The sequence below is a fragment of the Prionailurus bengalensis genome, chromosome B2 (assembly GCF_016509475.1).
Source record: "Prionailurus bengalensis isolate Pbe53 chromosome B2, Fcat_Pben_1.1_paternal_pri, whole genome shotgun sequence".
Taxonomy (NCBI): Eukaryota; Metazoa; Chordata; class Mammalia; order Carnivora; family Felidae; genus Prionailurus; species Prionailurus bengalensis.
The window spans coordinates 31,329,114-31,398,107 of NC_057349.1; the positions used below are offsets into that span (position 1 = coordinate 31,329,114).

General features: G+C 44.0%; 5 protein-coding genes across 8 annotated transcripts; 1 reads left to right on the forward strand and 4 right to left on the reverse strand.

Annotated features, from left to right (window-relative positions):
- Positions 1-10,021: 10,021 nt before the first annotated feature.
- LOC122489374 (HLA class II histocompatibility antigen, DO beta chain-like) lies at positions 10,022-15,941 on the reverse strand. Of its 2 annotated transcripts, none has more exons than XM_043591094.1 (6): positions 15,782-15,941; positions 12,299-12,568; positions 11,547-11,750; positions 10,963-11,073; positions 10,678-10,709; positions 10,022-10,503 (listed from the first exon to the last, which is right to left on the reverse strand). In XM_043591094.1, exons 1-6 carry the CDS (start codon positions 15,906-15,908, stop codon positions 10,477-10,479), a joined length of 771 nt encoding a protein of 256 aa, XP_043447029.1. In that variant the 5' UTR covers positions 15,909-15,941; the 3' UTR covers positions 10,022-10,476. The 2 variants fall into 2 exon arrangements, with proteins under 2 accessions (XP_043447029.1, XP_043447028.1); XM_043591093.1 differs by having other exon boundaries at positions 11,547-11,828.
- Positions 15,942-30,000: 14,059 nt separating this feature from the next.
- TAP2 (transporter 2, ATP binding cassette subfamily B member) lies at positions 30,001-40,948 on the reverse strand. 2 transcript variants are annotated; one of them, XM_043591091.1, is made up of 12 exons: positions 40,773-40,948; positions 39,622-40,119; positions 39,418-39,532; positions 37,817-37,947; positions 37,314-37,519; positions 34,351-34,548; positions 33,742-33,870; positions 32,205-32,393; positions 31,881-32,054; positions 31,305-31,464; positions 30,811-30,947; positions 30,001-30,464 (listed from the first exon to the last, which is right to left on the reverse strand). In XM_043591091.1, the coding sequence occupies exons 2-12, from the start codon at positions 40,109-40,111 to the stop codon at positions 30,285-30,287; spliced, it is 2,109 nt and encodes a 702-aa protein (XP_043447026.1). In that variant the 5' UTR covers positions 40,112-40,119; positions 40,773-40,948; the 3' UTR covers positions 30,001-30,284. The 2 variants fall into 2 exon arrangements, with proteins under 2 accessions (XP_043447026.1, XP_043447027.1); XM_043591092.1 differs by lacking the exon at positions 40,773-40,948 and adding an exon at positions 40,613-40,734.
- Positions 40,949-42,483: 1,535 nt separating this feature from the next.
- Positions 42,484-46,440, reverse strand: PSMB8 (proteasome 20S subunit beta 8). The gene is made up of 7 exons (XM_043591095.1): positions 46,384-46,440; positions 45,602-45,754; positions 44,679-44,826; positions 44,409-44,520; positions 43,615-43,744; positions 43,053-43,257; positions 42,484-42,805 (listed from the first exon to the last, which is right to left on the reverse strand). Exons 2-7 carry the CDS (start codon positions 45,746-45,748, stop codon positions 42,717-42,719), a joined length of 831 nt encoding a protein of 276 aa, XP_043447030.1. The 5' UTR covers positions 45,749-45,754; positions 46,384-46,440; the 3' UTR covers positions 42,484-42,716.
- Positions 46,441-46,910: 470 nt separating this feature from the next.
- On the reverse strand, positions 46,911-54,479 carry TAP1 (transporter 1, ATP binding cassette subfamily B member). The gene is made up of 11 exons (XM_043591090.1): positions 53,882-54,479; positions 53,282-53,396; positions 52,997-53,127; positions 51,775-51,980; positions 51,140-51,337; positions 50,236-50,364; positions 49,892-50,080; positions 49,138-49,311; positions 48,720-48,882; positions 48,285-48,421; positions 46,911-47,515 (listed from the first exon to the last, which is right to left on the reverse strand). The coding sequence occupies exons 1-11, from the start codon at positions 54,477-54,479 to the stop codon at positions 47,303-47,305; spliced, it is 2,253 nt and encodes a 750-aa protein (XP_043447025.1). The 3' UTR covers positions 46,911-47,302.
- A 458-nt stretch (positions 54,480-54,937) lies between these two features.
- On the forward strand, positions 54,938-60,239 carry PSMB9 (proteasome 20S subunit beta 9). Of its 2 annotated transcripts, none has more exons than XM_043591096.1 (6): positions 54,938-55,154; positions 56,988-57,055; positions 58,067-58,201; positions 58,862-58,991; positions 59,235-59,376; positions 59,932-60,239. In XM_043591096.1, the coding sequence occupies exons 1-6, from the start codon at positions 55,125-55,127 to the stop codon at positions 60,057-60,059; spliced, it is 633 nt and encodes a 210-aa protein (XP_043447031.1). In that variant the 5' UTR covers positions 54,938-55,124; the 3' UTR covers positions 60,060-60,239. The 2 variants fall into 2 exon arrangements, with proteins under 2 accessions (XP_043447031.1, XP_043447032.1); XM_043591097.1 differs by having other exon boundaries at positions 58,070-58,201.
- Positions 60,240-68,994: the final 8,755 nt, after the last annotated feature.

The window sequence follows — 68,994 nt, forward strand, 5'->3', positions numbered from 1 at the left end:
CCCCACATTGGGGGGGGGCCCTCTCCAATGGAGAACCACCCCGTTTAGACACCACCGAGACTTCCGTGCTGCTGCTTACCACCCAAATCAGAACATTAAGGACACTGAAGACTTCTGTAACCAAACTGATGTAACGGGGACCCAGGGGTGCAAGAGCGCCTGGCTCCAGGGGTCCCAAACAGGGCTGCTGACAAAATCCAAAGGCAGAGAGAGGAGTGGTGGTGAAACAAGAAAGGAATTTATTTCGGTGAGGCCAACACAAGAAGACAGCGGGCTAGCATCTCAAAGACGGCCTCCAGAGTGGAGAAAATACACCCAAATTTGTATGAGGAAAAGGTGGGTGGGTATGTGCAGGTGGGCAGTGAAGATCAGGTGGATCATGGTCTTGGGGGCAGTCGCGTGGGGCCTTGCTGGCTCAGGGCAGCCCATATTGTGGTGGGGGGTAGTTCTGGTTCCCATCACAGAATGCTTTGTCCTCAGGGTCTTTTGCCTGAATTAAGAGATACGCTGGAAAGAACTTAATCAGAAAGTTTGAGGTCAAAATGGAGGTGGTTGAAGCCCTCTTCCACTAACATGACTTTGCTCCCTTGTGAGTTACAGGTACAGACTACACCAGGTGAAGCTCTCACGCAAAGGAAGCTTTATTTGCAGCAAACCAGGAGGTCATGGGGAGTAATTTCCAAAGCTAAGACTTTGCCAGCAAGGGTGAGCAGGTTCTTTTTAACTAGGGTTTAGGATGAATCTTCAGAAAAAGGAGCTTTCCGTCAATGTAAAAGAAGGCAGAAAATTGCACAGGCAGGCAGACTTAGAAAATGTGTCCATACAGGCATCCTATGTTATGTTAATGAAGCTTGTGTTCCTCCCTCAGAGGAGACTTTGCACTATAATGAAGCAGAGGTACCTGTCAGAGGAGGGAGGTGGGTCAAGTCAAAGGAGATGTGAGGACAGACCAGAAGTCTGGGTGAAGTGTTGCTTCAGGGGGCACCTAGGGAAGAAATCAAAGTGGCCTCTAGATGCTGGAAAAGGCAAGAAAGATTCTCCTCTAGAGCCTCCAAAAGGAACACAGACCTGTTGACACCTTGATTATTCCCATATGACCTATTTCATGCTTATATCCTCCAGGACTGCCAGATAATCAATTTGTGTTGTTTTAAGTCACTAAATTTGTGATTGTTACAGCAGAAATAAGAATGATGGGGATTGGGGTGATGATAGGGTTCAGAGCCAACGGCCAAGAAAGAATTCTTGAAGATGCCTTTGCTACAAAAAGGTGACTTTATTAAAGCATGGGGATAGGACCTGTGGGCAGAAAGAGCTGCACTGGGGTTGTGAAGAGTGACTAATTATATACTTTCAAGTTGGGAGGGGGTTAGGGACAGCGTAAGTCTCTAAGGAATTTTGGAAGCAAGGTTTCCAGAACCTTAAGGAGATAGCTGTTATTAGAAAAACATCATTTATTACTGTTTAGTAAAACCTCAGTCATCAGCCCCTTCAGATGTATATCAGGGCCATATGCTTGGAGTATAATTGCCAACATATACTTGGGGGTTAAAGATAAAGGAGGTTTGCAAAGGAATTTTTATGTGTTTAAGGAGACACAGGATCCTGGTGGGGCAGGGGGCGGTCAGGATAATGTTAAGCCAAGATTCCCTTTTGCCCCTATTGAAATGTCATCATCAAGGCAGCTGTGCTCCTAGAGAAAGGTCACTCTGCCTGTTTCAACTTGTCAATGGGCTGTAGGCAGTAAGGGAATTTAATTTTTCATTTGCCTTTGTTCTTGGGCACCCAGGAGTGTCCTAGGAATATCACACATATCCCACCTGGAGGGAGGGGATGCTGTTAGCCCGTACTTTGTACTCAGCTTGCCTTATGCTCCCCCATCAGGAAAGTGATCTTGTAATTGAGAAGCAATATAGCTCAGATATCAAGTTCTGGGGTCAAACAGATTTGAGTTACCATAGCTACATCACTTCCGACCCATATGAACTTGGGTGTTCATGAACCTCTTTAAGCCTCTATTTTCTCACTTGTAAAATGGTACTACCTAACAAAGTCTGTGTCTGGAAAGGGAAAATGGGGAGGCAGTGAGGTCTGCTGTTGTTCATTACAAGCCTTATACAAATACATGACATTTTAAACCATGTCTATTTATAACTTTCTTTAAAAGGTTAAATGAGTCTACAGGCACCTGGGTGGGCACCTAAGTGGCCCACTCGGCTCAGGTCATGATCTTGTGGTCCATGGGTTCTAGCCCTGCATCAGGCTGTATGCTGACAGCTCAGAGCCTGGAGCCTGCTTCAGATTCTGTGTCTCCCTCTCTCTCTTTCTCTGCCCCACCCTGCCTCACACTCTGTCTCTCTCTCTCTCTTTCTCTCTCTCAAAATAATAAATAAATAAACATTAAAAAAAATGTTTAAGGCTTTAAAAAGGTTAAATGAGTCTAAAATACTAAAATACTGAAGGAAATGAAAAGAAGGGAAAAATTCATTTCTACTTTCCAAGGTGAAAACTCTATTACTTTTCATTTTTAATCCTCTTCAAAAAATAGGGGCGCCTGGGTGGCGCAGTTGGTTGGGCGTCCGACTTCAGCCAGGTCACGGTCTCGCGGTCCGTGAGTTCGAGCCCCGCGTCAGGCTCTGGGCTGATGGCTCAGAGCCTGGAGCCTGTTTCCGATTCTGTGTCTCCCTCTCTCTCTGCCCCTCCCCGTCCATGCTCTGTCTCTCTCTGTCCCAAAAATAAAAATAAACGTTGAAAAAAAAATTTTTTTTTTTAAATAAATAAATACCATACTGTAAAGATTAATAGTGTTGTATGCAGTTAATATTTAAATATACCAGAATATATATCCTATATGGGAATTTGTTTACCACAAATTTAACGAACTATATTAGGTTAAAATATTAACATTTTCTGCTAATCATTGCAATTGTGTAACTTCAAAAGAGTTTAGAGATTCTCAGCAAGGGAAATAGAACCTGCCTTCTCCCTTTCTGCACAACATGAAGAAGGTGAAATGTACAAGAAGATGAAATATACAAGACTCTCATGGTTCCTGAGTTTGAGCCCCACATTGGGCTCTGTGCTGACAGCTCAGAGCCTGGAGGCTGTTTCAGATTCTGTGTCTCCCTCTCTCTCTGCCCCTCTCCCACTCACCTCTGTCTCTCTCTCTCTCTCTTTCTCAAAAATAAACACTAAAAAAATTTTAATAAAAATAAAAAATAGGGACAATACCAATACCGAAAACAAGGTTGCATAAAAATGGGGTCATTCATCCATTGCTGGTGAAACTAATGTGGGAAATCCACTCTGGAGGACAGTTTGCAGTTAGTTTAAAACTGTGCAACCCAGCAGTTACACTCCTGAGCATGTATCCCAGAGAAGTAAAGATCTGTGTTCACACAAAAACCTGTACATGAATGTTTATAGCAGCTTTATTCACAATAGTCAAAAACTGGAAACAAACTGTGGTACATGCATAGCAAGTAATACTACCCAGCAATAAAAACAAATGAACTAAAGATACACACAACAACCTGGATGAATCTATGGGGAATTATGCTGGGGGAAAAAAAAATCAATCCCAAAAGGTTATATACGGTATGATTCTATTTATATAACATTTTTGGAATGACAAAATTATAGAAATAAAAATGGATTGACGGGTCCAGGAGTGGGAGGGGAAGCAGGTGTGGCTGTTAAAAGGCAAGATGAGGGACAGTGTGATGATGGAAATAGACTGTATCTGCATTAATCAATGTCACTATTCAGACTGTGACAATTTACTATAATTTACAGGAAGTTACCTTTAGGGGAAATTGGATAAAGGATACATGAGATCTCTTATTTCTTGTAAGTACATCTTATACAATTATAACAAAATGGAGTTTAATTTTAAAGAACGCATTAACATTTTCAACAAAACTAGGTGATAAGGTTCATCCATGCACTTCAAAATACAAGTTGGTGGGTGACAATCCACTAATAGTCACAAGATATCCCTGGAATAAGTGTCTGTGGTAGAGAATGTTGGGAGAAGCACCTAGGCACTTGACATGTCTGAGAATATGATAAATCCCAAACAGTCGGCAGATACTCATTGAAAAACACAGCAGACCAGTACAAGAGCAGCAGATGAAACTAGGCAGGACTTTCCCAATCCCACAGCAGCAGTTGAACACAAAGTAAGGTTAGAAGGGGGTGGAGCAGTCTCACCCCTAAGAATTATCTAAACTGACCATCCAGGAACTTTTCCAAGGCAGAGCCTTACACTGAGGAAAACACTGCAAGTAGTGGAATCAAAATTGAGCCAGACAGAAATAAGGAAATGAAGAAAAAGAAGCTCAAAGTGAGGGACGAAAACAGAGTCTGGAACTCTCCTAAGCAAGCTGCCATATTTTTTAGCATTATGCAAAAACAGAAGAAAGAGCTCTGGGGAGTGGATAAACATTCTGAAGTATGCCTCCTTCTAAAACTCAAGGAGATGGGGCACCTGGGTGGTTCAGTTGGTTAAGCGTCTGACTTTGGCTCAGGTCATGATCTCGCAATTTGTGGGTTCGAGCCCCACGTCAGGCTCTGTGCTGACAGCTCAGAACCTGGAGCTTGCTTCAGATTCTCTCTCTCTCTCTCTCTGCCCCTCCCCAGCTCACATTCTGTCTCTCTCTCAAAAATAAATAAATGTTAAAAAAATTAAAAATAAATAACTAAATAAAAATAAAACTCAAGGAGATTAATTCCATATAAAAAGAGCCACAGAAGAGGACAGAAGGTGTGTCTTCTACAAAGTTAGTATAAATATGAAGAGAATAAAATCCTTACAGACAGTGAAAACACACCAGAAAAGTCATGCTACCAAAAATTCTAAGCTGTACTCTATTTCAAAACAAGCTAAATGTCATTAAGAAAGTGTTAAAAAAAATATGAAACAACAACATAAATCAGACTTAGAAAATCTCAATATAGAAACTATTATAAGATGTGCTAAATATTCCTTCAATGGCAATCATAAGTGTATCATATAAGTGTATCAAAATAATATACCATATACCTTAAATTTTCAAAATATAATGTCAAATTTATCAAATAACAAAATAATTTTTTAAAATTTTAGAAATATGGTTACAGTACTCAGGAGATAATATGAAATTAAAAACCACTTCAGAAATGAAGGCTAAACTAGAAAGAACAAAAGAACAAAATAGACACAATGATGAAAGCCTCAAGAGAAAGAAAGAAGGTAAAAAGGAACATTTTTTAAAGAAAAAAAGGAGGGCGCCTGGGTGGCGCAGTCGGTTAAGCATCCGACTTCAGCCAGGTCACGATCTCGCGGTTTGTGAGTTCGAGCCCCGCGTCAGGCTCTGGGCTGATGGCTCAGAGCCTGGAGCCTGTTTCTGATTCTGTGTCTCCCTCTCTCTCTGCCCCTCCCCAGTTCATGCTCTGTCTCTCTCTGTCCCAAAAATAAATAAAAAACGTTGAAAAAAAATTTTTAAAAAAAAGGAAAAAAGGAATGAGAAAGAATTCAAAAGAAAATTACAAATATTGAAGATACGCAAAAATAATCTAATATATAAATGGTAGGAGTTCCTTAAACAGGAAACAAAAGAAAATACTAAAAAATATAACTCAATAAAACATTCCTAAAATTAAAAAAAAAAAAAGATTGAGCCATATATTGAAAGACTATATGGCTTATTTGAGAAACTCACCAAGATGACCAAAACCAAGATATATTCTAATAAAATTTCTGGACATTAAAGAAAAAGAAAATGCTACTTAGGCATCTCAGCAAAAACAATAACTGACTTGATAATTAGGTTATTATCAGACTTTTTGATAGCAATGTTACGTGAAAATGCAGTAACATTATTAAGGTATTCAAGAGCAGAAAACAGGAACGAAGGTTTTTTATATCCAGCAAAACTGACTGGAAGTCTGTTAAATATAAGGACTTCCTTGAGCTCTTCTTAGCAAGTAACTAAAGAAAGAGCTTCAAACAACCACAATGATTACATCAGTAGTTCACAACTTTTGGTATCATGACCCCTTTACATTCTTAAGAATTATTAAGAACTCCAAAGAGCTTTAGTTTATATGGGTTATGTGAAGCAATATTCATCACATTAGAAATTAAAACTGAAAAACTTTTAATATTTGTATAAAGAACAATGATAAACCCATTATATATTAATATAAATAACATATTTATGAAAAGTAGCTATATCTTCTAGCACAAAAATATAGTGAGAGAAAATGAATTATTTTACATTAAAAGAATCTTTTTAATATCTCACTTAGTACTGATTCACTTGGTCATGTATTCTTCTACATTTAGCCTGTAATATGTTGTTTTAGTTAAAATGCATGAAGAAAATGTGGTTGCACTCAGATATGTAATAGGAAAGAGGGGAAGAATTTTAACAGCCTTTCAGCTATTGTGTATGTTCTTCTTTGGTAAGATACTACAATCAACAAATGATAAATCTTTACAAATTAGTTACAATGTGGAATCTGAAATCTTATCAGTGGTCTTTTCATGTTATGTTATGTTAAAATTCATTGGTCTACCTTGTGCTTTGAGTGGGCCTTCTATCCGTGATAATTTTGCAGTATCAAGCATTGATCATTTGGAAGGGGGTCCACAGGATTATGTGGATCTCCAAAATGTTGACACGGGTCACTAAACAATATGAAAAAATCGTATTTGGTAATATCACCATCAATCTCATCCAAAAACCTTTGTTATGGGGAACCTGTGGCAAACACAGGTTTTGCCTGTGGATTTTCTCTGGAAAATCTAATTTTCATTGTCAATATCATTTTCTTTGAAGTGGCATTCTTCTTTTGTTTGTTTTTGAGAAAATGCCTACCAAATATCCAGGGCCAAATAACCATACTGCGTCTGTCAGTCATTCTTTCAAGAAAAATGACAGTCCATTAGAAAAAGAAGAGGTTGGGGCGCCTGGGTGGCGCAGTCGGTTAAGCGTCCGACTTCAGCCAGGTCACGATCTCGCGGTCCGTGAGTTCAAGCCCCGCGTCAGGCTCCGGGCTGATGGCTCGGAGCCTGGAGCCTGTTTCCGATTCTGTGTCTCCCTCTCTCTCTACCCCTCCCCCATTCATGCTCTGTCTCTCTCTGTCCCAAAAATAAATTTAAAAACGTGGAAAAAGAAGAAAAAAAAATTAAAAAGAAAAAAAGAAAAAGAAGAGGTGGCTCGTTTCACCCACAACTCAAGCAATTACACAGCGCTTTTCCACAAAATAAATGCCTTTCCATCACTTTGCAGCAGAAATGCTAGTTTGTCACACTATATATTAAAAAGGTGCCTACTTGAGATTCAAGAGTTAGTAAAAACTAATGATTATTATTGTTTCATCAAGGCTATCTTTAAGTGAAACTGGCACTTTTGAAGGTTTTTCACTGCAAGTGCATGGCAGTCAAGAATGCCACGACTGCTTATAGAATTTGGTGTCACTGCCCTGATTTGTACTAAAGCACCACGTTTTACCCACTGTAAACTTTGCATTATCAGTACAAATACAGTGAAAATGGTAAATAAGATCTTATTATTATTATGAAAATAGTTTTGATCTTTCGGACTTCCCAAAAGGGTCTCAGGGACCTCCAGGAGTCCATAGACCACAACTGGAGCACCACTGCACTTAAAGGACACTGACATAAGGAATAGTAGTCATCATTAAACATGTCATTACTCACAGCACTAAGACTGAAAAGGGAGCAAGTATCTTCTGAAATGGTGTATGATCCATAATATAGATATAGGACAACTATAAAAAGGAAGGATGATGAGGAGAACAGAGGCAAAAGGAATATTAACTGTTTTCAGTAATCATTTTGGTGGTCGTAGCACAAGTATCATCATCCTCAGACTGCTGTGTGTGTTCATTCAGGAAAAACAAATGAGTAAAGGTGGATATTCTAATTGTAGGTCTCCCTGTGTGTTTGAAAACCAGAACTCTTGATGTGGAAGAAAGGAGACACAACTGTAATATAGAAGAGATTAATTTTTTATTTGTATATACATAAACTTTGTGCTTCTATAAATATGAACGTTACATATAAACATTTGTACTTCCACCAAAAAGACCTGATATAGTGATGAACTCCTAACTCCCGCTTACGGTCTTAATGACATTTCCCACTAAAATAATCCAGGGCTTTCTAAAACAATGGCTGATTTCAGGTCTGAGCGGGAAACATACAGAATAAACCTGGAACATTTTGGCATGCAGATAACAAAGAAATGATCAAAAGACTTGTGTCAAAAGGACTCAGGAGCCACTTGAAGAAGTTTCCATGCACCTAGGATGATATGATTGAACTTGTGGCTAAAAACCGCCAGGAGTTAAAATCCATCAAATACATTTAAATCCTTGAGTTTATAACGATACAAGAAATAAAATAAAAAGTAGAACCTAATTGCCCACCTTTGGGTAATAGTAGGAAACAAATTCAGTAACTTGAAAATTAAAAAAGTAGGGGCGCCTGGGTGGTGCAGTCGGTTAAGCATCCGACTTCAGCCAGGTCACGATCTTGCGGTCCGTGAGTTCGAGCCCCGCGTCAGGCTCTGGGCTGATGGCTCAGAGCCTGGAGCCTGTTTCCGATTCTGTGTCTCCCTCTCTCTCTGCCCCTCCCCCGTTCATGCTCTGTCTCTGTCCCAAAAATAAATAAACGTTGAAAAAAAAAATTTTTTTTAAAAAGAAAATTAAAAAAGTAAAAGAACTAAAACACTGATCCTTTCTTTCCACTGTATCACTGGGCAACTCACCAGTAAATGAAGAGAAATGTCTCTTTACAGAAGCAATAAAGCATATAAACAAAGAAGGACTGGTAGAATTCAAGTGAATTCAAGGGCCTAGGCAATGAGCACCAAAGGTGAATGCACCGTAAAAAGAGACACAATTGGACAGTTTGGGCCTCATGGTAAAAAACACACCTCCACCTACAGACTCATCAAAGAAATTAAACCTGTCTATCCAACCTCTGCATCCATTTGCCAACTTGCAAGAAATGCAGAGGACAGAAGGACATGCTAAACTGCACCAGATGCATGCAATTGGTAAAATCCAAACTATGGAAAACTCTGTAGGTTAAATGTCTCAGGCTTTTCAACGTATTAGTCATAAGGAGGGCAAAGGGGATGGAGGAGAAATAGTAAAGTATGAGACAGAAAAGACAACTAAGCTGGGGCACCTGGGTGGCTCAGTCGGTTAAGTGTCTGACTTCATCTCAGGTCATGATCTCCCAGTTCATGGGTTTGAACCCCGTATCAGACTCTGAACTGACAGCTCAGAGCCTGGAGCCTGCTTCAGATTCTGTGTCTACCTCTCAATCTCTCTCTCTCTCTCTCTCTCTCTCTCTCTCTCTCTGCCCCTCCCCTGCTTGTGCTCTCTCTCTCAAAAATAAATAAACATTTTTAAAAAATATTTAAGGAGCACCTAGGTGGCTCAGTCGGTTAAGTGTCTGACTTCAGCTCAGGTCATGATCTCATGGTTCCTGATTCCTGGGTTTGAGCCCTGCATCAGGCTCTGTGCTGACAGCATAGAGCCTGAAGCCTGCTTCAGATTCTGTGTCTCCCTCCCTCTCTGCCCTTTCCCTGCTCACACTATGTTTCTCCCTCTCTCTCAAAAATAAATAAACGTTAAAAAAAAAAATTTTAAGTGATTAACAGAATGCAATTACTTTTTTCTAAAGTTTATTTATTTTGAGAGAGAAAGAGAGCACAAGCAGGGGAGGAACACAGAGAGGGAGAGAGAATCCCAAGCAAGCTCTGCACTGTCAGCACAGAGCCCAATGCAGGGCTCAATCTCATGAACCGTGAGATCATGACCCAAGCCGAAATCAAGAGCCTGACACTTAACTGACTGAGCCACCCAGGCCTCCCAGAATATAATTACTTTTGAGAGGAGGGAGAGGGGATTGATTGGCCTATAGCACAGGGAGACTCCTGCCCTGACTGGTAAAGTTCTATTTCTTGACCTTAAATAATTCATTAAATTCTACATTTTGTATGGTTATCTGTTCCTCAGTTTTATTTTACAATAAAAAAGGTCATAAAAAACGGTGAAAAGGAAACAGTGCCTCTGAGCATTTGTCTTCTGGAGACAGTGGAGAGTGCAGTTGGAAACAGGAAGACATGAGGATAACTCACAAGGTTAGGGCTGGACCATAGGAGGTATGCAGGTTGGGGCTGGTGGGAGTCAGCTTTGGTGGGAATTTCTGCACACTATCCTTGGAAATGGGGACTAATGGCACAGGCAAGGAGGAGGAAGAAGGGCAGACGAATGAGAGATGATCTCAGAAAACAGAACTCTAGAATCAAGTCAGGACTCCTCCAAGGACTCATGGAAGTATCTCCAGAACATGGACCTCATGAGAGTCCTTTACTTAGTCATTTGGACTCAAGTCATTCAGTACTATTTCAGCCTCCAGGGCAAGAAGCTCTGATTGGGACCTTAGTGTGGCTATGGTGAGGGAACTGCTCTTGAGACCTGCAGGAATAGTGATCAAAGTTTCAGGAGGGACTCCACCCTCCCATTCCAGAGACTCAGCACCCAGCACCACCCAGCCAAAACCACCCTCACACCCTATCCCCAAGACCTCTCCCTCTGGCCAAAGCACAGGGACAACAATTGGCCACCCAAAGACAAGGAAGAAGACATTACCTCATCACCAGACAACTGCGTCTCCACATACCCTGGAATGAGAGGAAAGAAATAGAATGCCTCTAGTTAGGACCAAATGTTGTGATTATCCTGACAGATAGGGACGAACTGAAATATCAATACTCCAGCTCTGATGACCCCCTGAAATGTTTCTGGATTCAGAAAAGACTATCATGGTGACCTCTGAGAAGTACAATCAGCTTTGCCTGCCTCACATCTTTGAAGTTAGGGGAAGCGGGAGAAGCCACGGGGCAGGTGACAGGGGAATCCTGAGAGGCTCATTACCTTTCTGAGCCCTGAGGCAGATGACAGTCCCCACCAGAAGGAAGATCAGCCCAAGCAGGAAGGCTGCAATTCCACTTAGCATCTTTCTCCAAGAATATGCAGACTGAGCTCCTATGGGAAACAGGTCTGAAAATTAGTAAAAAGCTCCCAATGTTTGGCGTGCCTTCCTGAAATCTCAGAGTCCATTCTGGACATCAGATCAAATGCTATCTAGAGAAGAAATACATTTAGATATGGTCCTTTGAAGCCAAGGTTTGCACCCATGGAGTTCCTGTTACTGAATCTTGCAGCCCATAAGAATGCCCCCTAAAATACTAAGACAAATTATCAGAGTATACTCGTTCCCAAAGTTGGAAATAAGTGATGAGGTGATTAGACCTCCTTATTTCTTGGCAGATACAAGGATAGATATCTGTCGTGTCTTCTCCCACCCTAACCCAAGGACCCGAATTCCATGACCCCTCAAATCAGGGGAAAGAAGAACGACTATCGGGACCAAGATGAATGCAGAGATAACGCAGGCCGTGTGCTGAGTCAGCATCAACCTGAGTCAGGCCCAGAGAGTACAAGAAGCTGATTCTCACTCCACTCCACAGAAATAGGGCTCAGCAGGCTGGGATGATTAACAAGGCAGGTGTAGACATCTCCAAGTTCAGGAGTCATTTCCAGCATCACCATTGTCTGAAAGGTCCAGTCTCCATTCCTGATAAGGCCAGTGGACATGACCCCTACTCTCTCCTGCTGCCCATTCCGGAACCACATGATCTTGATGTCCCCTGGATAGAAACCTGTCACAGAGCAAAGCAGCAGATTGTGGTGTTGAAGGGATGGGGTCCTCTCTGGATACACCGCCACCTCTGGTTGCACTGGGAAGAGAGAAAAACATGAGACATTGTGAAGGAAAACCACTAAGCCAGGACAAGGGTTCCTTGAAAGACAATCTCTCCCCCTAATCTTCTCACATCACCCAGGTGGAAACTGGAAATGTGGGGAAATCTCTGCCCCCAAGATTCAGAAACTGGGTATGTCAATGCCTCAAGGATGAATTAGGCCTTATCAGATACTCCCACAATTACCCCCTTTATTTTAGAGCCCACTAGTGCTTAAAGTCTTTGAGAATTTGGGAATTTGGGGGGTCTGGGACCAAGACCACAGTAACCTGACCTGTAAGGATAATTAATGAATCACAACTAAGGACAGAACATATACAGACTCCCCTGCTTACAAGCCATTTATCCTGAAGCAAGAAATTGCCCATCATGAGGAAGTAAAGCCCATGGTCACGTTCACATGTAGGAGATGCCTGAACCTCACAAGACCTCACCTTCCACCTCACCTTTTCTCCCCACAGTGAAGGGTGCACCCAGCTTGTAGTTATGTCTGCAGAGTGCATCCACAGAAGCTTTACTCCTCTCCAATATATCCGGCCGATTGTTCCACAGCTCAGCATCAGGCTTCCCCAGCTCTGTCAATGCCACAAACATTCCCACATCGCTGTCGAAACGTGCATACTCTTCCAAGTTAAAAATGAATCTCACCACAAACTGCACCTTCTCTGTCCCATTGGTGAAGTAACAGTCAGCCTTTGCCTGAATCACAAAATCTTCTGGAAACCCAAAAAAAAAAAAAAAATAGACAACAAACCAACCCTCACTTTTAGGAACCCATACGTGGTAAATTATGCCAGAATACATGGATTTGAGAGGAAGCTTTTGACCTCAGTAAATAGGTCAAAGTGGCCTCTTCTCCCCTGGGCCACATCTGGTTCCTTTTAGCAAAGAGACGTCCATGGTGGAAAGCAGTCTGAGATCCATCCTACAGGGCCAGCCAAACGGAAGATGTGTAATCCCAAAAAGGCAAGCCGAAAAGAGAGTCCCAAGAGACATAAACATTCATTCCACAAACATTTATTGACCATTTGTGTTTTGCTGACACTGTGCTTGGTTTCTCCAAGCCAAGCTTTCAGAAGCCCAAGACTTTAACTCCCTTTGTTATCAAGTCAAAAAGATCCATCCCCATGTGGAGTAATCCAACAGCACTCTTGCCCATGGCAGGTTCATTCAATACATTCCCTCTGGAGCAGAGTGAAGGAGTGATGGAGGTGGGCAAAGAAATTCAGACTCGGTACACGTTTGATGTGAAATTAACCCCTTCCACTTTTCACTCACTATGGGTTTTCTCCAGGAATTTCCTTTTGGACCTTTCCCCTTGCACTTTTACTTAGACTTCACCCCTCTGTTGGCTCTAATAAGGTAATGATTTAATTACCTTTGTTGGTATTAAGTAAAATAATACTAATCCATGGCTCGAAGATTAATATTGCTATCAGTATCGTTGGCACTATACCTACCATACCAGTAGCTACAACAACATGGTGATAGAAAATATACAATTAGCTTAAGCGTCTTTGGGGATTTTTACATGAAATACTGCCATTAAAGGTGGAATAAAAAATCTAATTCCATGGTCTGTTACAATTTTCTACTTTCAGAGCACCTTACTGATATCGATAGTGATTAGCTTGAGCTACATATTGTTTCATACACTGTCTACTCTGCTATTCTTCAATGTAATTTCACATTCAAAAATTATGTAATCTGTCCTCACAGGTAAGAAAAAGGATCATTCTTATTTGTTGAACACACAGTGTGCTATGGTCTGAGTGTTTGTGCCCCTGCCCCCAAATTCTTATGTTGATATCCTGACCCCCAAAGGTGATATTATCAGTAGGAGGTGCCTTTGGGAGGTGTTTGGGTCATAAGGGTGGAGCCCTCTCTCATGAATAGGATCAGCCCTTATAATGGAGGCTCCAGAGAGATCTCAAGCCCCTTCTACCACGTGAGAACACAGGGATAAGGTGCCAGCTATGAACCAGGAAGAGAGTCTTCATCAGAACACAGCCATACTGGGGCATCTGGGTGGCTCAGTCGAGAAGTGTCTGACTTCAGCTCAGGTCATGATCTCATGGTTTGTGAGTTCGAGTCCCTCATCAGGCTCTGTGCTGGCAGCTCAGAGCCTGGAGCCTGTTTCGGATTCTGTCTCCCTCTCACTCTGCCCCTCTCCTGGTCACCTCTCTCTCTCTCTCTCTCTCTCTCTCTCTCTCTCTCTCAAAATAAGTAAGCAAAAAATTAAAAATAAATAATAGATAAATAAATAAACAAAGAAATAAGTACACAGCCATACTGACACCTAATCTTAGACTCCCCAGACTCCAGAACTCTGAGAAATAAATTTCTGTTGTTTATAAGTCACCCAGGCTGTGGTATTTTGTTGCAGTCACCAGAATGGATTAAGACACTTCATAGATTTGAAGATTTGAAAATTTTTAAACAACAAATTGGTAAATGGCCCTGGGTTATGTTCCAGTTGACTTGAGTTCTAGTTCTATATCCGATAGTTTTACATAGAACCACTTACCCTCCCTGACCTGCTTTCCTTTGATAATGACACTGAAGGAGAGCTCAAAAGCATAGTGTTTGGACAGAAAAGAAACAGAATGTGATTTAATGCACAATGACATTTATTAAGATTTTTAAATACATGTGAAAAACAATGCTAAATATTCTTAAAGGCCACCCCATAGTTAAAGACATGTTAGAATGGCTCTCTAAGGAAAGGAGGGTGTGAAAATGGAGACAAGGGAAGAGGAGAGAGTCCCTGCACAGACAAATGATAACAAAGTGCTGTGAACTCTTTGGGTAAGATTGATGCAATTCTGTGCACTTGAGAACAACAATAAAAAAAAAAGGAAATTCAAATGGGTTAATAATGCAGGTTGGCCAGAAAAGACCTCCCTGAAGAAACAGCATGAGTTAAGGCTTGAAGGATAGTAGTTACTGATCTCGAGTTGTAAATTTGCTCTCATTTCTCAGCTTCTCCTCTGCGAGCTACTGAGTGGAGCGTTAAGGACGGCAGAATCCTTCCTGGGCCAGCCATACTCATCTCTTAGTAGCTAAGGTCAGCTCTAACCTCCAATGCTCTTCCTTCTTACAGTTTAAATCAGAAAAAGAAAATAATTTTTTAGTCAGATTTGTGTCAGATTTAAGATCTGCACTGACTTTTTCTTCATCTGTGTTGTTTAATGGACATTATGAGCTCAGAGAGGTTTCTATTCTTGAAGAACAAAGATCTTCCACCCACCGCACCCTCCCAGGTTGGTTCCTCTTTTGTAATTAATGAAACTGACATTCAAACAGGTTCTGTTTTTAGCACATCACATCCCGTTTTCTGCTGATAAATATGTCTTCAGGGTGCAATATTGCCTCATGTCTGTATAGCCTATCTCCTCAGCTAGAAAAATAACAACAATAAATACATGTACTTAGTAGCCTGGGGACAGTCTGAGGATAATACATTCAACTTCTCTTATTTCTCAAAACTGGGGTTAACAAATGCCAAAAGAAGAAACTTTGTTTCAAATTTCTTTTATCCACGTGTATCTCAATTGGATAAATATAAAAGTCACAATCATCAGAGCAAACTCCTGTCTAAACAACTGGCAGCTATTTTCAGACTGGCTCCAGTTTATACAGTTCTTGAGACAGACATTGACCCAATAAGGGCCCTAAGCAAGACAAAATGTTTCCCTTCTTCCTGTTACCCTTACTCCTTGAATCTGCAGCTCTGGTACAGGAAGTCCCTTTTCCCACATTGTGTGTGGTAAAGAGAGAGCCTTATTTTTCTTCTAAAGGAAAGAACACTTTGAAGCCAGAAGCCAATTCTAGTCTGGTCTGCAGCCTGGACCCACAGGGAAAGGCATTCCTCCCCTATGCCAATTCTTGCATGAACACCTGGAAAAAAAAAATTGCTCTGTTCTTACCTGGAGAGTCTCTGCCTTGAGTCATGGAGGAATCCAGCCTGATTACACTCATTTGCAGAACCACCATCCAGGAAACCCACCCAGAACGCATTCTGGAAGGAAAAAATAAGTGAGACAGTAAGATCATCAACTTCTTCGGAATGGGGCATACCCCCCGCAAAATTCAAAAAATATTTATTAAGAGTATGAATACTTTCCTGCCTACCTCAGGATTGGAAACTCTTCACACTGATGACCAATTATGATAGAAGAGTTTTGCATCATCAGATGCTAGGTAGACTACTTCCATAAAGTTGTGTTATACCACTCAAGAATCGGTTACCTGCTTAATCACTGACAGTAGTTTAAGGTATGTGGAAAATGGGCTGTGAAAAAAAAAACTTTTTTAAATAGTGTATATAATATGTGATCCTAGAAGAACTACACGGATTGCTTATTATGCATTCCGCTATCTTCTAACCAATGAGTCTCTTCCTCCTGTGGTGTGGTTGACGTTGTCAATGGAGTGTGCAAATAAAGCAGAAAGTAGACAGCATTCGGAAGCATTTGCCCTAAGAGGAGTTAATGAAGTGATTATCAGAGAAGAAACAGAAGAGATTGAGAATCACCTGGAGAGTATGATTTCTCGTAAACCAAGAGAGGGCCACAAAAAGTAAAATGAAGAGAGGATTCTTAAGAGAATAAAAAGGTGCAAAAAATGTTCCAGAAGGTAAAATATAAGAAACATTATTGTGTTATATAATTAGTGGAGCACCAATAACCTTCATTGGGACATAGAGTGTTAAAGGTAGAAGCAATATTTCAAAAGAGTAAAGAGCAAATTGGAAATGAAGGCAGCAGATATAAAGAGTCCTTCAAGAGTGTTGGAAGTGAGCGACACCTGGACGGCTCAGTCGGTTAAGTGTCTGACACTTGGTTTTGGCTCAGGTCATTATCTCACTGTGAGCTCGAGTCCCGCACCCTCAGCGCGGAGGGTGCTGAGGAGAATCGCAGCCCCTTGGGAGAATCCCAAGTAGGGATTCTTTCTCTCTCTCTCTCTCTCTCTCTCTCTCCTTCTCACTCTCTCTTCCCCTCCCCAGCTCTCTCTCTCTCTCTCTCTCTCTCTCAAGATAAATAAATAAACTTAAATTTAAAAAGTGTTGGAAATGAAAACAAGGGAAAGGATGGGACTCAAACTTGAGCAAAAAGCCACACTACAGGAAAGTTATGTATAAGAAAGACCTTAACAGCTAAATGGGTGATGGGTGTTAAGGAGGGCACTTATTGGCGTGTCTGGGTGGCTCAGTCAGTTAAGCATCTGACTTCAGCTCAGGTCATGACCTGTCATGAGTTCGATCCCCACATCAGGCTCTCTGCTGACAGTTCAGAGCCTGGAGCCTGCTTTGGATTCTGTGTCTCCCTCTCTCTCTGCCCCTCTTCTGCTCATGCTCTGTCTGTCTCTCTCTCTCCAAAATAAATAAGCATTAAAAATTTTTTTAAAAAAAGGAAGGCACTTGTTGTGATAAGCACTGGGTGTTCTATGTAAGTAATGACCCACTGAATTCTACTCCTGAAACTAATATTACCCTGTATAATAACTAACTAGAATTTAAATAAAAACTTGAAACTGGGACACCTGGATGGCTCAGTCGGTTGGGCTGCTGACTGCAGCTCAGGTAATGATCTCGCAGTCTGCAAGTTCGAGCCCCGCGTCAGGCTCTGTGCTGAGAGCTCAGAGCTGGGAGCCTGCTTCCAATTCTGTGTCTCCCTCTCTCTCTGCCCCTTCCCTGCTTGTTCTCTACCTCTCTCTCCCTCTCTCTCTCTCTGTCTCTCTCTCAAAAACATAAACATTAAAAGATTTTTTTTAACTTGAAACAGGAAAAAAAAAGACCTTAACAAGTTTCTAAGTTAAGTGGAAGTTATCTGTATATGAGAGAGAAGAAAAGAGAAATTACCCCCCAAATTCTTAATGGAATCCAAAGAAAGAGATTGTCAGACTTGGCAATAAAAAGGAATACTTGTTCAGAGACTGGAATGAAGATAGGGAGATGAGAAGTGAGAAAGAGGGGAACGAGGAAGTTCCAGTTGTATGGCTTCAATGGACTCAGTTTAGGACAAGGCAAAATCTTCTGCTAAAAAGGAGTTGGAAGAAAATCTATTTGACAGCTAAGGATAGAAGGCTGCTTTTTAACCAAAATAGTCTGTAAGTACATTATAATTTATTTAGCACAGAGCCGGGGCGCCTGGGTGGCGCAGTCGGTTAAGCGTCCGACTTCAGCCCGGGTCACGATCTCGCGGTCCGGGAGTTTGAGCCCCGCATCAGGCTCTGGGCTGATGGCTCAGAGCCTGGAGCCTGTTTCCGATTCTGTGTCTGCCTCTCTCTCTGCCCCTCCCCCATTCATGCTCTGTCTCTCTCTGTCCCAAAAATAAATAAACGTTGAAAAAAAAATTAAAAATATTTAGCACAGAGCCATCCATGTCTGATACTACGGGCCACGCAGCGATGACACAGCCATGTTCCTTATTCTCAAGAAATACATAACCTAAGCAGAGTGACAAGGAAACAGTCCACTGTAATGTCAGGAAGAATGAGATTAATTTGGTAATGTTTGGGTATGCAAAAGAGTAGATTTTAACTTAATCTAGAAAGAGTTCATGATAAAGTTAATATTTGATACAACAGACCTACCAAGCAGAGATTTTTTTGAATTTGAAATACCCAGTACTAATGGACAACAGAATGGAGACAAACAGTGAAACAAAAAGTTTTTCTGGAATTCATTTAAAATTTCTGATTATCTGCAATAAATAAATACATGCATACTACTTCACTAAATGGGAAAAGATACAATTTTTTTTATTCTTCGCTTCCCTAAGAGAATGCACATGTTCTGATGGGTGTGTAAAGTAGGATTATGATGGTCGTTAACCAGAACACCAAGGAATACTTGAGTTATGCCTTGCCAAGTACGCTGGGAGGCCCTCAGGAAATCTCTACCCATAAGTAGTAATAGCAAATTGTAAATCAAAGACTGACTCTATTGTTAGCTGGTCAAATCTCTCATACCCCAATAGAAGATTTTATGGTAAGCATCTCTGAAGCATGAGACCCAAGCAAGGTCTAATGTTCCCTCTTATACACCACTTGTACCACTATCGAGCTGTAACCCCTGAAGGATTAAGAACTCCCAAGCATATGAGTAATAGTGTGGGTCCCAAAGGGACTCTGTTCACCGAAGGCAGAAATAGCATTCAGAAAAGAGGCGAAATGCAACTTTGTAAACTTTAAATACTGTGGCCCTGGAACTCTTAGTAAACATGCGCTGCCCTGGAATCTGACCAATCAAAACAATAATTCCGTCTCCTGGGAGATCATGACAGATCAAAAGATGGGGAGATGTGGAAGACATCACTAGTGTTCACCGACATCCTCTACTTCCTGGGCACATGGAAAACTATACTTCCTGATTTCCCAGGACTATGTGACCAGTTCTAGCCAATGGCTAGTGAACAAAAGGTTCTTGGTCAAAGAATTTAACTACCATTTTATGACTCTTCTTCCCTCACCAAGTCAACTAGGACAACCTTGTGCTGAAATGGTGGAATCTCGAATCAGAATATAAAAGCAGTCTAATTAGCTGAGTCATCATGAAGAGCAGAAGCCCTTAGAGAATCACCGAAAACCACAACAGATGCTACATGAATAAGAGATAACTTTTGCTTCATTAAGGCTCTGAAGGTTGTTATCACAGTCTAGCCTAGCTTAACCTAACTAATATAGGACAAGAACAAGAATGTTTACCTGCCTCCTCCATATCTCTCAGGTAGATTTGAATATTCATGAATTGGAAATCTGAGCCCAGCCCAAAACTGGTAGACTCCATACACAGAGCATATGACCCATGACATTGGGTACTTCTTCTAGAGGCGAATGGTTGCATTGCTCCCACCTGGGGGGCAAGTGTGGCGCTGAGTGAAAAACTGGCAATCAGAAAGAGCTCAAGCCACTGAGTTTTAACTTCTTCCCTTCTTCCTGCCTACACTTACCTTAATCTTTCCCATGTATTTTATCTCATATGGAAGTAGAGAAAAACATTTTAACTTCAAGCTAAGTGAATGAGAACCTGACATGGAGATTATCCCAAGCAGCAAAAGCATGAGAGGGTGGAAGAGGCTTAAATCCAAGCCTGTTTACTCCTCCTCTGCAGGCAATAATGTGGCTGGGCTTCCTATCTTGATGTGTTTTTGTTTTTGTTTTTGTTTTCAATTTGCACTAGATTCTATTGTAAACAGAATATTGTAAATATTTCTAAGGATTTTTGCATCAATAAGTAAATTCATCTATAGTTTTTATTTTGGTGCATTGTCATAGTTTAATGCTGATACTATACTTCACTAAAAGAATACATTTGCTGCAGTTGAAGCATTTAATTAGGATTAGAATTCTCTTTTTTTCTTTTTCTTTAAAGATATTACATTGACCTATATATCTGGAACTCGTGCATTTCTTGGGGTAGCTCTTTGACAAGTTTTTTCTGTTTCTTCATTGGAAATTACTCTATATGCACATTCTACCTCTAAAGAGATTGGTCTGGGTATATTTTTCAAACTAATTATTCATTTAATCTAAGTTTTCAAGTTTATTTTTATAAAATTGAACAAAATAATTTCTTATGATTTTTCTCCTGTTCATGTATTAATTTTTTCCTTGTCATTTCTTATTTTCTCTACTTTTTTCTTGATTAGGTTTGTCAGTGGTTTATTTTATTGAAAAATTTTAAGCTTTTGAATTTATTCTGTTTTCCCATTTTCTAACTCTTCATTTCTGCTTTTATGTTTATTATCTGCTCCTGCTTTCATGTGACTGATTGTGTTGTTCTTTTCACTAAGCCATGTGGTTTCATTCTTTCCTTTAATTGATTAAGGCCATAAATTCTCCACTGAGCACTGCCTTAGCTATATCTCAGAACTTTGAAATCTGATTTTGAATTATACTTTTTCTAGAAATTTTTGGTTTTTTCTCTCTGATCAAGAAAAAGACAGTTTAGCTTTCTATGTGGAGAAGTATTTATCTTTTCTGATTTTTTTTTTATAATTATCCAGCTTGTTCCATTAAGGTTAGAAGATAGTGTCTAGAAGATAGCATTTCTACTTTTAGGAATTTATAGAGGCTTTTTGTGCTGTAATATGTAGTCCATTTTCATTTATGTTCTGCTGGAACTTGAAAAGATGTGTTCTCTATTTCTTATCAATAAAGTTTAATGTAGACCCATCAGATCTAATTTTATACTGTTGGAGTATCTTCTGTGATCATCCTTATTTTTGTCCACTGAGAAAAGTAAATTAAAGTCACCTAACACTAGAACACTTCTGAATATTTTCCTTGTATCTCCCTTAATTTCAATCTTATTAGAGTTGCTGATGTGCTATTTGGAACTTGAATGTATCCCTTATATATGCATTATGAATTTTACACTTTACATTATAAAGTGCCTTCTTGTCTCAGTTTTTTTCTGTTTGAATTTCATCTGTTTAATAATGGTATCACGACTTTCGCTCTGCTTCCTTTTTGTTTACATTCTCTTGTTATGCTTTCTCATAATTTTATTTTTTGAATAAATGAGTGGACCTTCTGAGTCACTCTATTTTAGGTGTTTTGGGTTTGTTGTTTGTTTGTTGTTTTTGTATATTGCAAACAGCAAAGTTTTTCTCTCAATCTAATCCAAAACCATTTTTATTTTATGTATATCAGTAGGCTCATTTACAATTAATATAGCAAATAGATTCGGTGTAATTTGTGACCTGTAAGTAACACTATTTTCTGTTAAATATGCCGTTTATATGAGTATTTCTTTTAGAAAGTCTTTCATTATGTCTCATGTTTTTTGTTTTGTTTTGTTTTGTTTTGTTTTAGTTTATTTATCTATTTGGAGAGAAAGAGCATGAGAAGATGAGGGACAAAGAGAGAGAGGGATAGAGAGAATCCCAAGCAGGCTCCACACTGTCAGCACAGAGCCCGATGCAGGGCTCTATCTCATGACTGACCTGAGATCACAACTTGAGCCGATATCAAGAGTCAGACACTTAACCAGCTGAGCCATTGTGCTCCTCATTGTGTCTCATGTTTCCTAAATTGCAGTTTTTCAAATACTACAGACAAGGCCATCAGTAAGTTTGTTCTATATCCTTACTCATTTTTCCATTTAATCTATAATTATTGAGAAATATGTTTCTATTTGTCAGTTTATTCTTATAATTGTGTCTATATTTTCCGACACATTTTGTGGCATTTTTGCGAGGTGTACATTGACCCTGTTTTAGTATAATGTTCTAGTGACTTCTTGCTAGCATTATGCAGTGATCATCTTTGTCTCTACTAATGCCTTTGGTCTTAGACTATATTTTTAGATATCAAAGTGACCACATTGTCTTCTGTTAGTGTTAGTTTTGTGTATCTTATTGCATGTCTTGATTTTAACCCTTTCACGTCTTTAGGTTTTCTTTGTGATTAATGAGAAGAGCATATAACTGGATTTTATGATCCCCTTTCCCACAGTTTCACTTTTTGCAGTTTCAGTGACTGCCCATAAGTCAATGATCCTCCGTCTGACATCAGGTCAGAAGGTCAGCCTAATGCTAGGTCACAATGCCTACATCACTTGCCTCACTTCATCTCATCACATAGTCCTTTTATCATTTCACATCATCACAAGGTGAAGAAGGGTGAGTACAACACAATATTTTGAAGGAGACAATACAAAACTTTTATTACAGCATATTGTTACATTTGTTCTATTTTATTGTTAATTTTTGTTGTTAATCTCTTACTATGCTTCATTTATAAATTAAACTTTACCAAGGTATGCATGTATAGGAAAAACAAACTATACATAGAGTTCAGTTGCTATCTGTGGCTTCAGGCATCCACTGGGGGGGTCTTAGAATGCATCCCCCTTAGATAAGGACAATTGTATTATTTACCCAATCTGAAAACCTTTTTCTTTTAACTCCATATTCAAACTGTTTACATTTACTGGGATTATTAAATTATCTGAATTTGTTTCTACTATTATTGTGTTTTCTATTTTGTTATGTTCTTTCTTTGCTTCCTTTTTTTTCTCCTTTCATCATTCATATTAAATTGATTACATTTTTTTTTTAATTTTTTTTCAACGTTTATTTATTTTTGGGACAGAGCGAGACAGAGCATGAACGGGGGAGGGGCAGAGAGAGAGGGAGACACAGAATCGGAAACAGGCTCCAGCCTCTGAGCCATCAGCCCAGAGCCTGACGCGGGGCTCGAACTCCCGGACCGCGAGATCGTGACCTGGCTGAAGTCAGATGCTCAACCGACTGCGCCACCCAGGCACCCCAAATTGATTACATTTTAAAGTATTCTCTAATTTCCTCCTACTGGCATAAGATTTTTAATCTAATTTTAATTTTAATTAATTTTAATCTAATTTTAATTTCCTCCTACTGGCTCCATTGGATAAGCATCCTACTTTGGCTTGGGTCATGATCGTGTGGTTCTTGAGTTTGAGCCCCACATTGGGCTCGCTGTGGTCACCCTGTCAGCACAGAGCCAGCTTCAGATGCTCTGTTCCCCTCTCTCTCTGCCCCTCCCCTGCTCACATCATCTCTCCCAAAAACTAAATAAAACATTTTTTTAAATAAAAATAAATAAAGAAGAATTTTAAATTCTAATTGTATTAGTTAAGAGTTACTCTTACATTTTTAACATGGCTACCTAAATTGGCAATATCCAAAGTTAATCTCTACCCTCCTTCCAAATAAGACAAAGGCTTTACAATGTTTTACTTTATCTGCCTCATTCTCATGTTGTGATTGTTCCATCATTTTCTTACATTTAATAGTCATATCTGTTAGTGATTTTTATAGTTATAGTCATTTTTCTTTCCTTATTCTGATTTACCAATATTTTTTTAAAATTTATTTATTTTGAGAGAGAGTAACCGTGAGTGGGTGAGGGGCAGAGAGAGAGGGTGAGAGAGAATCCCAAGCAGACTCCACACTGTCAGCGCAGAACCCAACATGGGGCTCAAACTCATGAATCATGAGATCATGACCTGAGCCGAGATCGAGTCAGACACTTAACCAACTGAGCCACCCAGGCACCCCTAATTTACCAATATTTTACACAGATGTTTTGCTGCTGTTGTTTTGTGTGTGTGTGTGTGTGTGTGTGTGTGTTTCTCATCTTTGTGTCCCAGTTCTTCTTGCTGAATTTAGAATCCTTCTTATGTAAGTAGTAATAAAAACAAATGACAATACCATATAATATCATTTTTTATCCATAAGATTGATGAAATCTAAAAAATTAACAACATTTGGGATACCTGGGTGGCTCAGTTGGTAAAGCACCAAACTCTTGGTTTCAGCTCAAGTCATGACCTCACAGTTTCATGAGTTCAAGCCCCACATCAGGCTCTATCTACACTGATGGTGTGGAGCCTGCTTGGGATTCTCTCTGCCCCCCACCCCTGACTCATGCTGTCTCTGTCTCTCTCAAAATAAATAAATAAACTTAAAACAATTATTTTTTAAATTAACACTTTGTGTTGGTGAGGAAACAGATGAATTCGTATATTGCTGATGGAACTGTGCATGAATATAAACTATATGAAGGCAATTTTGCAACAAGTATCAATATTAGTAATATATATACACTTGGACTCAGCAACTCCCTCTTTAGAATTTTATCCTACTGATATTCTTGCACATGTGTATTAATATGTTTATGTAAGGCATTGTTTATAAAACCAAAGACTTCCAATAACCTATAGGAGAAGACGGGCTAAATGAAATATGGTACTTCCATAAAACAGAATACTATATAGACATATGTTTCTAAGTGTAAAAAATAATGTTCACAACAGTGGGTCTAAGGACCTGCTCTTTGTAAAAAATAGGGAACAAGAACATATACACATATTTGCTTAAATTTTCATAAAATTTCCCTGGAAGGACAATCATAAAGCTTGGAACATGGATTGTGCATGCAAGGGGTCTTGGTGAACCATGAGAAGGATGGGAGTGAGAGTTGCCTTTGTATACCTTTTTGTGGCTTTTGAATTTTAAATCACATTAATATAAAGGCCTATTCAAATAAATTGTATCTTTAAAAAAGGAAATAGTAAGAAGGTAAGCAGATAGAGGGAGTATAGGCAACTCTTTCAAGGAGTTTTGTAGTAAAGCTGGGCAGAGTCCATCTTTTCCAAAGCTTTGTGATGCAGGCAAGTTAGTAAATGTGTCTGAACCTCCATTTTCTCATTCTTAGAATTGATATAGTAATATCTGTCACATAGGATTATCCTGAAGATAAAGTAAGAAGATACATGTCAGGCACATAGTATAGCACTAGAATGATTATTGGCATTAAAATTCTTACAACTTGTTGGGGCACCTGGGTGGCTCAGTCAGTTAAGTGTCTGACTCTGGCTCTGGTCATGATCTCATGGTTTGTGAGTTCAAGCCCCGCGTCGGGCTCTGTGCCAACAGCTCGGAGCCTGGAGCCTGCTTCGAATTCTGTGTCTCCTTCTTTCTCTGCCCCTCCCTAACTTGTGCTCTCTCTATGTCTCTCAAAAAATAAAGAAATGTAAAATAAAATAAATTTAAATTATTACAACTTTTAAGTCCATAAAACTCTAGTTTCAAAACCCAGTATTTCCTAGGACCACCAGATGGGCATCAGACTCAATAAGATGGGTGCTTTTTTACTCAGCACCAAAAACTGGGAAGATCTTTGTTTTCCCTACACCCTAGTCTTTTCCCCAAAATTCTGACAACTCCACTCTTCCTCCTCTTGAATCACAACTGCACTGTGGACTGTAAGTTGGTTACCCTATTGGGCTGGGGCATAAAGGACTTGAAATTCAACTCCATTTCCACACAGGGCAAAGCAGATGGAATGGGAGGTTTTCTGGGGGCTCCAAAAAAAATCTATAAGAGTTTCCTAAGGTCTCCCTTCTTCCTTTGGAAAGATTAAAATATGACTGAATGGAAAAGATGCTGAAGGTAAGTGACAAGATGGGGAAGTTAAGGGGCCAGAAGATCAAATGGCATTGGAGGGTAGGTGGGGTGAATGAAAAGAATTAGAACTTGGGCAATCCCTATCAAAATAACACCAGCATTCTTCACAGAGCTAGAACAATCCTACAATTTGTATGGAACCAGAAAAGACCCCGAATAGCCAAAACAATCTTGAAAAAGAAAACCAAGCGGTGCCTGGGTGGCTCAGTCTGTTAAGTCAGTTCTGGCTTAGGCTCAGGTCATGATCTCACAGGTCGTGGGGTCGAGCCCCGCATCAGGCTCTGTGCTGACAGCTCGGAGCCTGGAGCCTGCTTCAGATTCTGTGTCTCCCTCTCTCTCTGCCCCTTCCCCATTGGTGATCTCTCTCTCTCTCTCTCTCTCTCTCTCCTCTCTCTCTCTCTCTCTCTCAAAAATAAATTAAAGAAAAAGAAAACCGAAGCTGGAGGCATCACAATCCTGGGCTTCAAGATGTATTACAAAGCTGTAATCATCAAGACAGTATGGTACTGGCACAAAAACACACCCTCCAACCAATGGAACAGAATAAAGAACCCAGAAATGAACCCACAAATGCATGGCCAACTAATCTTTGACAAAGCAGGAAAGAATATCCAATGGAAAAAAAAGACAGTCTCTTCAGCAAATGGTGCTGGGAAAACTGGACAGCGACATGCAGAAAAATGAACCTGGACCACTTTCTTACACCAAACACAACAATAAACTCAAAATGGATGAAAGACCTAAACATAAGACAGGCAGCCATCAAAATCCTAGAGGAGAAAACAGGGAAAAACCTCTTTGACCTCAGCTGCTGCACAGCAAAGGAAACAATCAGCAAAACTAAAAGGCAACCAACAGAATGGGAAAGGATAATTGCAAATGACATATTGGATAAAGAGTTAGTATCCAAAATCTATAAAGAACTTATCAGACTCAACACCCAAAAAACAAATAATCCAGTGAAGAAATGGACAAAAGACATGAATAGACACTTCTCCAAAGAAGACATCCAGAGAGATGGCCAACCGACACATGAAAAAATGCTCAACATCACTCATCATCAGGAAAATACAAATCAAAACCACAATGAGATACCACTTCACACCAGTCAGAATGGTTAAAATTAACAACTCAGGCAACAGCAGATGTGGAGAAAGAGGATCTCTTTGGCACTGCTGGTGGGAATGACAACTGGTGCAGCCACTCTGCAAAACACTATGGAGGTTCCTCAAAAAATTTAAAATAGAACTACCCAGCAATTGCACTACTAGGTATTTATTCAAGGGATACAGGTGTGCTGTTTCAAAGGGGCACATGCACCCCAATGTTTATAGCAGTGCTATCAACAATAGCCAAAGTATGGAAAGAGTCCAAATGTCCAACGGATGAATGGATATATTCATTCATGTGGTATATATCTACAATGGAGTATTACTCGGCAATCAAAAAGAATGAAATCTTGCCATTTGCAACTACATGGATGGATCTGGAGGGTATTATGCTAAGAGAAATTAGCTAGTCAGAGAAAGACAAATATCATATGACTTCACTCATATGAGGAATTTAAAATACAAAACTGATGAACATAAGGGAAGAGAAGCAAAAAATAATAGAAAAACAGGGAGGGGGACAAAACATAAGAGACTCATAAATATGGAGAACAAACTGAGGGTTGCTGGAGGGATTGTGGGAGGGGAGATGGGCTAAATGGGTAAGGGGCATTAAGGAATCTGCTTCTGAAATCACTGTTGCACTATATGCTAATTTGGATATAAATTAAAAAGTAATTAATTAATTAATTTTAAAAAGAATTAGGACTGAGGAACAAACCAGAATTAATATCTGTGGTTACCAAACAGACCACACTTGTAGGCATTTGCCTAAGGTCCACACTTTCACCACCAGGGAACATTTTCAGAACGTGTCCCTGACATCAGGTCTACCTGGGAGTTTCCTTGAGATAGCCATCTTTCAAGATATCCTAAGATCCTAAGGTCTGCTACAACTTTCTGACCTGCCCATCTGGATGCCTGAGTTTTCTTCCCAGCTCAATCACTGACTAGCCATGTGATTTCAGGCTGGTTTCCCTTTCTTTAAAATAAGATTTGACTGCTAGTTATTTTTAAGATGACTTCCAGGCTTAAAGTATTAGGAATCTATGGGTGTCATTATAGTGAAGATATCAAAGAATTTTAACAAATTATCTTCTTCCAGAGGGCTACAGTTTCCATAAGGTTGAGAGATACAGGAATTATTATTCCTATTGTATAAATAGAGGAAGGAAGGAATCAGGCCAGATTTCTCTCCCTCCAAACAGGTATTTCATGCTCAGTGATAGTCAAGACATAAACAGCAGAATGAAGCAAAGGCTTATCTGCATAAGAAGCTACCTACTTTCACCCCACCCTGTTCCCAACAGTTGCCAGGCAAAAAAAAAAAAAAAAAAAATCCAGAACAGCAGACATGCTGGCTAGTTCTTTGCTTGAACTGGAAAGTACCTGCTGTTTCTGGAAATGTGAAAGTTTCTCTTTCCTAGAATAGGAACCTTCAAAGGTAAGGCCTTCCCAAAAGGCAGTAATGTACATGGCTTTGAATCTTCAGTGGTTGGTGTATGTAGGGAGAACTGAGATCTACTCATTTGTGCAACAGACATTTGCTCATTGTCTACTATGAATGGAGCCCTGTGCCAAGTAGTCAATAGGAAGCTTAATAAGAAAAACAGCCTTCCGTCCAGGAGTTCATGGTCTAGTGGAAGAACAAAGGTGTGGGAGGATAGTTTAATAAAAGCTGTGAAAAAGGCAAGCTCTGGAGCAACAAAAGTACTTTCTCCAGACTAAGGAGATAAGGAAAGTCTTCCTAGACCCAACCACTGAGTTAAATCTTGAAGAACTTGGGATAAATTGGGAGGGTGGGTCAGGGAATGGGAAGAACACACCATATGCAAAGGTACAAAGAACTTAGGAGGGCAGGAAGTTAGCTGTGGCTGAAGCTTAACACAACAGGAAAGGGGGCTACAAATGGGCTGGACCACCTTGCATACTCTGAGGAAGATCTGAGCAGAAAAGAATGAAGATCACTTGAAGGACTTCACAGAAGTGACATCACCCTATGTGTCTGCTAGGAAAACAATGACTTCGTGAATAATGGCTGGAGGAGATGAACCAATGGTGTGGAAACTTCTTTGGAGATGAGATCATATAAGACTAAATGAAAGTTGTTTGTTTTAGTTTTTATTTATTTATTTTGAGAGAGGACAGAGAGAGCTTAAACCGGAAAGGGACAGAAAGGAAGAATTCCAAGCAGGCTCCACACTGTCAGCACAGAGCCTGATGCTCGGCTCGAACCCACGAAACCATGAGATCATGACCTTAGCCGAAATTAAGAGTCGGATGCTCAGCTGACTGAGCCATCCAGATGCCCCTAAGACTAAATACAAGTTATAATAACAACGGGACTAGAGACAGAGAGTGGATTCAGAGCCATTTACCTGATCTGATTATGAATTCAAGATTATGAACACAAGATATAATATAATTTGTTGGTTGAGATTGTGGACTCAGAGGTCAGGCCTGGATTCAACTCCAACTCCACCACTGTATAACCTTGGAAGTTATTTAATCTCTTTGAGACTGTTTCCTCATCTGTAAGATGGGGATAATAACAACCAATCTCATAGAGTTGAGAGGAAAAGGACTAAATATGATAATACCTGAAAAACATTTAGCATAGTTCTTATTCATATTAAAACTCTAATAAATGGTAGATATTATCAAATGTCTTATTAACACTGTTAATTAGGGAACTGTGCTCTACTCCCACCCCATACTCTACAGACATCAGTGAGAATGGGGAAAGATACAGAGAGGCAACCTGGTGAATATTTATGTCATATTGGCTAATATTTATCTGAAAGAACGGATAAGACACTGATAGGATAGCTGGCAAAGTAGTAGCTATAGTTACCTCTGGAAAGTGAAACAAGGGTTAGTTTTACGAATATGTGCCATTTACGTAATAAGAAAACAATTTTTTTGTAATTTGACTTTATTTTTTACTTTTTAAAATTTACATCCAAATTAGTTAGTATATGGTGAAGCAATGATTTCAGGAGTAGATTCCTTAATGCCCCTTTACCCATTTAGCCCATCCCCCCTCCCGCAACCCCTCCAGCAACCCTCAGTTTGTTCTCCATATTTATGAGTCTCTTTTAATAAGAAAACAATTTTTAAATAGATGTATTATATCACAATACACTACTCAGCACCAGGGAAATGGTCACAGATAACACCTCCCCCCCCGCCCTCCCCCCCCCCCACTGCCAGCCGCAATAAGAGCACACGTGGTCCAAACTTCCAGCATGCTTCCCAGACTCCAGGAATGACTACCCAGAGACACGAGCCCAGGGAAACTGAAAGCACGAGCTGCTCTGGGTCACGGAGATGGCCATGAGAGGGCTTGGTGTCCTGGGGCCTCAGTCCTCCAGTTGTGTCTGCAGCAGACGGGAATAGAGGTCCTGCCCCTCAGCTAGCTGAGTGTGCTCCAGCAGCTCTCCCTGCCTGAGCACCAGGATCTGGTCCGCACTCTGCACCGTCTTCAGCCTGTGCGCGATCACCAGCACCGTTCGGTCCCCACGGGATCTCCAGTCCTGCAGCTGAAGGGGGAGGGTCACAACACCTCAGAAAGGTAAGAACGGGGTGGGCACCACGTCCCCAGTGGGCACCATCTCTTGTGGCCCAGGGTGAAGAAAGCATGAAAGACCAGAAAGTTGGAATGAGTGCAAGATAAACTGCCCTTCCCTCTCAGCTGTCCCACTGCAGGAGGCGGATAGAAAAGGGAGCTGTGGAGAAAGAGGGGGTGTTCCCACACCCGGGATTCTCCATTCCATTCCCCACCCCCTGAAAAGGCACAGAGACTCATCCGCCCAATTCTGCATAGACTGGTCCTTCAAACGTGCCTCCTCAGGTCCCACTGTCCTGCCCTCCCACACCAGTACTTACAGACTGCTCACACTGGACGTCCAGGGCACTGGTGGCTTCATCCAGGATGAGGACTTGTGGGTCCCGCACAAGGGCCCGGGCGATGGCCAGACATTGTTTCTGTCCCACAGCCAACTGATTCCCTTTCTCCCCTACATCTGAAGAAATGAAGAAATACCCTTCTTCAGACACCAGTGGCCACAACAACATCCTCCTCAGGAGCAGGGGCAAGTGTACAACTGGTATTTCCCCTCGCACGCATCAGGGTATGAGAGCCGGTGTGAGGACCTGTGGGGGCTGCCCTCATAGGGGGAGCACGCTTCATAGAGGGAGCACTACTCCCACCGGCTGTTGGGAACAAAGATTCCCGGACAGGACAGGCAACTAAAGAACTCCTGGTGTTGGGGAAGGAGAAGTCGGAGCCAACCAAAGGGCAAGGAAACACCAGACATGGACTTGCGGGGACACAACCCACACCCCCAAGAATCTCCAGTTTCTCTTCTGACCGAAGGTACCTGAATCCAGTCCATGCTCCATCTCCTGTATGAACCTGTCTGCACTGGCACCGCGGGCAGCAGCCATCACCTTCTCATCACCGCAGCTCTTCAGCCCATAAGCAATGTTGTCCCTCACAGAACCCGAGAACAGCACAGGCTCCTGCCCAACCGAAGCCACCTGTGCAGAGGCGATGGGCGCAGAGGGCTGTGCGTAAACCCCCATGGCAGGGATCCTCCTTACCTCCTCGTCTGCCTCCCTCAGAATGGACTCTTCATGGGGTGCCTGGGTGGCTCAGTCGGTTAAGCATCTGACTCTTGATTTCGGCTCAGATCATGATCTCACAGTTCATAAGATCGAGGCCCGAGTTGGGCTCCACGTGACAACATGGAGCCTGCTTGGAATTCTCTCTCTCTCCTTCTCTCTCTGCCCTGCCCCCGTTCACACACACACACTCGCTCTCTCTCCAAATAAATGAACTTAAAAAAGAAAAAAAAGAACGGGCTCCTTGTGTTTCTTCCACGGATCTCCCATGCTGTCTGCACATGGTTCTTCCCTCCTATCTCCTCCTAACCCTCTTCTTCCTCCCCACCCACCTGCCGGTGCAGGTAGCAGTGTTCATACTGGGAGACGGGCCTCCCGTCCAGCAGCACCTGCCCTTTAGTGGGCTGATACAGATTCTGCAGCAGGGCAGCCACGGTGCTCTTCCCAGACCCATTGGGTCCCACCAGTGCAGTCATCTGACCAGGACGTAGGGTGAACGTCAGCCCCTAGAAAAGTCAGGAAACAGTTAGAGGCTTGCCTCCGGACCCTCGCCTTCTCTTTCTATCAGAAGTAAGATCAACTTCTCAGAAGCAAATGGTCTACAGGCCTCGCCCCCTGGGAGCGAGGGGTCCAGGTTCCCTCCCCCTTTCAGACACCTTGAGCACAGGCTGGTCAGGGCAATTGGGATATGCAAAAGAGACATCTTGGAATTCCACAAGCCCCTGCAGAGTGGAAGGCGCCAGTGTCCCCAAAGGAGGCATATTTGGCTCTCGGTCCAGGTATTGGAAAACTTTCTCGGCAGCCCCTATGTTGCAGAGCATATCTCCACACATGTATACCAGGGCCTGGAAAACAGAAAGGGAGGGGTCAGCTAATCAAACGTAGCTTCCCCAGACGCCAACTTCCCAGCTCCTCACACACTCCCCTGCGACACCCTGGCCAAGTCTCTCCTCCCCTCATCCATAAAGGATCCCCTAGGGGCACCTGGGTGGCTCAGTGTGTTAAGCGTCTTCAGCTCAAGTCATGATCTCACGATTCGTGAATTCGAGCCTGGCGTCAGGCTCTGTGCTGACAGCTCAGAGCCCGGAGCCTGCTTCAGACTCCGTGTCTCCCTCTCTCTGCCCCTCCCCTGTTCACATTCTGTCTCTCTCTCTCTCAAAAATGAATAAACTTAAAAAAATTTTTTTAAAAAAAAGGATTCTCTACCTTCAAATGTATAATTTAGATGGAATTTAAAGGCAACCCAAAACCCCACTTCTGCCAATTCACAATGTAAAGGATGGAGAGGTCCACACCCCTCCCATATGGCACTATTTCTATCCCCAGACCCTTCCTATCACTGTTCCATATCATTTGGGCACACTCGTCTTGTCTAACTAGATAGATAGGGAGCTCCTTAAAAGCAGGCACGGTGCCCACCTCATACCTAGCCCAATTCTCCATACATGTAAGATGTTTCACAAACATCTAGGAAAATTATACAATAAACACCAAGACCAAGTAACTAATTATTTTTTGAAAACCAGTAAATATTGGGAAAGAACTAAATGCTATTTTGCCTTTCCTACTCAACCTGTACCACTGGGTAACCAAAGAGCAGATGAGGGGAAGTCTCCCTGCATATAGATGCATTCCGGCTAGTAAATGGAGGAAGGGGAATGTGTCCCTGTTTTGCAAATCCTAATAATTCAAGGGGTCTAGGCACTGAGCATTCATGGCTGACGCCCCCACACATATACACAAGAGAGAGATAAATGGAGTACATACACATATGTTACCTGTATGAAACCACTGTAGTGCATGAATTTGAAGAATTACTTGACTTTTTTTTTTTTTTTTTTGGTGTGATGAGGGCTTTGTGGCCAGATTTTGTAAATATAGAGATATTTAGAGATACGTACTAAAGCATTTACAGATAAAACTATATCTTCAATTTGCCTCAAAATAATATGGGTGGGGGTACAGAGGAGACAGACTGGCCATGAGTTGAGAATTTTAAAGTAGGTGATGGGTACATGCAGATTCATTACAGTTTATCTTTTTTTTTTTTTGCATATGTTTAAAATTCTCCATAACACAGTGAGTTGGGGGTTGTTTTGTTTTGTTTTGTATTTTTAAGGGCAGCAGATAAAGCCGAAGGCCCAGAGGCCAGAGAGGAAAGAAAACCTGGGTATGCACAGGTTCCTGACTCACATGCACATGCGTGGCCGCCACCTCCTGGTAGAGCAGAAAGGAGAGCAGTGCACCCTGGGTGAGGTCCCCAGCCAGAATCTGCTGCAGTCCACGGTACAGCATCAGTGCCTGCATTCCCAAACGCAGCATCTGGAAGGTGAAAAGAAAGGCACTGAGAGGGGCACCTCAGTGGCTCAGTCCGTTAGGTGTCAGATTCTTGATTTTGGCTCAGGTCATGATCTCGCGGTTTGTTAAGTTCAAGCCTTGCATTGGGCTCCATGCTGACAGTGCAGAGCCTGCTTGGGATGTTCTCTCTCTGCCCTTACCCTGCTCCCTGATCATGCGCTCTCTCTTCTCTCTCTCCCTCTCTCTCTCTCTCTCTCAAAATAAATAAACTTAAAAAAAGAGAAAGGCACTGAGAAAGAGTCCACATTCTTTGCCCTCCCCACTCCTACCACATTGAACAGCAGAGACCCCAGGATGAGCTGGAAGTTTCCCATTGCTTTCCTTGCCCCTACCTAGGTCCTACCCCCCACCCCCCACCTCTCCTCACTCCCCCACACCCCCAGCCCCCTTGACCCCCACCCCCCTCACCTCTCCCCTCCATCCCCTGCCATGCAGCCTTCTCACCCTCCGAAAGAGCCCATAGAGGGTATGTTCCAGGTCTCGTTGCCACCACAGCTGCCGGCATCGCTCCAGGGCCTCCTTATAGAGACAGATCTCCAGCTCCTCGGCCCCAAAACTGCGCACGGTCTGCAGCCCTCCAACTGCCTCCCGCACCACCTGCCCTGCTTTTGCCACTGCGTTCTGGATCTCCTGGAGCACTGCCTGGAAAAGGAGGGCAGGGGATATGAGGGGCTGACTTGGGAGAAGATAGGACACCCCCAGGTCTCATTCCTGCCCTTGGGATGCTCTGCTGATCTACCTAAAAATATCAAACTGTCCTCTTTCACTCTTCTTCCATTTCTTTCCAGAAGGACTCATGACAGTAGAGAGGGAGGGAACAAAATATTACCAAGCTCTCAGTGCTAGGTAGTGTGGGAGATACACGCTATTTGTGTTCCTTCATTTAAGGTAATTCACACCAGTTTCAGTGTCTGAATGAAGAAAGAAGGGGTAGTTTTCCTAAAGGGCCACAGCTAGTTAACAAAAGGTGGGGATGTAACTCAAAATGGATCAAAAACCTAAACCACAGCTAAAACCATAAAACTCTTAGAAGAAAACATAGGGGAAAATCTTCAGGACACTAGATTTGGCGATGATTGCTTGGACATGACACTTAAAGCACAAGCAACAAAAGAAAAAACAGATAAGTTGGTCTTCATCAAAATTAAAAACTTTCATATATCAGAGGACTCCACCAACGGAGAGAAAAGGAAACCCACAGAATGGGACAAAACATTTCCAAATTACGTATCTGATAAGGGGCTAATCTCCAGAATATTGAAAGAACTCCTACGACTCAACAAGTAAAACACAACCCAATTTTTAAAATGAGCAAAGGACTTAAATAGACATTTCTCCACAAAATATATAAAAATAGCCAATAAGCACATGAAAAGATGGTCAACACCACTAATCATTAAGGAAATGCAAATCAAAACCATGGTGAGATATCACTTCATAACCATTAGGGTGGCCCTTATTTTTTATTCTTTTTTTTATTTTTAATGCTTTTTATTTTATTTTTGAGACAGAGATAGAGACAGACAAAGCATGAGTGGGGGAGGGGCAGAGAGAGAGGAGGACACAGGATCCGAAGTAGGCTCCAGACTCTGAGCTGTGAGCACAGAGCCAGAGCCCGACATGGGGCTCGAACTCACGAACCATGAGATCATGACTTGAGCCGAAGTACTGAGCCAACCAGGCACCCCAGTCCTTATTTTTTAAAAAGTGGTACATATATGTATACAACAGAATTTTATTCGGCCATAAAAAAGAAGAAAATCTCACGATTTGCGACAACATGGATGGAACTTGAGGGCATTACACTAAGTGAAATGAGCTAGACAGAGTAAGACAAATACTCTATGATGTCATTTATATGTGGAATCTAAAGAAAAAAAAATTTCACAGAAAAAGAGATCATCAGATCTGCAGTTACCAGAGACCGGAGGCAGGGGTGGCTCAGGTCGTGATCTTGTGGTTTGTAGGTTCAATAAGGGATTGATTAGAGGAAGGTGGTCAAAAGGTACAAACTTCCAGTTCTATGCTAAGTACTGGGGAATGTAATAAAGAAGAAACAAACAGAAGATAACAAGTGCTGGAGCGGGATGTGGAGAAACAGAAATCTTTGGGTATTGCCAGTGGGAACGTAAAATGGTGCAGGCACTGTGGAAACCAGTATGGCGGCTCTTCAAAATATTAAATACAGAGGCACCATATGATCCAGTGATTCTACTCTTGGATATATGCCCAAAAGAACTGAATGCAGAGACTCGAACAGATATCTGCACACCCATGTTCACAGCAGCATTATTCACTATAGCCAAAAGGTGGAAGCTACCGAAGTGTCCAGCAACAGATAAACAAACTGTGGTCTATGCATCAATGGATGATTAGCCTTGAAGCGGAAGAAAATTCTGACACGTTCTACCACACGAATGAACCTGGAGGACATTACAGTAAATGAAATAAGCCATCACAAAAAGACAACTACTGTATGATCCCTCCTGTATGAGATACCTAGAGTAATCAAATTCATAGAGACAGAAAGTAGAATGGTCATTGCCAGGCGCTGGGAGGAGGGGAAATGGGGAGTTATCATCTACTTAGGTACCAAGTTTCAGCTCGGGAAGATGAAGAAAGTTCTGGAGATGGAGGGTGGTGATGGTTGCACAGCAATGTGGAATGCACTTAATGCCACTGAAATGGCATAATTAAAAACAGTAAAAATGGTAATTTTTACATTATATATACTTTACCATAATTTTTCTAAAAAGAGAGAAAGTGGAGCTGATATTCAGACTCAGGACTTCCTGACTCCATGTTTCTACTTTTCTCTACACTCCATCCAAATTCCCTCCCCTAATTATAAAGGGGAAAATTCTATCTAAAACCCTCTAAGACAGCACTTTTAATCTTTTGTGGGGAAGGTATGTACAGACTCCTTTGAGAATCTGATAAGAAGTTATCCTCTCCCGGGGCGCCTCGGTGGCTCAGTCGGTTGAGTGTATGACTTTGGCTCAGGTCATCTCAAGGGTTCATGAGATTGAGCCCCATTTTGGGCTCTCTGCTGTCAGCATGGAGCCTGCTTCTGATCCTCTGTCCCCCTCTGTCTGCTCTCTGTATGCTATTTAAAAATAAGTAAAATATTTTTTAAAGATTAAAAAAAAAGTTTATCCTCTCCCCAGAAAAATGCTCCCTCTCCTTCTTGTCTCTCTCTCTCTCTCTCTCTCTCTCTCTCTCAAACACACACATACATACACACACACACACGTGTGCACACACATATGCACACACACGTTTATATAAAGTCCCAGGGGTCAGGGCCCTTCTGAAGCCTGTCAGAACCGCTGCTCTTGGGGCTGAGAAGAGAAGACCTTTGGGAGAGCTTTCTTCTCCCCTGGGGATTCCCCAACAGCCACACATACCTGATGGCGGACATTGTACATCTTTTCACCAGCTATTACCAGAGGCATCTCGAGCAAAGAGAGGAGGGTGAGTCGAGGGGACAGGCTGATCATGAAGCAATACAGCCCCACCGTTTTGACCAGGCTTCGCAAGAGCACATTGGCATTAAAAGCAAGCCACTGGCTCAACATTTTGGTATCGGAGCTCAACCTTGAATTCAGTTCCCCTGGGGAGGACAGAGCCGGGGAGGAAATGGTGTGTAATGGAAGAGCCCCAGAGACACCTCCCGCCCCGACCCTCCCCATTGACACAGCCCCCTCATCCAAACACCCCCCTCAGTTGCAGAGAGACGGGTGGAAGCCACCCCACTACCCTGTCCCAAAGAGAGCACAGCAGCTCCTTGTGCGGGCACAGCAGGTGGAGGCGGGAAGAGAAACTGTTTGGGGGTGGGGCGGGGAGGGGTAGTGGTCACTGAGGGGCAAGAAATGTCCAGGGGAACCCACACCTGGACTCCAGGCCCCACCTGTCTTAGTCTCCTGGAAGAAACCGAGGTCCTGGCGCAGAAGGGAGGAGAAAAGCTGCTCCCTGACCCGCACGTTGATACTGGACTCGGTGAAGGTGAAGATGCCTCCTCGGGAACCTGCGCACAGGGAGCTGTGGGGTAGGGAGGAGAAAGGGGATGAACAGGAAAACAGATGCAGGGAAGGAGGAAATGAGTGAGGGAAGCAGAGGAGAAATCACGGAATGAAAAGAAATGCAAGGTTGGAGAAAGTGTACCACAAGAGGCAGAAGAGAAACAGAGAGGGAGACAAGGGGAGGGGCAGGAATAAACAGAGAAAGAAAAAACAGGTCATGGTGAGCTAGATATGGGAACAAAATCACAACACATACAAATCCACGAGCATTTCTGGGGTTCACTCCATGCAAGGCACAAGGGAAAACTGTAACAGCAATGAAGAGATGCCGTCAAGACAAATAGCCTATGACTTGCTTCTGACCTGGCCTCCTTCGGTGCTGTCCCTCCAGCCTTCCCCTCTGTCTTGGTCTCTTTCCTCCCCACTCTGAAGTCTTTCTTCCTCGTCCCACATACTTTATTGTGGGAACCACAGCAATGAATTCCCTTGCCCTCCCATTCTCTGGAGCCCCAGAGTCATGCTGTTCCCTCATCTCTACTGTCCCTGCTGTTGAGAATTCCTCTTAGACCAACCACTTTTCCAACAAAACTTAAAGGAAAAGTACTTCACACAATATGGCTTCTAACACAAACCTAGTTACTCTGTTTAGAAGGCTGCTGGGGTCGTCAGATGTAAAATGAGGAGGGTTTGAACTCTGGAGATCACAGTGAGAACGGACAGAAAAGAGCCACAGGAAAAAAACACTCTGAAAGCAGAGAGTGATGGGGCTAGTGTCTGAACATCAGAAAGGCATCAATGATACTGCTGCTTGGAGCCTAGGAAACTGATCATTTCATAAATGGGAATAAGAAGAGGAAGCCACTTTCAAGAAGACCAGGAGGGAGGATGATACATTTGGAGCTCTGGGTATGTGGAGTGTGAGATGAGAGTGGGTGACCCAATGGGAATGACAAGGAGGCAACCGGATTATAAGACTGGGGCTGGGTGTAGAAATATGGAAACGCTTTCTTAGAATCAAAGAACTGGGTCATGAGGAAAGACTATATTTGAGGGTCCAGAGAAGGAGAAAAATTCTCCAGAGGATATAGAGTGGATTGGGAAGTATAAAGGGAGTCTATAAAAGCTAACTGAAGAAAGAGATCAATAATAAGAGATTATTCAAATGCCAAATGCTACAAAGAAGAAAAGAGAATAGAGGACTGATTTTAAAAAAAAAAAAAAAAGCAGTGGCTTGACCAATAAGTACTTTTGAGTAACTGGTTTCAGCAAAGGGTAGCAAGGATGGAATGGAAGTACAATGTTGGGTAAATATGGTGAATGAAAGAATGAGTGAATGGGTGTGTAAAATAGAATGGTGAATGAATAAACACGGGCATTTTTAGTTTAACTATTTTATGCTTTGCGAACAAAAGCATATGAAAACAAAGTTAGGAAATGGAGGGTACCTGTAAAGATGTGGGACTACCAAATGGACCCAAACATCACCTACCTCACAACGGATATGACGCACATGGAAAAGATGGCGCTGGCAAAGGCATCAGGCTTGAAATCCCCTCCAAGGATGTCAATGACACGACCAGTATAGTAAGGGATCCATGTCTCCCCTGAAATAGGTATGAAGGAGAACAGATGAATGTGCCGGCACCAAGGACCTCTGCCAACCCCCAATTCACGATGCCCTCTCCTGACTCACCCCATACGGCACCACCAAGGAAGATGAAGGCCAAAAGGAGGAAAGGCAGGTCTGGCCTGGAGAGCTTCAGCAGCTTCCACATCAAGTCTGTGTTGTTCTCCTGGCCCTGCTTCTCCTGGGCTCCTGGAGAGCTCAGCAGGGCCCACATTGCCCAGCTTAGCCCCGCAGCCCCGTACTCCAACAGCAGCCAGCTCCAAGGGGCCGAAGCCACTCTGACTGGGGGAGCACTCAAGGCCCCTGGGACCAGGGCTCTCAGGGAGAGAAACAGCGGGATCACCAGGCAGAGAGGGGGCAGCAGTGTTCTCACCAATCCTAGCAGTCCTCCCACCTGTAGCAGCCACCAGAGCCCTCCGAGTCGCAGGGTCCCCTCCAGCCACAGGCCTGGAAGCCCTCGGGGAAACAGAGCCCCTAGAGTCCCCTGAAGCAGCCAGAGTAGAGCCAAGTCAGCCAGCAGCAGGAAGGCCCAGGCTCTCAGGCCACAGAAGCGCATGGTGTTATCTACGGATGGAAGATGAGGAATTACAGAGGTGGGGTCCCAATCCTCGCCCTTAGCCTCACCATCCCGACTCTGCCCAACCCGCCCATCGGCTTCTCATTTTACCCACCCCTACCCTGAAAGATCCCCTGGGTCCCCGGTGCCCATAAGTACGTCCCTCCTACCATACAAGGCATTCTGCCGAGCAGAGGGAGCCTCATCCTTTTTTTTTTTTAATTTTTTTTTAATGTTTGTTTATTTTTGAGAGAGACAGAGCATGAGCGGGAGAGGGGCAGAGAGAGAGACAGACAGAATATGAAGCAGGCTCCAGGCTCTGAGCTGCCAGTACAGAGCCTGATGCGGGTCTTGAGCCCCCAGACCGCAAGATCACGACCTGAGCCTAAATCGGTCGCTTAAATGAGCCACCCAGGCGCCCCAGGAGCCTCATCCTTTAAAAAAAAAATCCCGTGACCCCCGACCCCGACCCCGACCCCCCCCCCCCCCCCACACACACACCCGTCCGCCGCAGCCGAGTTCCGAAGAGCCGCCCTGCGGTCCCCGCCCGGCTCTCTCGCACTCCCCGGGGTCCAGGGGGACGGGCAGCAGGGGGCGCGGAGTGGGTGGCGGGTCGGGATGCGTCCGTTAGCGCTCCAGGCTTCCGGCCACACGAACTCACCAGCGGCGGCTTCGGGACTGCAGTTCCGGAGGACTTTCTGCTACGTGCTGAGCCCCGAGCTCTGAAACTCGCTCGCCCAGGCTCACCTTCGTTTCCCCCTTCTGTCTGCCCGCGACGCTCCTCGAGCTGGGGAGTCCCGGCGCCCGCCGCTTTCGCTTTCTCTTCCCCAGACCCAGCCCCGGTTCCGGGCAGGGCCGCCAGCAGGGGACGCGCGACACCTGCCGACCGCGGAGCCCCAGTGTGGAGCCGGGCGAGCATTCGCCAAGCCTGGCAGTGAGCTTCCTGCCCTTAGCAACAGTTACTCTGGAACAGAACGCTGTTGCAAGTGTTTTAAATTGTCATTAAGTAAAATAAAGCTATTTCAAGAGCTGAGATGTTTTGTCATTGGAGAACCACTAGATTTTCTCGCCTCAAGCTCTTACTACCTGAAGCTCTGGTCCTATTTTGAGATCTGCCTCTTCCTCCAACCAAGCCCCAGTTTTAGGGTCTGGGATCAAAACAGGGCCAGATCCTGAGTGAAAAACGCTCAGGACCTCTCCTAGATAGAAGGTTCCAGACACTTTCACCAGGGCCTACGTGGGTTTCCACTTAACCAGATTTTGAGCCAAAAGGCCCTGATTCTTCATTTTCATCTGCCCCCTCAACATAGTACCTTGAGCAGAGCACTTGTTCAGATGCCTCTACATTTGTGTTTCAAATTACGTTGGGAGCACCTTTGGCATATGAGGAAAATGGACTTTTTTCCTGGTGTATTTTAACAGTGATTAAGCCGTAAACAGTATTCTAAATCCCGCCTGACCCAGGGCCCATCTACGGAACATGCAGATTTGTTTATTCCAGAAATAACTCTTCAGATTGAAACAATCTGCCAAACTCAAAATATCCCCAAAGTAAGGATCACTTGCATTCCAAACTACCCCTTTGTTACTGGGGTGTTTACCAATGAAGCACTTCTGGTTTAAAGAGGGGTGGGGGATTTGAAGTAGGGGGTTACTGAAATCACTCCAACCTTGCCATTCTGGGATTTGAAGGCTCTCTCCCTGTTGAGCAAAAGCTCCCTGTTCAGCTACCTCCTACTTTCAGGTTTGTCCTTTGACTAACTCCTTAAGAGGTGACATACCCCATGACACGCACCTCCAGCGTGACTCAAAAAATCTCCTCATGTCTGTTTCATATTTCTAACCTGCTTACTTTTTCTTCATATTCTCCTCTTCAGGGAGTCCTTTTCCTCTTCAGTCATGGTCCTGTCATGACCCATCATGAAATGGAACCCCTAGTGTCCATCTTTGCATTCAATATCCAGTATCTCCAAAGTGTTATTTGAGGTAAATGGTACCATGTTTACAATCACCATATACACGTGAGGTGGAAGCTTTTTCATCTGACTTCACAAAGTCAAAAACAGTTGCTCTAGTACCCTACTCCCAGACGCCCAGACCATTAACAATGGACCACACAGGAGTCTTCAGGTCGCGTCCCTATAAAAAAGGATCCTAACCTAAACTAAATGGCAAATAGGTGTCCACAGACAATGATCGGCCTTCCTGAGGGCATGGAGAGAGGAGTGTGGAAGGAAAGCCCAAGAGAAATGTTTGGTGAAGCCCCATTTCTTAGGTAGGGGTTTGGGTCTCTTCTCAGGGAAAACTTCTCTATTTCCTGCCCCTCCACCCAACAACCCCAGCCTCAAGCCCACTCGGCCACGACACAGAGGCACTTATAACCATTTTCCTTTATTGTGTTTAGTGGGGCAACCAGACGCTGGGGGAGCGGGAATGATCCCTGAAACGGAGAACACCCAATAGGGTAAAATCCACCCTGCCCCCACTGGCCGCTGGTTCACTTCCACAGAGCTCAGGTCAGGCCCCTCTTTCCTGTGGGGTGTAAGCTGGCCTGGTCCCTGAGTCGGCCACGTTTTGCCAGAGAAGGCGTGTCTGGCCGCCGCCATTACTGACTAGCCTCCCGGTACCGGTGCAGCAGGTCACTGACGTCTGTACTTTCCAATTTCACCCAACCGTCTTCCTTCATGTGGTACACTGTGGGCAAATGAGAATGAACATGGAGTCACCTTTCACTTCAGCAAGTTTCTGTCAATGGTGTTATGTGGAAGGTGACAATAACAGACGCTGAAACATAGGCTGCAAACATACCTTATTACTAGACCGTCAATGCCCCTCTTCTGATGCTGAAAACCTCCTCCCTACTGTGCCTCCCCTGACACTCCCAATCTCAAATCCCCCCTCCCCACCCGGGAGCGTGGTAGTGGTAGCATTGGTCTCTTACTATTGACAACACCTCCAGAATAGCTGTCTCGGTGGGTGGCGTAAACGATAGCCCTGCGGCCCAGCTCATAGGCCTCTTCAGGGCTCAGATCGGGCCGGTAGCCACTATCCATGACCCCATAGGCATAGGTGTTCCCACTGCCAGTGGAGAACATATTTCCTGAGAGCCGAGTCCCATCTGAATTCACATAGTAGAGTCCAGGACCCTATAGGAAACAAGAAGGTTCCAGGTTGGTATTGGGGAGGGAGTTTTTAGTAACATACGGGTTCAAGTATGAGCCAAAAAAGTGGATAAAAGAGTTACTGCAGGACCGCATCTTAGTAACAATCACAGAACTTCAGGAGGAAAAAAAGTTGGAATCAGCTATCTTATCGAAAGGGACAAGCTTATGAAACAGTGGTCCACATCTGGACCCAGAAACAGCCCATGGATATGCCGGAACGGTTCTGTAACCCAGTGTTCTCTGCGCCGCGCGTCTTGTAGGGCAGGGAGTGGGAATGTATGATGGGGAACCTGGCCTCTCATCTGTTCGAAGGGAATATGGAGAATGGAAAGCACCCACCTTCTTATCCCAGCCGCAGATCATACTGCCCATGGACAGGCCCATGCCCCGGTACTGGAACACCATGTTGGAGAGCAGTTTGGAGGCTGCCGACACTGAGATACGCTCCCCGTTCCGCAGATAGTACAGCCTGGGTACAACAGGGTAGAGGGTGCAGAACACTCAGAGGTGGCAGAAGGCTGGATCTCTGAGCAACCCACTTGATACACAGGAAGTGATTAAAGAGATAAGCATTTGGGAGGAATGGTTTTGTAGGATCTAAGGATCAGGGAGAGATTTATTTGGGACTTAAAGTATCTGGGGGCACCTGGGTGGCGCAGTCGGTTAAGCGTCCGACTTCAGCTCAGGTCACGATCTCACGGTCCGTGAGTTCGAGCCCCGCGTCAGGCTCTGGGCTGATGGCTCGGAGCCTGGAGCCTGTTTCCGATTCTGTGTCTCCCTCTCTCTCTGCCCCTCCCCTGTTCATGCTCTGTCTCTCTCTGTCCCAAAAATAAATAAACGTTGAAAAAAAAATTTTTTTTAAAAAAGTAAAGTATCTAAACCACGTGAAGAAATCCTAGTAAATGATACCATCCCACCAGGATTGATGATGCCAGGGCTAAATGACTGACAAATTATCTGGCTTACTAGCTGGAGCACAGGCTGAGATTTGGGAGAAGGCCTTTATCACCAAAAGGCTGTTTTGTGAAGTACTACATTAGCACAGGGGGAAAGGATGAGGAGCAGTGATCTGGAGGTTCCAAGATTCAGAACTGACCAAAAGGCTTAGGAGGGAGATGAGAGGCCTCGCCTACCTGCACTCCTTGGCCAGCAGACGCTCCCAGTACTGACAGTCCGCCGCAGAGCCAGACATGGTGCCAAGCAGGTAAGGGTTAATCTCAATCACCTTATTACACCTTAAGGTGGCTGGAAGAAGATGGAGTTTTGAGAGAGGAGGAACGACCCTGCAACTCTCCCTGTGTGTCCAAAATCAGTATCTGCTTCTGCCTTGGTGCAGATGTTGGCTCCTGCTGAGAGGGGGGCCCAGCTCCCCAGGTTCTGCCTGCTGGAACACACACACTCACCGATGTAAGTCCCAGCAGAAGCACGAGAATCCACCGCCACAACCACTCCATGCTGGAACTTGAAAGCCAGCGTGGTGGTGCCATGGGCCATCTCGATCTGAACATTCCTTTCTCCATTCCCACCATGGGACTGGAAGAATTCAGTGGGCTAATGAGAGAGAAAAGGCAGAGAAAGGGGCACTGAAAACTTCTGAATCACGGGGCTCCAGGAGAGGGCTTAGGAGAGTTTTGAGAACGAAGAGATAGGCAGAGATTCTCCAGCCACCAGTAACTGGAACGGTTAATAACCAATCCCTACAAGGAAATGACCTGGGAAAAGAAGAAGCACGTGACACCAACCTTTTCCATTTTCCAGCACAATGGATATGAAAGGAAATAAATGTTAGCCGTAACTAAACATTGTAAGGGTGGCTTTAATGGGTTTTTTTTTTCCATTCATAAGTCCTTTAACCTCCACAACGGGTGTTGTTAATAATATCCCCATTTTACAGAAGCGATGCCCCAGACCTTGCTTGACTAAGTGATTGAGCCAAGACACAACAGTTGAGTGGCTGAGAGGAGGCTAACAGCCAAAGTTCGCCGGTTTTCCAAGGCACTCCACGGCCCCTATAGCATACAATAGCCCCATGCCAAAGGCTCCGTGATTTGCGTGTGATGGAGAACTGGCAGGAAAGCTCTCTGGTCTTCCTCCACCACACCTCTAACTCTTTGCCCTAATCTGTTACTTTCTAACCCTCAGGCGGTCGGCCCCTGATTCCCACGTGGCCCCCGCCCTGGCACCGCGCGCTGGACGCGGCTCTCCTTGACGGAAGGATGGCCCGCTCTGGGTTTCCTGGCCTCTGGGTGGTCTCAAGGGAGACCCCCCCCCCCATCCCCCTGCACCCTCCTCCCCGCCTTCCCTCGGGGTGTCTTACAGCCCTGACCTGCATTCCTCGGGGGAGGGCGAACTCCGGAGATCGCAGAGAGAAACTGTAGTGTCCAGGGTCCGACCGAAGCTGACTGCCCAGGGTGGAGAAAGCGCAATCCTTCCTCTGCCCTCGGGGGGCTCCGCACACCTCCAGGAGCGCCATGATCGCCTAGGACCCGGAGATGTGTCGGAAAGGGGAAGCGAAAGCGAAAGCCCGCAGCCTTAAGGGGAGGGAAGCAGAATTTTTTCCGCATCCCCCTGCCCTTTCCAAGAAGAGGCCGGTGGGCGGCTGGAGACCAGGAATATTAGGAACAGGTTTCTCTGCGCCGCCCTTATACGGGCTGAGGAAACCATGGATGATAGACTGTCAGAAGAAAAGGAGAAAGAGAGGGGGCGACTTCGAAAGCCCTCTTGGCGCTGAGATTTCAGTAGACACCAACACGCAGCCGGGCACCTTCTGGACACTTACCAAGTGGGTATGGGATTGTATGGCCTTAAAGGCGTAGCCTCAACCAGAAAGCTACAAGTCAGTGAGAAGCAGGGAGCAGTTTCACCTCCGGGAGCTGCGGTGTTCATAGAAGCATCATTTTATAAAAGCAGGAGAAAGAGGAGGACGTGGGGGCAGTGAGTCTTGAGGACAGGTTCTGGGACAACCGGCAAAGGAATATACCCGCAGCGTCTGGGGGAAGGAGAAGGCTCAGTGTCTGAACCTTTCGACTTGGTCCCTCAGGGCCTCTCCCGGTTCAACGATCCCTCTAACCTACAGCCACCCGCAAGAACCGCCCTTTCTGCTCGCACCTCTTCGCACGACTCCCGCTCTACTGAGCACGGTGAGGGAACTTCTCTAAGCCCCGCCTCTCCTTGCAACCTGTGTTGGCCTAAACTGCCCGGCAACTGTTTACGTCACACGACCATGGCCCTCCCAGAATGGACGAGATTTACTAGACAACCCCGCCCACTAGGCTGAAATTACCCGCGGCAGGTGCCACTTCTGAGCCCGGTGAGCTCTGGGGGAAAGGACCCAGGCGGGGCGGGGCAGGTGGTGAACTGAGCTCAGCGCTTGGCGCGCTTGCACTTCCTCTAGTTGCGCTCGCCCTCCATCTTCCACCTCAGAAAGGCCACCGCTCCGAGCTGCAACTGCTAGTGCTTGGAGGGCGCTGTATCCCACTCTGACTCATCCTTGGGGGCGGACGTGGGAGCATGGGGAAGTGGAGGGGCAACCATAGGAAACAGAAAACTTAAGGGAGGATATGGCATATTTAGGACTGTGAAGTGTGCAAATGCTGGTGAGCCATTTGGTGCACTGAAAACAGGAGAAACCACAGTTATAAAACACCACCTTTATTATAAATACCAAGAATCCAGAGTGTGTTTATGGGCCAGCATATGCCTTTAGTCCTATTGGAAAGTATTCTTTCTGTATGTTCTAAAGTTCTTCTCATTTTCAGGGTTCTATCCACAACAAGCCTGGCTCTAAACCCAGTTACACTAAGGGGTTATGAACTCTGTTTTCTTCCAAGAAATCTGCATTATCAAGAGGAGCTTGGAGACGGGGTAACACTCGTGGCAGAATTTCAGGCATCGTTCTAGGATGTCACTCCTCCTAGAAGCAGCTGTCTATTGTGCAGCTCTGGTAACACCTTTGTTCCCAAATTCTCCACTACAGAGGGCAGAAAAACAAGGGAGGGAGGTGGCATGTGCAGGTCTGAGAAGGCTTTCATTCTGGAGCACCTGGCCCGTCAGCAGCCTGCATCATGTCCCAGTAGCGTCCGTTCCTCTCCATGAGCTGCTGGTGGGTTCCTGCTTCACAGATGGTGCCTCCTTCCAGAAAAAGGATTTGGTCAGCCTGCTCCACCAAGCTGAGACACTGGGTGATGAGAAGCACAGACCTAGAGCCCCGCTCAGGGCTTTTGTACAGGAGCTGCTCCACCTGAGAAAAGACACAGACTCTGTCAAGAACCCAGGGAGACACCTGTGTTTCCAGAGCAGGGGCAGATCTCACCAGGATCACTGCCACCTCTGCGAACAACCCCAAGGAGCTGAAGATTCTTGTTCTGAGTGCTCCTCTGTCCCGCCTTGGATTTGTTAAGGACTGTTTACATGAGGTGGCGACAGCAGAATAAAAGTCAGAGTCCTGTGGTGAAACCCTAAGGGAAGAGTAAAGGGTATCAAAAAGTCTCTCCTCTCTACCTACAAACTGGGGATTTTCTATTCTGTTTTAAAGAAATATAACTTAGTGGTAAAGAGCATGAGCATTCAGGTCAGGCAGGCTTGCCTTTGGGTCTACGCTCCACTATTCAACAGCTCTAAGACAGTGAGCAGGCTACTCAACCTCTCTTAGCCTCCATTTTATCGTCTGTAGAAGGAGGATAACAACACCCAGCTCCCAGGCATTTATGATTAGTAAATGAGTGAGACAGTACATGGAGAGAGCCTAGTAGCATGTCTGGCACATAGTAAGAGAGTAAAAGCTCAACTGATATTAATATTGTTAGGATGGTCATCTTATGTTTGGCTTCAGAGATTCAGAGTCTGTAGATAGTCTCTTTGAATTGGTTCTAAGCATCTTGGGGAGCAGCTGTTGGGAACTGAGAATTCCAAGGATTGGTTTGGATAATTATGTTAGTACACCTCACACAGGATGAATGAAGGAGGGAAGATTGGGTGGGATATAGTCACTAACAAAATGTCTCTCTCACCCGTAACTGGCTATTTGCATCAAGGGCACTGGTAGCATCATCCAAGATGAGTACACGTGGTTTCCGGATCAGTGCTCGAGCCAAGGCCACTGCCTGTCGCTGACCCCCTGATAGCTGGCTCCCAGCCTCGCCTACCTCTGCAGAGATAAGAGCCCAGGTGAGGCCTGGACAACCACATGTGTGTCCACGTGCTTGCCTGCGGGTGCGCACACGCATGCACACACACACACACACACACACACACACACACACACACCAAGGACTGGATGCATTCACTTTCCTTCTGGGAAGGTGAAGAAGTTCGGAAGATGTGAGGATGAAGAAGCCATAGGAACAAGATCCAACAACTTCAAACTGATCTCAGTGGGTTGGGAAGAATGCTGAATAAAGGTTTCAGTAAAGATGTCTGGGTAATGACACGAGCTAAGAGAGCACCTGTGTTATAGCCCTGAGGGAGTTCAGAGATGAAGCTATGGGCTCCAGACTCCATTGCAGCAGCTATGACTTCCTCCATAGTTGGCTTCTGGACCAGGCCATAGGCAATATTTTCTCGAAAACTCCTTCCAAATAGCTGTGGCTCTTGTCCCACTGCAGCCACCTGGGACAAAATATGATGAAGAGGCATAGAACAAGGAACAGAGGAGTATGGTTATCCAGAGACTGATGACTCAAAATCTTTACTGAAAGCATATCACAAAATTCCACACCACAGCCTCTCTCCTGACTACACGCCATCTCCACTCAAGGTCCATCACTCCTTAGCCCTCCTTTCAGAGTGCTTGGTGACAGTGTTCGTTGAGAGTTCTTCTTACTCAATGCCCCCTGCCCTCCCCCATGCCATCTTCTTGCTCACCCGTGTGTGCAGGTAGCGATGCTCATATTGGGGAAGGGGCTTCCCATCCAGCAGCAGCTGCCCCGTTGTGGGCTGGTAGAGATTCTGGAGCAGGGCAGCCACGGTGCTCTTCCCAGACCCATTGGGCCCCACCAGAGCCATCACCTGACCAGGATGCAGGGTGAATGTCAGCCCCTGGAGGCCAGAGAATCAAAAAAGAAAAGAGGCAGACTAAGGCCTTGAGTCTGTCATTGTCTTGTTACATAGCATGATGTCTTACCCCAGAGAAGAAAGGGAGAAAAAATTGGGAAATACAGCCACTCCTACCCTCCCATAGGCATAGACCTCTGTTCCTCAGGGATGACAGCTCCCCAAGGAGTAGAGATGGAAGGTGAGGCAAAAACCAGAGCAAAGACCAAGGACTGCTATGCCACACACTTGGTATCATGAGAAAGCAGAAAAAGAAATCACATTCTAAATCACAACTGGAAACAAAGAGAAAAGACAGAAGACTAGAGACAGATTTTGCTTCAGCAATTCCTTAGGATGTGAGACCCTTCCCCCTGAGAGCCTCTTCTCCCATCCTCTTTAGAAATCCAAACCCGTTCTTGAGTGTGGGGCAGTTGTACGGAGTAGAAGGTGCTCATCTTTGCCTTCGAAGGATTAGGAAGGATCTATCTGAACCTTGTGTTAAGCAAGCTGAAGGCAGGAAGGAAGTTTGGGATGGCAGTGTCGAGAGTGCGGCCGGTGAACACCAAGGATCGGTAGGTTGTACCTGCAGCACTGGGACATCTGGACGGTTTGGGTAGGCAAAGGAGACATCTTGAAACTGGACAAGGCCCTTCAGGTTTACGGAAGTCAATACACCACTGGCAGGACAGCGAGGAATTCGGTCCAGGTATTCAAATATTTTCTCTGAAGAGCCCACAGCCTTCTGTACCTTGGGGTAGGTGGAGAGCAGTACCTGGAGGCGAGGTATGAGTATTGAGAAGGGGGAGAACGAATCTGCTTGCCAAGGTTATGTGATACGAGAAGGTAAAGAACAGAAGGAAGGTGACACAGGTGGTGACAGAACGTGGGACAGAAAAGCACGGGAGAATGAAAATGGAAGGGTCTCACCTGAACTACCGTGGTGAACTGGATCTGGTAGAGAATAAATGTGACAAGGTCCCCACTGCTTACAGCCCCACTTGTCACCAGCCGCCCACCGATGTATAGGATTCCCACCTTCAGCAGCATCTCTGAGAGCTGTGGGAAAGCCACAGAGAAAAGGGATTGTGGTTGAAAAATCTCGAGGGAGGTGCAAAGAACTAGACTCATTAGTCATTATGAAGATGTAAAGTCCCTTTCCCCCAGGTAAGAGCCGGAGGCTCCCCAGGGGGAAAGGAAGAACGCCGCGTGGGGGCTCCATGGTGTCTTGCTCAGTTACACCACAGAAGCCATCACCATCATCATCGCTTTTGAGCATTTTGCTCTTCACAAAAGGCTTTCGTGAATGTAGTGCCATCTAATATTCATATCAACAACGCTGTAGACAAGGTCATACCAATCCCACTTTTTAAAATGAGGAAACGGTCTCAAGAGAAAATAAGTTACTAGCCCATGGTCATAGAGCTAGTAAATGGCAGCCACCAAGCCAGGAATTCCCAAATATGGCTCTGGTTCTCTTTCCATTATATAATGGCTCTCACTAGCACAGCCACAGAGTCCCAGCATGATGCAGGACCAGGTGCAGGAATTTATGGCTCCCTGAGTGCTGCCTGAGAGGCAAAGGAAGGCCCTGGGACTGGAAAATGTGGCCTCTCCCTAAAAAGGGGGCTGGATGGACTCTGCGTACCTTGGTGAAAGGAAGCCATCCACAGGGCCTAAAAAGAGGGAGGCAGTTAGGAACGCTGAGTAGGATGAGAACACCGAACCAACCATTGCCCAGTGGAGGAGGAGTGTGGAACAGAGTCATGGAAAAGGGAATGGAGTCAAGGCATCTCAGGGGCAAGAGAATAGGCATTTATCTCCGGGTGCTCACACTGATGGTCCAGAGGTCGACTGCATAGGCCAGAGCCTCCTTCTGATGGAGTGTCTTCATATTCTGCAGCTTTTGCCTAAACTTCTGGGCCTCACCCTCCTCATTGGCAAAGCTCCGGACTGTGGGCATAGCTGACAGAACCTCAATGGCCACCTGGCTGGATTCTGCCAGAGATTCCTGGACCTGTGCTGCCAGTGCCTGTGGAGACATGGACAAGAGATGTCACACAGGGTTGGCAGACCATAAGGGACACTAATACCTGAGTTACCTAGTTGGAGATTAAAGGTGAGAAGAGGCAGCTGAATGAAGAAAAGAGAAAGGGGCACCATTATACTCCCTGGATACTAAAGAGGCACACAGGAGAGGAAATCACTGAGAAGGGTCGTAGAGAATCATAATCTTGAGACCAGTGATCATGTTTGTAAAGGAAGATTGTGGGCAGAAGTTAGAAGAGAGTACACACAGAACATGGAGTTCAACACTGAGCAATCCAGGAACATGGCTTATAGGGCCAGGGAGTCCCGTGAAGATGGGGAATCAAGTGAGGGAGCCAGGAAAGAACCCTGAGAGGAATGAATTCTGCCTAGTCTGGGAAACGAAGGTCTGTGTAGGGTGAGGCATCTCCCTGGACATACCTGGTACCATTTCCCCAGCGTCTTAGGCATAAGAAAAAGCAGAGGCAGGACGACCAGGGTGACCATGGTGAGGGACAGTGACCCCCAGAGCATGAGCCCCAAGAGACACAGCCCCCGCACCAGGTACCACAAAAACAGGCTCAGCTTCTCACTCAGAGACTCACTCAGGGTGGATGTGTCCTCTGTCACCCGAGAAGTGATGGCTCCTGCCAGGGATTGGGAAGAAGACAGTGGATGAATGAGAGGCTCTGGTAGGTGGGACTAGCAATGAGCCAGGGGGAGGGGAAGGGGGGACAACACGATGTTCTGAGGAGGCTGAGGAAAACAAGGTAAGGGGGAGAGGGCAGTTTAGGAATCTCAGTGTAGGGAGAATGAGTATTAGAAAGAAAAAGCCTAGGGGCGCCTGGGTGGCTCAGTTGGTTAAGCATCCGACTTCAGCTCAGGTCATGATCTCACAGTTTGTGAGTTCGAGCCCCCATGTCGGGCTCTGTGCTGACAGCTCAGAGCCTGGCACCTGCTTTGGATTCTGTGCTCCCCCTCTCTCTGCCCCTCCCCTGCTGGTGCTCTGTCTCTCTATCTCAAAAATAAACATTTAAGAAGGAAGGCAGGGAGGGAGGGAGGGAGGGAGAGAAAGGAGAAAGCCTGGCGGAAGGAAGGAAGGAAGGCAGGCTGCCCATGTGAATTTCCATTTCTCTGACAGATTTTTGTTCCTTAAAGAATACGAATACCCCATGCTGCCTACAAGGGCAAGAAGAGCTTAAGCTGGTCACACAACAGAGCTGGAGAAAAACAGAGGGTGCTGCTAGAAAGCTGTCCAGAAAACTATACTGAGCACTGGGCTGGGAATCAAGAGACGGGTTCTATCCCCAAGCTCCTCTCTATCCACAGGTGACCATGCCAGTTTCAGCATTTAGGGTCCAGGTGTCAGTTTCCTTCTCTGTAAAATAGGCAGCTGGACTCTGTGACCTCCAAATTTCCAGGTTTGAAATTCTGTAGCTTCTGTCTAAATAGACACATAGGGATAAATCATGGAAAAATCTTAGATGGAAAAAATTCAGAATATTATAACATAACATAACATAATATTTTTGCTCTTGAGGTGTATCGAGAATAAGAAATGACAATGTCTATGTGTGAGAGAGACCAAAGTTATAAGTAAAAGAGGACATATGGCGCATATAGGGAGAATGCAGATATAGAACGAAAGAGTTTCAGGACACACCTGTTTGGTTCTTTTGGAAAAACTCTGTTTCCTGGCGCAGAACAGCCTGAAATACTTCTCCCTGCAACTGGCTGTGCACACGACCCATGGTGCTGTTATAGATCCCATCACCCACGAACTCCAGCACTGCGCTAGAGAGAGATGGAGAGAAAAAGGATCAGGGTGTGTTCAGAGGACAGAGAGAAGGTCCCAAAGAAGTGCACTTTGGACAGCTGCCCCAACTTCTATCTCCCCCTTTTTCTGGGCCCCCCATTCTCAATCTTCCGCCTTCATTCAGCCCCAGACCTGGCTATGGTGAGAATGGACATGAGCGTTATGTATCTCATGAAACCAGAAGCTGTTCCATCTTGTAGAATGAAGTCAATGAGGCGGCCGGTGAAGAACGGCATGGCCATCTCCCCTGGAAGGAGAAAGGAGGGACCGGTCAGCCAAGCAGATAAGCTCCAACCAGACTGCCCACCCCCCCCCCCTCCAGCCCATCCCACTGTTTCACTGTCACCAGTATCCTGAGGGCACCAGCAGAAAGAGGACACTGAGAACACAGCCCTGCGCCGGAACAGGGCACCTTGGAACTCACAACCTTGAGCCCCACCAGACTTTTGTGCGTTTGCTTAGGAAGGCCAGAGGTCATAGGGTGTGCTGACCAGAAGAAAGGACTGGCCCAAGGTGGCCGGTGAAGCAACGTCTGAGGTAGCACTGGAGTCCACGACTCCTGACTCAGACCCAGTCCAGAGCTCTTTCCTGGTGGTCTTCTCACGACCAGAGCTGGGTCGCCTTCCCCCATCCACATTTCCCAGAACCCACATTAACCGATCTCACTGCCCATTACTTTTGATGCCCGCCCAGTCCCCTACTGTCCGTCCCTCTTACCCGCATCCCTCTTACCAAGACAGGAGAGGACACACAGGACCAACAGGAGCGGGACGCGTCGTATCTCTGAACCCAGGCAGCCTACAAGCCGGCGCACCGCACCTCCTGAACCCCCGTGACTTTCCGGCACACAAAGTTCCCTGAGCTTATGCCAAATGGCAGCGGCAGGCAATGCTGCTACATAACTGAGGGCGAAGGCATCCAGGCGACTTCCCCAGTGCAGGATCCTGGAGCTGTGAGAATCCCTGGGAACTCTCCAAGAGCTCAGCTCTCGGAACAAGGCAAGTCCCGGCAGGGCCAAGGTCAGCGCCGCCGCCAACGACTGCAAAACAGCCAGCCAGCCCCGGACTCCTGCGCTTTCGCTCCCGGAGCCGACCGTTGCCCTGAGAACCCCACGGGCCCCCAGCCACAGCACAGCCCAGCGGCTCAGGCCCACCACCCAGACCCGGAGCAGCGGCAGCGCGGTGGGCACCAGCACGGAGCATATTCCGGGGAGCGCGCCCCGGAGCAGCACCCAGTCGACGAGAACCAGCAGCGCTATCCCCAGCCACGCGAGGGAAGTTCGGGAAGGGCAGAGGCACCCGCAAGGCCTGGGGGGCCCAGAGCTGGCCATGGGCGCGCGAGCGCTGCCGGGGGTCGCGCCCCCGCCTGGGACTCTCCGCTGTCCCCGCCGTGCCGGAGGCTCTGGGTGCCGATCGAGTCTGTGCAGGTGAGGGCGCAGGGGACCGGCGGCCGGGAGAAGAGGGAAGGGCGGGCGGAGGCAGGGCTTTCGGAAAGTCCCGGGAACGCAAGGTTCAGGCCGCGCTAGCTAGAAGCCAGCCGTTTCGCGGAAAGGGAAAACGAAAGCTGCAGGCCGCTCTGTAGATCCGCCCCCCTTCAGAATGTGGCCCGCCCAGACTATTTTGGGAGAAGGCGTGGGAATCCGATCTGAGGTTCTGGAGAGAGAAGTCTTGAGGCTCCGCCTTCTCCATCAAGCACACTCGTCCTTCCTTTCATTGCTACCTCTTGCGGATCCCACTTGTCGGGACTTTCTTTACCCCAGCCTTGGGACTTTCTTAACCCCAGGCCTTTTCGTCACTTGTCTCTGGGCAGTTCTGTCCTAAGTAGGTTAGCGCCTGGTGCGAAGCCGCACCGAAAGGACCCCGGCGCCCCCTAGCGGTCTTGGTGAGGGCGCGGGGCTATATAGGCTGAGTGTTGCCCTCGGTCACTTGAAGAAAACCAGTGCCCCAGGCGGCAAGGAGCGCGGCGCCTCGCGGAGATGCTGCGGTCTGGCGAGGTCCACACTGGGGTAAGTAGTCTGTGCTAGAGGTTTAGCAGAGGGGTGGAGAAGGTGGCAAGACAGGGGGACCCCGAAAGCTCTGAGGTGTGAGTATGGTGACTAACAGAGTGAGAAGGTAGTTTGTGGCAGCCAGTCAGTGCCTGTAGAGATGCCCTGCGATGAATACAGGGCATGTCTATTCTGAAGGGGGTCTTGAAGGGGTCCGCAAAGGACTAGGCGCACGACGCTGGTGGAGAAGGAGGTGCTTTGACTCTTAGCTGGAAGTGTCGAGGGGAAGCTTCTCTGAAGCGCTTTCACTTTCAACTCTGGACTAGAGAGAGGGGCTGGTTAAATCAAGGAAGGGGGTCGGAGAAGGTGCAGATGGATGAAGAAATGGTGCCCTGGGTGAAGTAGGAGCGCGCTTGGGAGAGGAGAATATGGGCACTGATTGAGAAGGGACAGCTCATCACACAGATCTTTGATAAACTGGCCCCTGCGTAACTCATACCCCCAGCCCTGATAATGGGGGTTCCTTGTGAGCTGGTGGTGCCCTTCACCAGCGTGATCCACGAAGGCTCCTGCTTGGCCCAGGTGCTGCTGTGCTCCCTTCCCTGGGTCGTCCCTGCCCACTCCTATCCGCCCGCCCAGGCTCAAGGCTGGCTGGCTTCTGCTCCCAAACTACTGCCACCACCCTTGGCTTGGGGGCAGCTTTGTCTTAGAGAAATAACCTCTAGAATAGGGCTGCCCTTATTCAATGGCCCTCTCTTCATGGTAAGTCAATATGTCTGAAAGCACACTCAGGGCTATAGCCCTGGGGTCCAGAGTAACTTATGGGGTGATGAGAATGCACTAAAACCATTTATAGGGTAGAAAATCTCCCCTCCCTGCCTGATGAGCAGTGGAAAGTAGGAAACAGAAGTCAAAACAAGAGGTGGGAGTTAGACCTGGGTTTTAGTCCCAGTCTGCTATTAACTCTGGGTGACCTTGATAAGTCAGTTGCCTCCTCTATGATTCAGTCTCCTCATTCCAACCAAGAATCTTTAAGGCTCTTTCCAACTCAACAGGAGTAGAAACCGTATAGCTTTATTCTTTTCACCTTCCTGAATTCTTTTCCTTAATTTCTTTTCTTGACCTGAAAAAGTCAGCTTTTCTTGACCTGAAAAACTCCCCCAACAAGCCGCCTCAACGGTACAGATCTCTTCCCCTAGCTACTGTTGACCTCTTGATCAGAAATCCTTAAATGAAAGCTTCATGTTAAATCATCTCATGTTCCTGGCTGCTTCCCTCCTTACTAATGCATGACCCTGCTAACCACTGCGGCCCTTGATGTTTTCTGCTGTTTAATAAGCTAGTTAAGGGGGGTGTGGGGTAGAGAATTGTGGGCCAAAAGAAGACATGACCCTGTTTCCCAAGGTCACAGTCACTTGCTCTGTGTTGGGTCCGTACCATATCTGCACACACACACACCAAGCACACGTGGTGGAAGTAATTCACCTGTGGGGCTGCCTTGCACCACAATTACTGGGGCGCCAGTGCTTGAAAGTGCCCCCCTGAGCCAAATGTCTACCTCTGAAAACCTCATCCCACCTCTTTCTTTATAGTTGGGAAGGATTCTACTTAGGAAGGTTGGGACCTACGGATGTGATTCTTTCGACCAGGCTATGACCTTCTCTTGCAGCTAGGAGAGGAGATAGAGAAAATGGGAAGATGGAAGGGAAATCCCGTATTGGGAGTCATCTTGGCCTAAATTACTGTATGACCTTGAGCCGGTCACCTCCCCTCTCTGGGAATGTTTCCTCATCTGTAACATGAGAGAATCAAGACTCTTCCTGCTCTGACATCCCATCCTCCACATCTCCGCAGACGACCATCATGGCAGTGGAGTTCGACGGAGGTGTTGTGGTGGGTTCTGACTCCCGGGTGTCTGTAGGGTAAGTACCCGTCAAGGTGAATGCTTCTGGAAGGATGTCAATGGCTCCCAAAACAGATTTTTCTTACCCATTCATGAAGAGACTGGTAAAGTAGAACTTTGAAGAAATTGAGTTAACCTTTCAGAAAGGCCCCTATAATGAGATATATGGCAAGTGTATGGGTCCCTGAATTCATGGAGGAGAATCAGGAGCCTGAATGCTTATGTGGCCTGTCCCTACAGGAGTAGGTATATAAGAATAAGGTATGAGAAGGAGGTAGGATACAAAGATTTCAGGGTCCCTCCTTCCATCTATGTTTAGAAATAGAAAAGATGGTTCTGGGCACCTGGGTGGTTCAGTCAGCTGAGCATCTGACTCTTGATTTCAGCTCAGGTCATGATCCCAGGGTCGTGGGATCGAGCCCCAAGTCCTCACTGAGTGTGAAGCCTGCTTAAGATTCTTTCTCTCCCTCTCTCTGTTTCTCTCTCCCATTCATGCTCTCCCCCACTCATGCTCTCTCTCTAAAATGAAATGAAATGAGATGAATAAAATAGAGTAAAATAAAATAAAATAAAGTAGAAAGGAAAGAAAAGATGGATCTTCCAAGCAGATATCCTAGCTTCTCATCCGGTACATGTTGAACTAATTTTGTCTCCTCCATCCTGACCAGTTTCCTCATACGCGAAATGGGTATATGGGATTAGGTCAATATTGCTTACTTTATGTCCCAAAGAACACACAACTTCCTCTAGATGGGTATAGTAAAGAAAAATTGCTTAAGCACATTATTCTTAAGGTACTATTTTTTGTTTTATTATAAACTCTAAGCCTGAAAAATAAGTCTAATTTTGATCATTACTTGCAATATTTTGTTTAATTTGAGATGATTTTTTTTCCTGCTCCAATCCAAGTATGAAATTTCATGTACTCTGTGGTGGCTGTTCTCTTGTCAAATAAATTTGACAAACACTGGATGATTAACCTCAAAAATTGTGGCAACACTAACGCTGATGACTGTTGACTCCTTCCCAGCAGAAAGGCAGTGGTAAACCGAGTGTTTAACAAGCTGTCTCCACTACACCAACACATCTATTGTGCTCTCTCTGGTTCGGCTGCTGATGCCCAAGCCATGGTTGACATGGCCGCCTACCAACTGGAGCTCCATGGGTATGAAGCTTTGGGGTTCTCAGTCCACAATCACTAGAGTTCTCCCAACCAGAAAACCGCTATAGTGTCCTATTCCAGGAGCACTGCAGTGAAAAGTGAAAAATTCTTGTTTGGACTCCTGTTTTTATTATCTTTGAAATGGCACTTGAATCCCAAACCTGGTTTCTGCATCTGTAAAGTGGAGATAATTAATAATACCTACCCTATCTCACCCAATGGTTATTTTGAGAATCAAATGATCCATGCGAAAATGACTTGAAAATTGTAAATCACTATCCTAATATAAATAACGAGAAAGAAGATGGTGATGTGGCCTACCATACTATCAGGCAGTTACCCTGTGAGAAGCCAAGATCACTGGTGCAGAAGTAAAGCTTATCTGCTTTTATCCATAGAGGCAGGGCCGTTTCAGCCAAGAGTTATACAATTGGGGGATGGGTGGGTAGGACAAAGAGTAAAGGAGGGGAACATTGAAATCTTCTTAACAGTTGGTGGTGTGAGATTGGTCTCCCTGTACATGTGGGAGAGAAGCTGGCGTTTGAACTATTACAAGTATGGGTTTCAGATTTCAGGTGTCCCTTGGCAGGGATCATGGTAACAGCACAGGAGGGTGGAACGTCTGGAAATTATATTGAGCCCTATTACTAACACTTCGTTTAGGTTGGAACTGGAAGAACGTCCGCTTGTTCTAGCTGCTGCCAACGTGGTAAGGAATATTTCTTATAAATATCGGGAGGACCTGTCTGCACATCTCATAGTAGCTGGCTGGGACCAACGTGATGGGGGCCAGGTGAGTCTTTCCCAATGTACTCCCTCCCTTGGTGTTCCCCGCTACCCTAGAGAGGGAGATAGAGGTCATATGTCATTCTAGCAATGAGTTCCAAGGACACTGCCTTTAAAAGCATAGTATAATCTCAACGGACGGGAAAAAGAGACAGTGGGGCTTTGTTGCAGAATAGAGACACCCTGACTGTCTCAGTGGCAAGGAGAGGATTGATGCTTCCATAGTCTGACCTGAGGACACCTCCCTTAGGTGTACGGAACCCTGGGAGGAATGCTGACTCGGCAGCCCTTTGCCATCGGTGGCTCTGGCAGCACCTATATCTACGGTTATGTGGATGCGGCATATAAACCAGGCATGTCCCCTGAGGAGTGCAGATGTTTCACCACCAAAGGTAACTAACCAAGTGGAAGGGTGCCTGGGGAGGGTTTTCAAACACAGGAAGGAAGTTGAGAGTAAGGAATACAATGAGGAATACATGAGTGACCATTTAATGTCCAAACTGGAACACTTTTGAGAGTGAAAGAATGCAGGACAATGCTACACTAGATGGGACTTCAGAACAAAGGCAAAGATCTGACTATTTTTTTGAGTACCCCATATTAAAATATACAGTTACTCTAAGAATCACTGGTGTGCTAGAGTGGGCTTGGGCTAGCTCATGAGAGTCAATTGTTAAATATTCAAGGATTCATAAGCTGCTTATTTAGCTATTCATAACTTGAAATCCATTGTGGTGAGAGTTTTGAGACCACCAACACCAGGAGATGTTACAATAAAGACTTTATTTTTTTAAGTTGGTTTACCAGCACACCACTTGATATGTGTCCCTAGGAGATGGGTTTTCAGGTCTGAAAGTGGTAGTAAGCTTATAGACAGGATGGGAAGGAAGAGATTTCTGAGGCTAAGTCATTCTCTTTCCCTCTCTCCAACCTGAAACCCTCTGCAGCTATCGCTCTGGCCATGAACCGGGATGGCTCTAGTGGGGGTGTCATCTACCTGGCCACTATTACAGCTGCTGGTGTGGACCATCAAGTAATTTTGGGTAATGAGCTGCCGAAATTCTATGACAAGTGAATCTTCCTCAGACCTCCTTTCCTTATTTTGTAATAAACTGTCTGGGACCAGAACCTGGTATGGTCAATGGAAAATGGGTGCTCAAGGAGATGAAGGTTAGGGGAGGGGGCTTCTTCCCTCCCAGAAGTTAGATACCCTTTCTTAATGTGTTCATTCACATTAAAGATCAATACATGACAATTGCTTAAAATTGAATGATTTGTGAGTCTCAAAGAACAATAACAACCATCAAAACACTGAGCAAGGTATTCACTAAATGCTTATAAACTTTATCTCTTATAACCCAAACAAAAGAACTTACATGGATTAGACTACTACTTCCATTTACAGACAGATGAAGGCTTAGAAAAGGTTAGTCCCTTGACCCAAGTCAAAGCAAATTCAAAAGCAGAAATCTGGAATTTAGTTCTTTTTTTTACCGTATGCCCTTCCTCTCCCACTATATGAAACTTTCCATTCCCTCAAGCATCGTATATCATGTCTTCCTTGAAATCTGCAATAGTTAGCCAGCACAGTGGTTGACACTCAAGAAGTTATTACCAGATGCCTGAGTAACTGTTGTTAAACAGGCCGACTTACAGCCCAATCTTTGCCATGCACTTCCCAAGTGACAGGACAAATTATTCCCCTTCTGTGAGCCCTCACTTCCTCTTCTGTCAGGTAAAGATGTTGAGCTACTTCTAAGGTGGGATATGGCTTGGATATCCAATGTCATCTTGCTAATAAGTGAGCAGTTAAGAGATATATTTAACAGAAATCATAGTAGGCTACCCAGGAAGCTGCTGTCTGCTTTTCTTTCTGGATCTCGGGCTTAACATATAAATTCAAAGTACCCTAAAACAAGCCTATGCCCTCGGGAGTATGTGTTTCATTTGGAGGAGAAAAAAAAAATCTAAAATTGTAGAGACTTGAGTTCTTTCTAGCCATGATATTTAATTTATTCTGAAGTTTAAAGTAATAGCTTAAGAACCTATCTCTCCCACTGATCACAACTAGAAACTCTGGAAAGCAGACAAAAAGCAAGTGCAGAAGGACTCTGAACAGTAGACAAAAGCAGGTGGGCTATGAGGAGAGCCAAAACTTGGAGAGGGAACACTCCCCATGGGTAGTTTTGGATTTGTCTCCCTCTTTCATCTCCCAGCTTTGTCCTGAAGTCAGGCCTCAGGTGCAAAGCCGCAGTGCCCTAAATTGCCTAGAGAAACATCATTGTTCTGGGTGGAGGAATGGAGGAACCGGAAAAAAGGAACCCTGTGTAGGGGAAGAGTGCAGGGAGGTTCCCACATGAGGGAGCTGGCTGGAGAAGGGGATTCCTTGAGTCTAGGTTGGAACCCTCACGAGTACCGAGTGACCCTGAGATACACAAACGGGAGGCACAGCACGGACTTTTTGAGGGCTGAACTAAGATTTAAGCCTTTTAAAATTAGAAAGCTGTCTTTTTCTTTATTGGCCAATGAATTGTGTCTTGTGTCCCTCATTCCAAAAAGGACTTGTAGCAGTTCACAGAGACAGACACAACTGAAAAAGGGGAAGGAAGAGAAGAAACTGGGGCAGAGAAAAAATAAAGCCAGGAAATAAGTAAAGCCAGGGGATCAAACTAAAATACAAAATGAACATCTTCTGTTAAGATTCTCAGGATCCACATAACAGTAAAAACATATGGTATTTTCTTTCTCTGTATGACTTATTTCACTGAGCATAACACTCTCCAGTTCCGTGGGGGAGGGGAAGAAAAAAAAAAAGAGGTTAGACTCTGAGGGAGAGAGCCAAAGCATAAGAGATTCTTAAAAACTGAGAACAGGGGCGCCTGAGTGGCGCAGTCGGTTAGGCGCCCGACTTCAGCCAGGTCACGATCTTGCGGTCCGTGAGCTCGAGCCCCGCGTCGGGCTCTGGGCTGATGGCTCGGAGCCTGGAGCCTGTTTCCGATTCTGTGTCTCCCTCTCTCTCTGCCCCTCCCCCATTCATGCTCTGTCTCTCTCCGTCCCAAAAATAAATAAAAAACATTGAAAAAAAATTTTAATAAAAAAAAAAAACTGAGAACAAACTGAGGGTTGATGGGGGGTGGGAGGGAGGGGAGAGTGGGTGATGGGTAGTGAGGAGGGCACCTTTTGGGATGAGCACTGGGTGTTGTATGGAAACCAATTTGACAATAAATTTCATATTAAAAAATGAACATCAAAAAAAGAAAAGAAAAGAAAAGAAATGGAGTACTGGATTTGTCTTAGACTGGCAAACAAGAGCAAATTGTAAAATATTACGAAATTGTGAAAGACAATTGTTAACCATGGGTATCTTAACATTGGCCATGATTGGAAGTATTTATTCTACAGAAACCAGGAATGTTACACGTCAGAATTTTTTTCCCCAGAGAGCCAGTTTAACAGGGCATATATTTATCAACCAGCTACAGATGGGTAAAAAACAATTGGCTCTGAGCTACAAGGTGGTGAAAACAAAGAAGGAAAGGAAATCAGGTATGAGGTTCAAAAGATTCATATAAAAGGTACAGCACTTGGGGCACCTGGGTGGCTCAGTCCGTTGAGTGTCCAACTTCGGCTCAGGTCATGATCTCGCACTCTGTGAGTTTGAGCCCCGCATCGGGCTCTGTGCTGACAGCCTGGAGCCTGTTTCTGATTCTGTGTCTCCCTCTATCTCTGCTCCTCCCTGCTCATGCTCTGTCTCTCTCTCTCTCTCTCTCTCTCTCATCAAAAATAAATAAACCTTTTTTAAATGTAAAAATAAATAAATAAAAGGTACAACACAGGGGAATATAGTTAATGATATTGTAATAGTGTTGTGTGGTGACAGCTGGCTACAACTTGTGTTGGACATAGCATAACATAAACTTGTGGGATCACTACTAATATAACATTATGTGTCAACCATACTTCAATTTTTAAAAATTAACTAAAAAGAAACCATCCAACAAAAACAACTCTATATACATGAATAAATTTTCAAGTCACATAGAGGATTTGCAAAAACAGGATATGCATGATACCCTAAAGGAAACTACAGTAGATTCCAAAGTATCAGTATCTTTGAAAAAAGCTACATTTTATAGCCATATTATACTAAAAGTAGAACTTGATAACAAAAGGATACCTAAAATTCTCACAGTTTGCAAACTAAGAAAGTATTAATGAATAACGTGGAATTAAAATGCAGTCATGGGGTGCCTGGGTGGCTCAGCCAGTTAAGTGTCTGACTTTGGCTCAGGTCATGATCTCACAGCCCATGAGTTCAAGCCCCACATCGGGCTCTGTGCTGACCATTCAGAGCCTAGAGCCTGCTTCACATTCTGTGTCTGCCCGTCCTCCACTCACACTCTGTCTCTCAAAAATAAATAAGTGTTAAAAAATAACAATAATAGTAAATGATAAATGGCAACGACATTTTAAAAAATAAAAGGCAGTCATGAGAGAAAATAACACGTTTAGACCTAGGTGGTAAAAATGTTGCATATCAAATTTTATGAGATGCAGTTAAAGCAATACTCAGAATTTTACAGCTTCAAATACATTTATTACAACAAGAAAAGTTAAATATAAATGGCCTAAAATTTCTCCAAAATTTTGAAAAAGAGTGATTGAATAAACTTAAAGCAATAAGAAGGAAGGAAATTATAAAGATAAGAATAGAAAGCAATTTAATAGAGAACAAAAACTATGTAGTAAAAATTCACAAAACCGAAAGCTCCTTCTTAAAAAAATATTTGTAAGATACTCAAATTTAGAACAAGACTAATGATGAATAAAGGGGAGAGAAAATGAAGAAACAACATACGGAATGAAAAGGGGAGAATAGCCTACAAATATTACAGATATGAAACTTAATAAAGGGTATAATTATCAAATCGAAAATTGAAAAATTTCGATGAGACAGATAGCTCCTAGAAAAATTTAAACTAATGCAATTTGTACAAGAAATGAAAATTTGAGAATACCAATAAATATTGAAGAAATGAAAAAAGTTGCTAATAGCATCTGATAAAAGTAATTTTTTTAAATGCCCACATGGTTTCACAGGTGAGTTCCATCAAACATTCAAAGAGTATACAACTCCTATCATATGTGCTTTTTTCCAGAAAATAGAAAAAAGATTAAAGCTGTTCAGCTAATTTTATTAGGCTAGCATAATCTTGATTTCAAAATGAGGTATGGGGAGGGCGCCTGGGTGGCTGAGTTGGTTAAGTGTCCTACTCTTCATTTCTGCTCGGGTCATGATCTCACTTGATTTCGGCTCAGGTCATAATCTCATGGTTAGTGGGTTTGAGCCCCGCGTCAGGTTCTGCACTGACAGCACAGAGCCTGCTTGGGATTCTCTCTCCCTCTCTCTCTGCCTCTCTCTCTCTCAAAATAAATAAATAAACATTTTTAAAAGAGGCGGAGGAACAAAAAAGGTAATAGAATGAACTGTTAAGCACAAAGCAACTCACTTTGAATAAAGAATATATACACACAAAACAATACACATTTTTCAAGAATACATATACCCAAAAGATATATACAAAACACAGGAGAAGGGTTGCCTTTGGTGAAGGGAAAGAAACTGGAATTTGGGAAACGTGCATCAAAAGAAATAAATAGTAACAAACATAGAGAAGATTTTGTATGGACCAGTGATGACCATGTGCCATGAACTGAGGAATATAATTCTACTATTTGTGTGTAAGATTTTTTTAAAATTAATGACTCAAAGAAAATCATAGCTCTGAGAGCAATTTATTCTATATTTCCATGACAAATATTCGATAATTCCCTATTTTTTCCATCTAACTAAATACAGGGAATATAGTTAAAGTGTTCAGTTGAGGGCGCCTGGGTGGCGCAGTCGGTTAAGCGCCCGACTTCAGCCAGGTCACGATCTCGCGGTCTGTGAGTTCAAGCCCCGCATCAGGCTCTGGGCTGATGGCTCAGAGCCTGGAGCCTGTTTCCGATTCTGTGTCTCCCTCTCTCTCTGCCCCTCCCCCGTTCATGCTCTGTCTCTCTCTGTCCCAAAAATAAATAAAAAACGTTGAAAAAAAATTTATAAATTGTTCAGTTGAAGATCAGGATTTAGACAGGGGAGATAGAAATTTAAAAAGCTTAGATTCCTCCCTACATTTACAGCATCTCTCTCCAATTAATTATCTCCAGTAATATGTATTTTTTATTCTAAGTCTTTTAGAATCTAATAAACATCCTCTTTTTTATATAATGAGCCAGAATATATGGATTATCTTTGGTCCTCTTTACCAAATTCTTAACTCTGCTGGTTATGGGCAAACATTGTAAGAAGAAAACTGTCTTAATTCCATTGACCTTATTCAGAAGCATTGGAAATTGGTTCAACAATATTCAACTTTACCCAACAATGTTTATGACAGAGTTGTGTGTGGAGTATAGGTATGTGTAATACAGACTATATGCTCTCAAAAACTCAGAGATGAAGTACAGATATTCAATGTTTATCTAAACTGTGTTGGCAGGGAAGAGAGTGGATTTCTCTGGGAAATGCTTTCTCTAGGAAATGTAATAGTCAGAGTCCTCTGGGTACCTGGGTACCATATCTGGGTACCATAGCCTAACCCAACTGACACAAAATCAGCCATCACATGGCTCAAGGTGCAACTTTGAGATAAATGTGGTGGGAATGTTGAGGAAGGAAATGGACTAGGTGCTAACCCACTAGGACAGATGAAAGATCACTGAAGTGTCAGACTGACCTCACATCCCAGGTAACATGCAAACAGGTTTTAGATTAAGTTAGGTACCAAAGAAATACTGAGTGATTTCATTGAGGATTTTTTGTCCCTACCTTTATGGGCTAGCTGCCTTAGACTGCCTTAGAGAGCATACATAGAAAAAAGAACAAATTAATAGCTTTTCATCCAAACTCAAGACATGAATGAGAAATTCTAAAAAACCACTGTAGCAGTTTTAAAGGATACCTTTTCTTCTGTACCCTAGCACAGATGTAGATGAGGGTCATAAAGGTATTAATTGTATAGCCCCATAGTGTCTCTTATGCTAAGGTAAGGCCACTAGTTGGGAAGATTCGGGCCCTGAGATATGACATGGTAATATATGAACAGATACAGGGAAGTCAGACAACTGTGAATCCTCACTCTCCCAAGCATCTTTGCTGGAAGAAGCAGACCCATTGCATTAGTTATTTATTACCCTGCCATACCCACTCTATTGGTTATCTATTGTTGTGTAACAAATGGCACCAAAATTTAGCAGCTTAAAATAATAAACATTTACTTTGGGGCATTATTGGGACAATAGGAGACATTTGAATATGGACTGTGTATTTGATAATATTGTATCAATTTTAAGTGTCTTGGGGGTGATGCTGGTGGTATTGTGGTTATGTAGGAGAAATATCCTTGTTCTTGAAACACACATGCCAAACTATTGATGGATGCATTGTCATAACGTCCACAGATTATTCTCAAATGGTTTAACAAAATAGTTCCTCAATGGTAAATAGATAAATAAAATGTACTGTATTCACACAATGGAATCCTATATAAGAAATCCATATGAATAAACTAATAATTCAATAGCATGGATAAATCTGATAGAAACAATATTGAGTGAAGAAGGCAGACACACAAAAAATACATACAAGTATCTTTCAGTTATATATTGCTGTGTAGCAAACCACCCCTAAATTTCATGACTTAAAACAAAACCAATCATTTTATTATCTCCTGAGAGTCTGTAGGTTAACTGGGCTTTAAGAGGTACTGATGTAGCCCATGAACCAAAGCATTTATTCACGGCAGATCCTCCACACAGCATCTCACATTCCATATATGGACAACAGTTATGTTTTCTGGCTGACTATGGGATTCCACAATCCTTAGAATACTCTAAAACTTGCCCTGCATTATGAGTCCTCCCTCCCCAGAGTAGAAATCAGAAAACTCAATTCCCTAGGCCCTCTTTAAAGCTAGGGCACCAATCAAATTCATCCACCTATGACTTCAGTTCAACATGGAGCAACAGAAGGAAATGGAGGTCCACTCTGCACTTGTTTCACTAACAAAGGTGACAGAAGAAGACTGGCTTTTGGGGAAACAGTGGTTAAAAAAAAGAAGTTCCTGGAACAGAAGTGGTTGAGGAGGTATCTTCAATACCAATTGTGGTAAAGTCCCGTTCCTAACAACAGAGGAAAAAGCAAGGTTTAGAAGAAGTGGGACAGCAGCAGTGATGCGGTTTATCAGACATATTCTGTGTCTGGGTGGGGGAAGGGGTGCAGGGGGGTGTCTTGTCCTGTTTATAATGAGCCTTCCATCTGTTGTCTCCACATTTCTACTCTAAAACCCTAAGTCTGAGAGAAATGTATTTTTTTGGACTTTTTGAAGTCTTATTAAACTCATTAATGAAGGACCCAGGAAGAATAAAAGAGACTTGATTCAAAGACAAAAAAAGAGGGTGGGGGTGAGAGAGAGATTTGCAAAACCAAGATGAATGTAGTCAGGAAAAATTGCTGTTAGAGATTCAAAATGGTTAATGTACAACAGAGCAATAAAATCACAACCTTGACATATCTTCTTTACCAGAGAAAAAGCAAAGCCATCATACCTTATCAGCTTTCTACAGATTAATCTCTAATAGTACAAGGCTGGCTGGGTTCTTTTTAGTCAAGTTACAATCCCTAACACACCCAGATTGTGATCAGGCAGAATTATGAGAAAGTATTCAAGTATGAGAGTGAATAATCAAGCAAGCAAAATTTTTGCCTTATTTCTAATTTTTAGAGCAGTTTTTCCTGTATAAATAAGATTTTTCAGAACATTTTCAGTAATGTTCTAATTCAGTATCATTAGATGGATAGTCTCTTTTATTTAGCCAGTTTAGATTTCAGACATAAAGACTTCCTCGTTGCGTGTTTGACAAAGGCAAGGTCTTATTATTTATTTTTACTGAAGTATAGTTGACACACAATATTATATTAGTTTCAGATGTACAACATAGTAATTTGACATTTATATACATTAAAAAATGGCTACCACAATAAGTCCTATTATCATATGTCACCATGTGTAGTTATTACAATATTATTGACTATATTCCCTATGTTGTACTTTACTTCCCTGTGATTTATTATAACTGGAATTTGTACTGTTTAAGCTCCTTCACCTATTTAATTCATCCTCCCACTCTCCTCCTCTCTGGCAACCACCAGTTTGTTCTCTGTGTTTATAAATCTATTTCTGTTTTGTTTTGTTTTGTTTTGTTTGTTTTGTTTGTTCATTTTGTTTTGTTTTTTAGATTCTACATATAAGTGAGATCATACAGTATTTGTCTTTTTGATTTATTTCACTTATTTTACCCTCTAGGTTTATCCATGTTGTCTCAAATGGCAAGATTTCTTTTTTTTTATGATTGACTAATATTCCTCTGTGTGTGTGTGTGTGTGTGTGTGTGTGTGTAGACCATGTCTTCTTGATCCATTCATCTATTGATAGACACTTAGGTTGCTTTCATGTTATATTTTGGCTATCATAAATAATGCGGCAATAACTATAGGGTGCATTTTTTTTTCAAATTAATGTTTTTGTTTTCTTTAGGTGAGTACCCAGAAGTGGAATTGCGTGTATGGTACTTCTATTTTTAATGTTTTGAGGAACTTCAAATTATAGGATTATTTGTTCTTGTTCTGTGAAAAATGCCATTGGTGTTTTGGTAGAGATTACATTGAATCTCTATATTGCTTTGGGTAATACAGACATTTCAACAATATTAATTCTTCCAATCCATGAGCACAGCATATCTTTCCATTTATATCTATCATTTTCAATTTCCTTCATCAATGTTTTATAATTTTCAGAGTACAAGTCTTTCACCTTCTTGGTTCAGTTTATTCTTATGTATTTTATTCTTTTTGATACAATTGCAAAAGGAATTGTTTTCTTAATTTCTTTCTGATAGTTTGTTATTAT

What these genes read in the sequence shown, in the direction of transcription:
- LOC122489374 (XM_043591093.1), bottom strand. Translation starts at nt 15,908, where the DNA reads ATGATCTTACTGTCTCACTTATTTTTTCCTTCCAGAATGCGTTCTGGG. An exon ending in TCAAGGCAGAGACTCTCCAG is followed by an intron (nt 12,569 to 15,781) that starts GTAAGAACAGAG and finishes TTGGGTTTCCAG; the next exon opens with AAGATTTTGTGATTCAGGCA. An exon ending in CTGCCTCAGGGCTCAGAAAG is followed by an intron (nt 10,710 to 10,962) that starts GTAATGAGCCTC and finishes CTCTCATTCCAG; the next exon opens with GGTATGTGGAGACGCAGTTG.
- TAP2 (XM_043591091.1), bottom strand. Translation starts at nt 40,111, where the DNA reads ATGCGCTTCTGTGGCCTGAGAGCCTGGGCCTTCCTGCTGCTGGCTGAC. An exon ending in TGCGTCATATCCGTTGTGAG is followed by an intron (nt 37,948 to 39,417) that starts GTAGGTGATGTT and finishes CCTACCCCACAG; the next exon opens with CTCCCTGTGCGCAGGTTCCC. An exon ending in TGTACAATGTCCGCCATCAG is followed by an intron (nt 34,549 to 37,313) that starts GTATGTGTGGCT and finishes CTCCTTTTCCAG; the next exon opens with GCAGTGCTCCAGGAGATCCA.
- PSMB8 (XM_043591095.1), bottom strand. Translation starts at nt 45,748, where the DNA reads ATGGCGCTCCTGGAGGTGTGCGGAGCCCCCCGAGGGCAGAGGAAGGAT. An exon ending in TCTGCGGCTGGGATAAGAAG is followed by an intron (nt 43,258 to 43,614) that starts GTGGGTGCTTTC and finishes TGTTTCCTATAG; the next exon opens with GGTCCTGGACTCTACTATGT. An exon ending in TTCTGGAGGTGTTGTCAATA is followed by an intron (nt 42,806 to 43,052) that starts GTAAGAGACCAA and finishes ATTTGCCCACAG; the next exon opens with TGTACCACATGAAGGAAGAC.
- TAP1 (XM_043591090.1), bottom strand. Translation starts at nt 54,479, where the DNA reads ATGGCCAGCTCTGGGCCCCCCAGGCCTTGCGGGTGCCTCTGCCCTTCC. An exon ending in TCCATTCTCACCATAGCCAG is followed by an intron (nt 53,128 to 53,281) that starts GTCTGGGGCTGA and finishes ATCTCTCTCTAG; the next exon opens with CGCAGTGCTGGAGTTCGTGG. An exon ending in TCGACCTCTGGACCATCAGT is followed by an intron (nt 50,365 to 51,139) that starts GTGAGCACCCGG and finishes GCTTTCCCACAG; the next exon opens with CTCTCAGAGATGCTGCTGAA.
- PSMB9 (XM_043591096.1), top strand. Translation starts at nt 55,125, where the DNA reads ATGCTGCGGTCTGGCGAGGTCCACACTGGG. An exon ending in ACCAACGTGATGGGGGCCAG is followed by an intron (nt 58,992 to 59,234) that starts GTGAGTCTTTCC and finishes CACCTCCCTTAG; the next exon opens with GTGTACGGAACCCTGGGAGG. An exon ending in CAGATGTTTCACCACCAAAG is followed by an intron (nt 59,377 to 59,931) that starts GTAACTAACCAA and finishes AACCCTCTGCAG; the next exon opens with CTATCGCTCTGGCCATGAAC.